Genomic DNA, 72,089 nt, shown 5'->3' on the forward strand with positions numbered 1-72,089 from the left:
GTAATTCAGTGGCTACCACATCTTTCTTTGGACCAGTAACCCCACCCCCCCAGTTGAGATTCACACCAGCCATGGGGTGGCTAAGCGTGTTATTGTGAACATCAGTCACTTGGTACTGCTGACCAAGTAGGTGTTGATCAGGGTGAACCAGTTTCTCTCTAACCATAGTTACACTGGCTCCTGTGTCCCAGTAGGCCTCATCCTCAACACCATTAATTAGGGGTAGTTGCTTTTACTTACCCATATTAAGGGGACAAGCAACCAAGGTGGCAAAGTCAATGCCACCATCAGAGACTAAAACAGCCTCTGTGGTCTCCCTAACAAGACCAACCCCAACTACACTGCCAATAGTGAGCATAGCTACACCCTTGGGTTGTCTATTTGTAGTAGACTTCCCACCACCACTGCTATTACTAGGGGCACTAGAATTTGCAGTTGGGGTTGTGGAGGTGGGAGGTTTGGTGTTTTTCTTTGGACAAGTGGCATCACTTGCCCAATGGCCTTTTACTTTACACAAATAAAACCAAGGCTTTTTCTGATTGGAAGAGAGGATTTGGACCCACCACCCCCAGAGGATTTTTGTGGGCCTGATGAAGACTCAGAATGTTTTTTATCTTTGTCCCCACCCTTGTCAGAAGACTTACCATCCTTCTTCTTGTCATCCTTGTCACCCCCTGTATGAACTTTTCTTTTCACTCTTGTTCTGACCCATTTGTCTGCCTTCTTTCCCAATTCTTGGGGAGAGGTCAGATCTGAGTCTACCAATTACTGGTGCAACAAAGCAGACACACAATTGTTCAAAATATGCTCTCTCAGGATTAGATTATACAGGCTTTCATAGTCAGTCACCTTACCATGTAACCACCCTCAAGGGCCTTCACTGAACAGTCTACAAAGTCTGTCCAGTCTTGAGAGGACTCTTTTCTGGTGTCTCTGAACTTAATCCTGCATTATTCAGTGGTTAAGCCAAATCCATTCAAGAGTGCATCCTTCAAAACTTTGTAGTTATTAGCATCAATTTCTCTGACATTAAGGAGCCTATCCCTATCCTTACCATTGAAAGATAGCCACAAGATAGCAGCCCACTGCCTTTGAGGGACCAACTGTACCATACAGGCCCTCTCAAGTGCAGCAAACGACTTTGTTAATGTCATCCCCCTCCTTGTAAGGGGGGACTATCTTATGCAGGTTTCTGGAATCTTGCTCTCTACCAGGATTGCTATCAAAACACTGCTGCTGCCACCATGGGGAACTAACCCCAACCTCTGCCTTTCCCTTTCCACATCCACAGATTCCCTGTCAAAAGGCCAGCTGCTGCTGTTTAAGCTTCAGCCTGGCCTCTTCCAACCTCAGCTTTCTGAGTTCCTTTTTCATTAAGTTATCCTCAGGGTGGGAGGCTTGGGAGTTGTGAGACACAGAATAAATGTGGGAATTGGCAGAGAGAGACCTGTCCCTAACTGACTGGACTCTAGTAACCTGGCCTTTAGGAGTGAAAGGTGCTCTACGAATGTGTGACCTCCACCCACTACCAGTGTCACTAGGTGGCCGGCTAGTTGACAGGTCCTTGGAAGAACCCTCTCCTGCAACCTCAGGGGACTCCTCTGAGTCTGACTGGGTACCCCCCTCATCTACCTCCTGATCCTAGGATGGTCCAGACTGGTTCTGGTCACTTTCTAAGAGAAGGCTGAGGAGAAGATCTTTTGTAGGATTCTTTCCAATTACTAAACCTCTTTCAATGCAGAGACCCCTCAAACTTTTAAAGTTTAGATTTCCATGTGTTGCCTGGACAACTGTGGGAGTAAGCTCTACTGCAGACATGACAGAAAAGGTTTAGGACAGAGAAAGAAAAAATCATTTTTAGAGATTTAAAAGAACTGAGAAAAAACGTTTTAAAACTTTTGAACGTTTTCAGAAACTTTTTAGAATGTTTTAGAGAAGGAAAGTTGAACTGTTTAGGTCAGTGTGTATATTCTGAAGAATTTGGTATATGTTTTTCTTATGAAAAGCACCAATGACAAAGTGGTAAAGCAGTTACAAGTACTTATCCCACCGCTGCATCACCAATGTAGGAGGCTGGCCTGGCTTATAGTGGGTACCTTGTGGTACTTACACCTTGTGCCAGGTCCAGTTATCCCTTATTAATAGATTAATAGTGTTCTAGCAGCTTATGCTGATAGAGGTAGCTATAGCATAGCAGCTTAGGCTGAACTAGGAGACATGCAAAGCTCCTACTATACCACTTATATCACTTAGTACTATATCATAAGAAAACACAATACTCAGAGTTACTAAAAATAAAGGTACTTCATTTTAGTGACAATATGCCAAAAGTATCTCAGAGTATATACTCCCTTAGGAGGTAAGTAATATACACAAAATATACACACACAAGCCAAAATCAGTTAAGTAAACAGTTAGAAAATTAGTGCAAATACTGTAGAACATAATAGAATGTAGTAGGAGAAAATAGGCCTAGGGGCAACGCAAACCATGTAGTCCAAAAGTGGAATGCGAACCATGAATGGACCCCAGACCTAGTGTAGTGTGTAGAGGGTCGCTGGGAGTGTAAGGAAACACTAAGGGTGTCCAAGATACCCCACCCCAAGACCCTGAAGAGTAGGAGTAAAGTTATCCTACTACCCCAGAAAGACAGTAAAGTCGAGATAGGGGATTCTGCAAGAACAACAACTGACTGCAAAGCACTGAAGACAGATTCCTGGACCTGAGGGCCTGCAAAGGAAGGGGACCAAGACCAAGAGTCACGCAAGTTTCCGGGGAGGGCAGGAGCCCACTAAACCCCGGATCAAGGTGCAAAAGGGCTGCCTCTGGGTGGAAGAAGCCGAAGATTCTGCAACAACGGAAGGTGCCAGGAAGATGTCCCACGGCGTTCTGGAGGATGCAGAGTTGTTTACACATAGAAAGATTGCAAACAAGCCTTGCTAGCTGCAAGAGTCGTGGTTGAAGGTTTTGGGTGCTGCCAGGGCCCAGGAAGGACCAGGAGGTCACCCCTTGGAGGAGGAGACAGAGGGGCCATTCAGCAACATGGAGAGCCCATGCAGAAGCAGGCAGCACCCGCAGGAGCACCTGAACAGGCTTTCAGAAGATCTGAGCACAACGGTTGACTCAGCACAACAAAAGGGAGTCCCACGAAGTCGGAGTCAAACTCAGTGAGTTGGGCAATGCAGGACGGAGTGCTGAGGACCTGGGCCAGGCTGTGCATGAAGGATGTCTTGCAAAAGTGCACAGAAGCCCTAGCAGCTGCAGTTCACGCAGTACATAGGATTACTGTCTGGCGTGGGGAGGCAAGGACTTACCTCCACCAAATTTGGACAGAAGGGCCACTGGACTGTCGGGGACACTTGGACCTAGCTCCTGTGTTCCATGGACCAGGCTTGTCAGGATGAGAGGGGACCCAGAGGACCAGTGATGCAGAAGTTTGGTGCCTGCTTTGGCAGGGGGAAGATTCAGTCGACCCACAGGAAATTTCTTCTTGGGTTCCAGTGCATGGTGAAGGCAGACAGCCCTCAGAGCATGCACCACCAGGAAACAGTTGAGGAAGCCGGCTGGATGAGGTGGTACAATGTTGCTGGTAGTCTTCTTGCTACTTTGTTGCAGTTTTGCAGGCGTCCTGGAGCAGTCAGCAGTCGGTCCTTGGCAGAAGTCAAAGAGGGAAGTACAGAGGAACTCTGGAGAGCTCTTGCATTCGTTATCTCAAGAGATACCCACAGGAGAGACCCTAAATAGCCCACAGAGGAGGATTGGCTACAGAGAAAGGTAAGCACCTATCAGGAGGGGTCTCTGACATCACCTGCTGGCACTGGCCACTCAGAGGTGTCCATTGTGCCCTCACACCTCTTCATCTAAAATGGCAGACGTCTGGGACACACTGGAGGAGCTCTGGGCACCTCCCCTGGGAGGTGCTGGTCAGGGGAGTGGTCACTCCCCTTTCCTTTTTATCCAGTTTCGTGCCTGAGCAGGGCTGGGGGGATCCCTGAACCGGTGTAGACTGGCTTATGCAAGGAGGGCACCATCTGTGCCCTTCAAGGCATTTTCAGAGGCCAGGAGAGGCTAATCCTCTCAGGCCCTTCTGTTGGAAAATGGGTTATTGGTAGGGCAGGTAGGTACCTACACCTAGCAACAAGCCACAAACCTCCACAAAAGTACAGTTAGGTCTCAGTAAATTAATCCCAGCTCTACCCTTGGTAGCTTGGCATCGAGCGTCAAGGCTTAACTTAGGAGACAAAATGTAAAGCATTCAAATATCACAAAACAGTAATTAAATAAAACACAGGAAACAGTTTAAAAATCCAAAACCAATTTATAAAAATAGCTTATATTTTTATCTTTAAAATGACACAAAAACGATTAAAATCGGTTCAGGGGAACCGGAGATATGAATTTTTAAAGTATTATTATTTTCTAGCGCTTAGAAACAAAAAGCGCCAATCGGGTCATCTGGTTGCACCAGGACCGGGGCAAAGTCAAACTTTCAGGCCGACCGCGATGGAGCCCTGCTCGGCTACAGGTCGCGGGAGGCCTCGGTTAAAAAGTTACCTTCTGACTTAGTCTCTTTTTTGATGTTTTTCTTCCCCGGGACGAACCTGCCAGTTGGATCCGACCTCCTGGAGCCCTTGTCCGGATACGCGAAGTCGGTTTCCTCGGTGGTGATTTTTACCTTCGGACTTAGTCGTTTTTTCGAGATGAAAATCCTTCGACCGGGGTAAACCTGGATCTTGATCCGACGTCCGTGGAGCCCTTCTCGGATACGATGGCTGGAAGGTCCCGGTCAACTTTTTACGTTCGGACTTAGGCCCTCATTCTGACCCTGGCGGTCGGTGATAAAGCGGCGGCCAAGCCGCCAACAGGCCGGCGGTCTAAAATATGCAATTCTGACCCTGGCGGGAACCGCCAACACAGCCCGCCAACTTAACACTCCGACCGCCACAGCGGTACAAACAAACAGCGCGGCGGTTCCCGCCAACAGCCCGGCGGCAGACAAAGTACCGCCCACCCTATTACGACCCACCAATCTGCCACCTTTTCCGGGGCGGGAGCACCGCCGATAAGAACACGGCGGAAACAGACTACGAACGGGAAAACGCTCACCTCTACGCACTCCACGCGAGATTCCGGCAGTATGGAGCCAGAGTTGCAGGTCATCCCCGCACTCCTATTCCTGCTCATATACCAGGAGCACGCCCGGCGGCGCGGAAGACATCGGTGAGTACGGCACCTACGACACAGGGGAGGGAAAAGATTACCGGCACACACCCACCCACCCACACCCACTACAACACACACATCAATGCATTCCCACAGATCACTGTCACAACCCACAAACCACCCCCCTCCGAAATAATGCAAAGACCAAAAGAAGAGATCATAAACGGGCAGATATATTGAAATATGTACACCAGTAATCCCAATAAATAAATAAACTATGTACAAAATATATACAGCTACTAAATGTAGTCCAACCACTGTCCGTGGATCACAGGGGTCCTGTGCAAAGGGGCAAGGCCCAGTCCCACGACAAGAACTCCACGGAGAGAACACTGCAGGGGCATCAGAAAGAAAATAGGACAGGCACCTCAGGGGGAAAGGAAGGGGGGGCACCTCAGCCACTTGAGTACACGACGCCAGATCCACGAGGGGACTCCATGACCACTGGCCCATCCTGGGGAGAGCAAAGCCACAGTCCAAACAGTCCAAACAGTCCATACAGTGGGTGGCCTGCCCACTGGGCCATCCTGGGGAGAGCAAAGCCACAGTCCATACAGTCCATACAGTGGGTGGCCTGCCCACTGGGCCATCCTGGGGAGAGCAAAGCCACAGTCCATTCAGTCCATACAGTGGGTGGCCTGCCCACTGGGCCATCCTGGGGAGAGCAAAGCCACAGTCCATACAGTCCATACAGTGGGTGGCCTGCCCACTGGGCCATCCTGGGGAGAGCAAAGCCACAGTCCATACAGTCCATAACAGACCCCACTGCCACTGGAGGAGGCAAGTTGGCCAGAGGACATCCTGCAGCCCTGCCCGAGATAGATCCTGCCCTGCCACGTCTGCCAAAGGGCCAGCGGTTCTTGCCCTGAAGGGCCCAGTTCAGCGGTTCTTGAGACGGCGGGGCCCAGTTCAGCGGTTCTTGCCCTGAAGGGCCCAGTTCAGCGGTTCTTGAGACGGCGGGGCCCAGTTCAGCGGTTCTTGAGACGGCGGGGCCCAGTTCAGCGCTCCTTGCCCTGAAGGGCCCAGTTCAGCGGTTCTTGAGATGGCGGGGCCCAGTTCAGCGGTTCTTGAGACGGCGGGGCCCAGTTCAGCGCTCCTTGCCTTGAAGGGCCCAGTTCAGCGGTTCCTGAGACGGCGGGGCCCAGTTCAGCGGTTCTTGAGACGGCGGGGCCCAGTTCAGCGCTCCTTGCCTTGAAGGGCCCAGTTCAGCGGTTCTCGAGACGGCGGAGCCCAGTTCAGCGGTTCTTGAGACGGCGGGGCCCAGTTCAGCGCTCCTTGCCCTGAAGGGCCCAGTTCAGCGGTTCTTGAGACGGCGGGGCCCAGTTCAGCGGTTCTTGAGACGGCGGGGCCCAGTTCAGCGGTTCTTGAGACGGCGGGGCCCAGTTCAGCGGTTCTTGCCCTGAAGGGCCCAGTTCAGCGGTTCTTGAGACGGCGGGGCCCAGGTCAGCGGTTCTTGCCCTGAAGGGCCCAGTTCAGCGGTTCTTGAGACGGCGGGGCCCAGTTCAGCGGTTCTTGAGACGGCGGGGCCCAGTTCAGCGCTCCTTGCCCTGAAGGGCCCAGTTCAGCGGTTCTTGAGACGGCGGGGCCCAGTTCAGCGGTTCTTGAGACGGCGGGGCCCAGTTCAGCGGTTCTTGAGACGGCGGGGCCCAGTTCAGCGGTTCTGGAGACGGCGGGGCCCAGTTCAGCGGTTCTGGAGACGGCGGCCGGTCTATGGCCAACTGCTAATTGCCTGGTGGTGCCCTCCTGGGCAGCGGGGATGGTGCTCCTTCACTGCCCACCTGGGCTGTGGGTGGTGGGGCCCTCCTGGCCAGCTGGGCTGGGTCCTCCCTGGGCAGCGGCTATGGGGGTGGTGGGCTCTCCCGGGGCAGCTGTGCCGGTTCCTCCCGGGGCAGCGGCTATGGGGGTTGTGGGCTCCTCCTGGGCAGCAGGCCTGCTGCCTGACCTCTCCGACTTGCTGCCCTTGCCCTCCTTAGTCGTGGGCCTGTGGCCCTTTCCTCCCTTTGGAGCTGTGGCTGGTGACTGTCTCTGGGTGGTGTCCGGGGGGGATGTAGAAGGCGGGCCCCTGCGGCGACCCTTCCGCCTTCTGCTCCTCTTCCCAGGGGGTGGGCTGGCTGTCCCCTTGCTGCTGGGCGAAGATCCAGACATGCGGGCTGGCGGTCTCCAATACCCCTGCACCCTTGTCAAGGGGGCTGCAGGGCTGGTGGTGGCTGAGGTGCTCTTCTTACCCCGACGAGAAGGAGGGGGGGGCTCAGGGTCAGGAAAGAAGTTAGTAGTGGCGAGGAAGAGCTTCTTGGGACAATGGAGAGTGGTAGGTACAGTGGGAATGGGAGTGGAGGGAGAGGATGTGGTTGTAGGTGAGTCACGTTTGCTGTCTTTGGGTGCAGGTGCAGGAGGGATAGGCTGTCGTGAGGTGGATGGCTGTTGGGTGGGTGGGTGGCTGCGTTTGTGTGGTGTGGAAGAGGGGGTGACAGACACAGTGGGAGAGGACACAGGGGACGTGTAAATGGCAGTGGGGGTGGTGACTGCACGTGTGCGGACTGGAGTGGAGGGTGTGCTGGTGATGGAAACATTGGCTGATGGTGAGGTGAATGGAGGTGTGAGTGTAGACGTCACAGGGAGGGAGGAGGGAGACGAGGAGGTGGGGGTCACAGAGGTGGTAGTGACTGTTGGCATGTCTGCATCGGAATGTTGCGTGTGTGAATGTCTGCGTGATCTGTGGTGCTTATGTTTGGATGAGCTTCTCTTGGGTGTTGAGGTGTGTGCAGGCTGGTCTGATGGTGTGGGTGGGACAGGCAGAGGAACAGGAGACTGGGAGGAGGGAGTTAGTAGAGGCAGGCAGGAGACAGGGACAATGGCTGCCGTCAGTGCTGAGGCCAGAGCCTGGAACGATCGCTGATGGGCAGCCTGACCCGAATGAATGCCCTCCAGGTACGCATTGCTGCGATGAACCTCCCTCTCCACCCCCTGGATGGCATTCAAAAGGGTAGTCTGCCCAACAATGAGCGTTCGGAGGAGGTCAATGACCTCCTCACTGAGGGCAGCGGGGGTAACAGGGGCAGGGCCTGAGGTGCCTGGGGCGAAGGAGATGCCCGGCTTCCTGGCAGAGCGGGCACGGGGCGAACGCTGAGGGGCTGCTGGGAGGGCGGAGATGGTGCGCTGGGTGGCGGCTGTACCTGTAATGGCGGGGGGCACGGATGGTGCCACCCCCGCAAGGGAGCCCCCTTCCGAGGACGTGTCCGTGTCGCTGCAGGCTCCAGTCGTCCCCGTCGTGGAGCTCCCCTCGCCCTCCGTCTCACTGGTCCAGTCTGACTCTGTGGCATGGCCCTCCTGGGCCATGTGAGATGCAGCTCCCTCCTGCCCCGATGCCACTTCTCCTCCGCCTGATGATGCTGATGCACACAAGCACAGAAAGACAAACAAAAAGGGGGGGGGAGAGAGAAATAAAGGGATATTGAGTACATGGATCTCCGGTACAGTTAGCGGACATGACAGACACAGATGCCCCCTGCACTAACTTGCGCACTTGGGGTACGCTACGCATTCCGTGGAACATGCCCTACACGCCTAGAGTTGACAACTGCACCCATGGATGACACGGCCCAGGGATGGCTGTACTGACAAACTACTGAGGGTGGTGGCTGGGGACACAGGGGCTTACAGGGGTGCCCAGCCTACAGATATCGCCCTGGCCTAGGGGGACCCCCAGCCCTCCTCCCCCACCCAGACACCTCCACTGCGCGACAACAGAGTAGATAATGCTTGTACTCACCCCCTTGTGTCTGCTGTGCTGCCCTCACGCGCCCATCCAATTCAGGGTAGGCCACCGCCAGGATCCGGAACATCAGGGGGCTCAGTTGACGGCAGGCACCCCGCCTACGTTGGGAGGCCATCCCCAGCAGAGACTCGGCGGTCTTCTTGGTCCCGCGGCGGATGTCCTCCCACCTCTTGCGGCAGTGGGTGCCCCGTCGATGGTGGACCCCCAGGGCCCGGACTTCCTTGGCGATGGCACGCCAAATCCCGATCTTCTCATGGGCGCGGACCTATGTGACACGTACAGGGAGGGAGAAATACCACGTTCAAGTTTCTCAGCATTTTCCTTTCCAGTGGCCCAACGCCCCCCATCCCCGCCAGGCCCCCCGCCATGCCCCCCGCCAGGCCCAACATGCCCCCCATCCCCGCCAGGCCCCCCGCCATGCCCAACATGCCCCCCATCCCCGCCAGGCCCCCCGCCATGCCCAACATGCCCCCCATCCCCGCCAGGCCCCCCGCCATGCCCCCCGCCATGCCCAACATGCCCCCCATCCCCGCCAGGCCCCCCGCCAGCCCCAACATGCCCCCCATCCCGCCATGCCCCCCGCCATGCCCAACATGCCCCCCATCCCCGCCAGGCCCCCCGCCATGCCCAACATGCCCCCCATCCCCGCCAGGCCCCCCGCCATGCCCCCCGCCATGCCCAACATGCCCCCCATCCCCGCCAGGCCCCCCGCCATGCCCAACATGCCCCCCATCCCCGCCAGGCCCCCCGCCATGCCCCCCGCCATGCCCAACATGCCCCCCATCCCCGCCAGGCCCCCCGCCATGCCCCCCCGCCATGCCCAACATGCCCCCCATCCCCGCCAGGCCCCCCGCCAGGCCCCCCGCCAGCCCCAACATGGCCCCCATCCCCGCCAGGCCCCCAAGCCAGCCAGTGGCCCCAAATCCATATTGAATTAAACTCACTTGTTGGTCTGGAGGACCGTAGAGTAGCGCATACTGGGGGAGGACCCCATCCACAAGTTTCTCCAACTCCTCTCCAGTGAAGGCAGGGGCCCTTTCCCCAGTCGCAGCAGCCATTGTCCCTTCCAGACCGAGGTCACAGCAACACTTGCAGTATAGGTCCTCTCCTGTGAAAGTTCAAGTCGCAAGTGGATAAGTAGATAGAAAATGGCGGTCACGTCCGCGGCGGTGCGTACCGCCACCGCCGGCGCCCTTCGCCATTGGCTCCTGAAACCCATAGGCTTCAATGTTAACCAAAGCGGCTTCGCGCCGCGGTCTTCGCCTGCCGCCCGCCGCGGTGTGCCACGCCAGCGCATTGACCTCACATCCCATTGTCACACTTCACAGGTCAGGCAGCCGCCATTTCCAGGGCCCACATGGCTCAATTTCAACTGCGTCACACAGGCCTAGGCCTTGCATAGCCACTCAGACACGCCATTCACTGCATAGAGAATCGTATACTGTGCTAGCTGTGAGTACGTACCTGTGGGTTGCTTGACTGTGTGCTCCATGTTGTCCTTCCTAGGCACCGTCCGCTGGGTTGGGCGAGGAGACGGATGAATCCTCCCGTGTACCGACCGCTGGTGGACCTGTCGACAATGGAAGAACGCCACATTATCCTGACCTACCGTCTTAACCGTGCCACTATCCATGAACTGTGTGCACAGCTGGAGCCCGACCTGATGTCCCCCATCCGCCAACCCACAGGGATTCCCCCTCTGGTGCAGGTCATGTCAGTACTACATTTCTTGGCAAGTGGGTCATTTCAGACAACCGTGGGAATTGCTTCCGGGATGTCTCAGCCCATGTTTTCGAAGGTGTTATCCAGAGTGTTGTCTGCCCTGATGAAATCCGTGAGGAACTACATCATTTTCCCTGAGGTGGGCGAATTGGCTACAGTGAAGGGTGATTTCTACGCCCTTGGACATATTCCCAACGTAATTGGTGCCATTGATGGGACCCATGTGGCTTTGGTTCCCCCAAGAGACAGGGAGCAGGTGTACAGGAACAGAAAAAATTACCATTCAATGAACATCCAGGTGGTGTGTTTGGCTGACCAGTACATCTCGCATGTAAATGCCAAATTCCCAGGGTCAGTGCATGACGCCTACATCCTCAGGAATAGCAGCATCCCTTACGTGATGGAACAGCTACAGAGACACCGTGTATGGCTAGTGGGGGACTCTGGGTACCCCAACCTGTCGTGGCTACTGACCCCAGTAAGGAATCCCCGGACCAGGGCAGAGGAACGGTACAATGAGGCCCATGGGCGTACTAGGAGGGTGATCGAACGCACCTTTGGCCTCCTAAAGGCCAGGTTTCGCTGCCTGCATATGACAGGTGGATCCCTAATGTACTCACCTAAGAAGGTGTGTCACATCATCGTGGCCTGCTGCATGCTTCACAACCTGGCTTTGCGCCGCCAGGTGCCTTTCCTGCAGGAGGATGGTCGAGACGGTGGTGTTGTGGCAGCGGTGGAACCTGAGGAGAGTGACGAGGAGGAAGACGACGGGGCTGAAACAGACAACAGGGACAGAATCATTGAACAGTACTTCCAATAGGACACAGGTAACATTTCAAAGATAATTTAGTAAATGTTAACTACTCTCCAGCATCTCTGCTGCCTGTCTATTTGCCACAGTGTATGATGACTGAGTTTTGGCTTTTCCCTCCCTATTTCAGATCTGGGGTCCCCACTACGAGTCCTGTGCTTCGTTTCCCCATGGACTACAGCTTTGTGGCAGCTGTTTGTTGACTTCACCATGTACAAGGACATATTTGCACTGTCATGTCAATTACAATCTATTGAAATCACAGCCAGACTCCTGATATTTTGGTGCAAAATAGGTGTTTATTGAAGTGCTCAAAATGGGATGGGTGGTTTCAAGTGGGTGGGGGCTATGGTGAAGGAATGTCCATGGCAGAGTCCAGAGTAACAGTCACACAGGTGCATTGTCCAGAGGCCTGTGGAGAGATGGAGCATGGGCAGTTCAAGGATGGACAGGGTGACAATGTGGGACAGTGGGATGACATCAGGTGGTATCCTTTGCTGGCGGGGGTCTTGACATCCTACTCTGTCTTCTTGCGAGATCTCAGGGCCCTCTTGCGGGGTGGTTCTTCTCCTGCAGGAGGTGGGGGTCTGGTGGGCTGCTGCTGTGCGGGGGCCTCCTGTCCACTAGCGCCGGCGGAGGTGGATGGCTGTTCTTGGTCCAGGCTAGTGGCAGGGGCCCTTGGGTGTTGTTCAGTGTCCGCCCTGCTGTTTACGAGGTCCTGCAGCAGCCCTACCATGGTAACCAGGGTGGTGTTGATGGCTCTGATGTCCTCCCTGTACCCCCGATAGTGTTCCTCCTGCAGCACCTGGATCTCCTGGAACCGGGCCAGTACCGTCGCCATCGTCTCCTGGGAGCGGTTGTATGCTCCCATGATGGTGGTGAGGACCTCGTGGAGAGTGGGTTCCCTGGGCCTCTCCTCCCCCCCTGTCGCACAGCTGCCCGCCGAGTTCCCCTGTTTCCCTGGGCCTCTGCCCCCTGGCCGGTGTGCCCACTACCACTGCCCCCAGGTCCCTGTTGTTGTTGGGGTGGTGGGTTATCCTGGGTGCCCTGTAGTGGTAGACACACCGCAGATTGACGCGCCCTGGAGACAGAGGCATGGGCCCGCTGGGTGGGAGCTGTGCTGGTGTTCCCAGAGGGGTTTGGGTCTGTAGTGGCCTGGGCCTGTGTGAGGGGAACCGACTGTCCAGAGGTCCCCGATGGTCCGGGCTGGTCATCGGTGTCCAGGTCGACAGAGCTGCTGCCATCGCTGACGGCCTCTTGGGTGGGGGGTGTGGAGAATTCTGGCCCCTCCGCCGCGGTGTGTTGACGGTCGGGTCCTGCAGGGGTATAGAGGTATGGTTATAGTTTAAATGTGTCGCATATGGGTGTATCTGTGGGTTCTCGTGTCCCCAAGTGCTGGCATTCGTGTGTGGGGGCTTTGGTGAGGGTGGCTTGTGGGGGGGATGTGTATATGCATTGGGCATGCTTTGGTGATGGGTGTCCATGCTTAGTGGACGCATGCAGGCCTAGGTTTTGGGATGTGTGGGTTGTGATGGTGAGACATTGGCGGGGAATAGGTGTGCTGGGGGTGGGGGTGAGGATGGTGGTGGGGGTGAGGATGGTGGTGGGGGTGAGGGTGGGGGTGAGGATGGGGGTGGGGGTGAGGGTGGGGTTCGAGGATGGGGGTGAGGTTTGGGGTCTGATTTGGCATGCAGGTGGGGGGGAAGCAGTATTGAAGCTTCAACTTACCAGTATCCATTCCTCCGCCGACTCCTGCGAGGCCGTCAGGATGCAGGATGTTCAAGACTTCCTCCTCCCATGATGTGAATTGTGGGGGTTGAGGTGGGGGTCCTCCGCCAGTCTTCTGCACGGCGATGTTGTACCTGGATACCATGGAACGCACCTTCCCCCGTAGGTCGTTCCATCGCTTCCTGATGTCTTCCCGATTTCTGGGGTGCTGTCCCACTGCGTTCACCCTGTCGACAATCCTCTGCCATAGCTCCGTCCTCCGGGCAATGCTGGTGTATTGTATCTGTGTGCCGAACAGCTGGGGCTCTACCCGAACGATTTCCTCCACCATGACCCTGAGTTCTTCGTCTGTGAAGCGGGGTTGTCTTTGGGGTGCCATGGGGTGGTGTGTATGATGTGTGGGGTGGAGTATGTGTATTTAAGTGAGTTGAGTGTGGTGGTGTGTGTTGTTTTGTGTGTGGATAGTGTGTGGGTGATGGTGTTGAGTGGCTGTGGCTGTTATTTTTTGGATGCTGGTGTCTCGCTCTTGCCTTCTTTCCGAATTTTTTAGCGTAGGGGTTTGTGGGTGATGTGGGTGTGTGTTTTATATTGTATTGTGTGTGTGGGAGTGGTGTGTGTATGTGTATCAGGTGTGTGGGATTCAAATCGTCCAATGTGGCTGAGTTTTGTTCGTTTGTGTGTATTCTGACCGCGGCGGTGTGTCCCGCCAATGGAATACCGCGTTTGAATGACCGCCGCGTGGATTCGTGGGTCGTAATGGGATGGGCGTATTTCTGTTGGCGTGGCGGTGGAGGTTTGGTCACCTCCACCTTTCCGCCGACCGCTGGTCTGGCGGTCTGTTGTGGCGGTCGGATTTTCGGAGGTTTGCCTTCTGCGGGTCAGAATGACCGTGGCGGGTTTCCGCGACCGCGGCGGGATTATGGAGGATTTCTGACCGGCGGTAGGCGCCTTTTACCGCCGAGGTCAGAATGACCACCTTAGTCTCTTTTTTGGATGTTTTTCTTTACCGGGACGAACCACGAAGTCAGGCCGGGTCGCGGTTGAGGCAAGCCGGCTAGAATTTCCGCGTCGGGTCGGTCACTTTATGGAGCTTTTTTCCAAAATTTCTCCAATCTTTTCCAAACTTCTGGGGCTTCACCCAGATGTTCTTTTAAGGTTCTTTTGGGGTCCACAGCTCACCCCAAGGGTCCAGAAGTTCTGTGATGGTCCTTGGGAAGTGCGGACTTCAACTCCCAGAATGCACCTGGCGCAAACTCCTTTTTGGCCACTGGACAGTGGTCAGCTGGTCACTTTTTCAGGAGTTGGTGCAGGGGACTCTGGTTAGCAATTTTTCACCTGTAGCAAACAGGGAGTCCCTCCTTGAACCAGTGGAAGCCAGGCAAAGTCCTTCTTGTGGTGAAGCCCAAGTGTGCAGCTGGTGCAGTCTTTCTGAGTGCAGGGTCCAGGTGCAGGCCAGGGGTCCAGCAGGGCAGTCCTTCTTCTCCTTGTAGTTCTTTCTTCTTGAAATTTGGTGGGGATCTGAGGCGTGGGTGCAGGTCTGCCAGTTTTATCCTTGCTCCTGGGTGAAAAGCAGGGGGGCCCTGGTTCTCCAATCAGGGACAGGGTCGTCCCCCTGTGATGACCACTTCCTGGGAAGTGTGGCAAAAATCCATCCCAGAAGGCAACAGTCTCTAAAAATCCAAAATGGATGAATCTGATTTTTGGAGGAGAGATCTGGCTGAGCCCACCCACTGGTGTGGCTAAAAATCATAAACACACCCCTCTCCTGCCCTCTCCTAATCTAATCAAGGGGGCACCTAATTGTCTGGGGTTGCAGGATGTGGGGGTGTTGCTGGGTGCTGCAAATGTCCTTCTCTGCCTTTGAAGACCAGTTTGGCAGCCCTCCCCCTTCCTGCCTCACCATCTGCTGAGGGGAGATTCTCTCCCCCAAGCACATTCCTTTGTGTGAAGTCAGGCCACTTCACACCTCATTAAAGTAGCCTGGCAGAAGCTGCTGCAGGCTGGCCAATCAGAGCACAGCAGCAAAAACAATGCAGAGCTGAAATTGGCAACTTTTTAGGTAAAGTCTAAACTTTTTACCTGCACTAGTTAAATTAAATCCAACAACTGGAAGTTGTGGGATTTATTATAACAATCAATTTGATACCAAATTCTTGGTATGTAACATTTAAGGAGACTTTAAAATTTAAAATAAAGTCTGCCCATTCTAGCCTATGAAGGCCATTTACTTCAATGAGGGAAAAACGAATTTGGCTGTTTTTACCTCACCAGGGCTTATAAATCTATTTTTATAAAGTCCCTGCTTATAGTTACATGGCACCCAGCCCTAGGGGCACATAGGGCACACCTTAGGGGTGACTTATATGTAAAAATAAGGTAGTTTAAGACTTTGGAAGTACCTTTAATTCCAAAGTCGAATTTGCATATAACTTTAATTTAAAAGCAGCCAGCAAGGCAGGCTTGCTTTTAAAATGACACTGGGCACCTCAGCAATGCACCTAGGTGTGCACCACCTATGCTGTGGTCCCTAAACCTACATGCCCTACCATATACTAGGGACTTATAGGTAGGTTAACTTAGCCAATTATAATTAGCCTAATTTGCATATCCATTTTACACAGAGCACAGGCCCTGGGACTGGTTAGCAGTACCCAGGGCACCATCAGAGTCAGGAAAACACCAGCATAAAGTGGAAAATGGGGGCAAAAAGTTAGGGGGCCTCTGCAATCAGCCCCAGTTTCTCACACAACCCCCCCCCCAGCCCACACGCCCAGGAGACTCAGCCCAACCCTGGGAGAGTCTTCCTGGCTTGTTAGGCGAGGAAGACAGTGAAGAAAACTGGCTGTCCCTTTGCAGGGCCTACTCTGCCTTATATCCTCCTGTCAGGGTCACTCCCTCTGGGTAGTGAAGCCATCCCAACAGTAAAAGGACCCAACCCAAACTGAAACTTCCCTCTAGGGGGGTCTTCCTCCTCTCTCTCTGCCAACTTGGGTAGTGAGGTGCCCACCTCCCCTACTCCTAACTTTGCTAGGGCAAGACCTAGCTTACCCAAAGAGGTCACCCAACACTTGAGCAACCCCACCATGACCAACAGGGTCAGGGGGCCTACTTTGCTATTGGCCTTGGGGTCTGCCTCCCGGGCCAAGTACAGTGCTGCCAGGAAGGCTAGCACCCAGCAGAGGCTACTGACAGCTGTCAGTACCCAGAACCACACCCTAAGCTCTCCACTGACAGGTGGCTGAGCTGCTTTAGGGGCATCTTTGGGGTCCTGGCACCCCTCTTGCTGTCTAGAGTGGGGGGCTACCACCTCCTGTGGCAGACACCCTCCTTCCACTCTCCCTTCTGTCAGTGCAGGGGCAACACCTTGCATCTGGACAGCTGCCTGACTACTCAGGACTTCCTTGGGGTCAGGTGAGGCCTCACCAGTGCCAACTCTGGGCTCCCCCCCTACTGGGGCAGAAGGCCTTTGGCTCCCTGGAACTCTCTTTAAGAGTGGCCTACCCTTCCTTTTCTTCTTTCCTTTTCTTGGGGACCCCTGTCTCCTAACTGTAGGGACTGACTCCCCAGGACTTTGGTTTGGGGGGGCGCCCTGGGCGACCGCCCCATCTGGGACCAGACTCACCTCTGGGAGGTCATTGCCCAGGATACAATCTAGGGGAAGGTCAGCACTGACTACCACCCTAATCCAGTCAAGGATACCCTCCCTCTCTAGGGGCACTATGGCTACAGGTTTAGAGGTGACCTCCCCTGTGGCTATCCTGACTTTCTTTGTCTTTCCTGGGACATACATGTCTGGGGTCACTAACCGGTCACTCACTACAGTGTGACTGGCACAGGTGTCTCTCAGGCCAGTGGTAGGGATCCCATTCACTTGAATGTGGTGGAAGTGCCTACTCCCACCCTCAGGGATCACCAGCTTACCATCTGGTCCTGTCTCCCAGCACAATGCTAGGAGGACTTCATCATCTGAGGAATCCTCCTCTATGGCTACACTGGACAGCCCAGTGCTAACCACTTTCTTTGGACAGGCTGCATCTCCTCTGAAGTGACCTGTCTGCTGACAGTCAAAGCAAGCCCTACTGTCCAAGAGCTTTTTTAACCCTGGGTCTCCCTGTCTCTGCATGTCAGATTGGGAGTGGGATTTACTCTCCTCCTTCTTAGGGTTCTGGGGTACAGAGGGAGTCTCTGTGGTGGGCTTACCACCTCTCTCCTTAGGTTTTTGGGGACCTGTCCCCTCCTTCTTGGAGTCTCCCCCCTGGGACTTGACAACCACCCTGGTTCTCAACCACTCATCAGCTGCCTCCCCTAGCTCTCTAGGGTTGGTCAGCTTAGAGTCCACTAGATGCTGGCGTAACCTTTCTTGGATACAATTGGTCAAGATGTGCTCTCTCATGATCAGATTGTATAACCCCTCATAAGTATTTACTTTGTTGCCAATAATCCAGCCCTCTAGTGCCTTTAGTGAGGTGTCCACAAAGTCAACCCAAGACTGGGTACTGACCTTCTGGGTGTCCCTGAACTTCATTCTATATTGCTCTGGGGTCAGACCAAACTTCTTGGCTAAGCACCTTTTCATACTAGGGTATGAATCTGCCTCCTCCCCCCTTAAGGTCAGAAGCCTATCCCTCCCTGAGTTGGGGACCAACTCCCACAAAAGGGAACCCCAGTATTGAGGCCTAACCCTTCTCATTTGGAGTGCCCTATCAAAGGCCTCCAGCCACTTATCTATGTCATCCCCCTCTACATAAGCAGGGACCACCCCCTTGGGTAATCTGGGGCAAACTCCCCCACCCATGGACACCTCAGCTTCTTTATCGCTGCTTCCATCTCTTTTTTCTTTGTATGCCCACTTTTTCTTCTCTAGGGCCAGCTTCTCTGCTTCCAAAGCTATGTAGGCTAGCTGGGCTTCCAGCTCTCTTTCCCTGATGGATGGGTTCTCTCCTCCTGAAAGGACCCTCTTCCTACCACTAGCTTTGGGTCTGCCCCTAGTGACTGTATCCATTGAGGACCGTTCCTCCTCTCCCTCACTTGGGGTCTGATGCCTTCCCTCCCCTGAGTGGTTAGAGTTAGCATCTTCCTCTTTTTCTTCCTCCTCTGGAGCTTCCTCTGTCTCTACCTCTTGGGCCTCAGCCCATGCTGTCAGGGATTTAATCAGGATTTGCTTCCTGAGATCAGGGGTTGCAGGCAACCCTCTCTCAATACACAACCCCCTAAGCTGGACTACTGTCAGTGTGGGTAGGCTAGCCAGATCAAGCTCCATGGTTCCCTAGTTTTGTGTCAACAAAAACTTTTTGCAAAAATTGGTAACAAGAATTTAGAAAAATTACAAAAATTCAATAATTGAAATTAATCCAAATTAATTAAAAAAAAAAATTAAAATTAAAAATTAAAAACAATTTTTGCACTAGGACAATTTAAAGGATTTTTCATTTGTTTTATCTAAAACTGTAACGTGATATTGAACACAAGTACAGGATCCCGTCGCTGCTTCCAATTATGTTGGAAAATGGGTTATTGGTAGGGCAGGTAGGTACCTACACCTAGCAACAAGCCACAAACCTCCACAAAAGTACAGTTAGGTCTCAGTAAATTAATCCCAGCTCTACCCTTGGTAGCTTGGCATCGAGCGTCAAGGCTTAACTTAGGAGACAAAGTGTAAAGCATTCAAATATCACAAAACAGTAATTAAATAAAACACAGGAAACAGTTTAAAAATCCAAAACCAATTTATAAAAATAGCTTATATTTTTATCATTAAAATGACACAAAAACGATTAAAATCGGTTCAGGGGAACCGGAGATATGAATTTTTAAACTATTATTATTTTCTAGCGCTTAGAAACAAAAAGCGCCAATCGGGTCATCTGGTTGCACCAGGACCGGGGCAAAGTCAAACTTTCAGGCCGACCGCGATGGAGCCCTGCTCGGCTACAGGTCGCGGGAGGCCTCGGTTAAAAAGTTACCTTCTGACTTAGTCTCTTTTTAGATGTTTTTCTTCCCCGGGACGAACCTGCCAGTTGGATCCGACCTCCTGGAGCCCTTGTCCGGATACGCGAAGTCGGTTTCCTCGGTGGTGATTTTTACCTTCGGACTTAGTCGTTTTTTCGAGATGAAAATCCTTCGACCGGGGTAAACCTGGATCTTGATCCGACGTCCGTGGAGCCCTTCTCGGATACGATGGCTGGAAGGTCCCGGTCAACTTTTTACGTTTGGACTTAGTCTCTTTTTTGGATGTTTTTCTTTACCGGGACGAACCACGAAGTCAGGCCGGGTCGCGGTTGAGGCAAGCCGGCTAGAATTTCCGCGTCGGGTCGGTCACTTTATGGAGCTTTTTTCCAAAATTTCTCCAATCTTTTCCAAACTTCTGGGGCTTCACCCAGATGTTCTTTTAAGGTTCTTTTGGGGTCCACAGCTCACCCCAAGGGTCCAGAAGTTCTGTGATGGTCCTTGGGAAGTGCGGACTTCAACTCCCAGAATGCACCTGGCGCAAACTCCTTTTTGGCCACTGGACAGTGGTCAGCTGGTCACTTTTTCAGGAGTTGGTGCAGGGGACTCTGGTTAGCAATTTTTCACCTGTAGCAAACAGGGAGTCCCTCCTTGAACCAGTGGAAGCCAGGCAAAGTCCTTCTTGTGGTGAAGCCCAAGTGTGCAGCTGGTGCAGTCTTTCTGAGTGCAGGGTCCAGGTGCAGGCCAGGGGTCCAGCAGGGCAGTCCTTCTTCTCCTTGTAGTTCTTTCTTCTTGAAATTTGGTGGGGATCTGAGGCGTGGGTGCAGGTCTGCCAGTTTTATCCTTGCTCCTGGGTGAAAAGCAGGGGGGCCCTGGTTCTCCAATCAGGGACAGGGTCGTCCCCCTGTGATGACCACTTCCTGGGAAGTGTGGCAAAAATCCATCCCAGAAGGCAACAGTCTCTAAAAATCCAAAATGGATGAATCTGATTTTTGGAGGAGAGATCTGGCTGAGCCCACCCACTGGTGTGGCTAAAAATCATAAACACACCCCTCTCCTGCCCTCTCCTAATCTAATCAAGGGGGCACCTAATTGTCTGGGGTTGCAGGATGTGGGGGTGTTGCTGGGTGCTGCAAATGTCCTTCTCTGCCTTTGAAGACCAGTTTGGCAGCCCTCCCCCTTCCTGCCTCACCATCTGCTGAGGGGAGATTCTCTCCCCCAAGCACATTCCTTTGTGTGAAGTCAGGCCACTTCACACCTCATTAAAGTAGCCTGGCAGAAGCTGCTGCAGGCTGGCCAATCAGAGCACAGCAGCAAAAACAATGCAGAGCTGAAATTGGCAACCTTTTAGGTAAAGTCTAAACTTTTTACCTGCACTAGTTATATTAAATCCAACAACTGGAAGTTGTGGGATTTATTATAACAATCAATTTGATACCAAATTCTTGGTATGTAACATTTAAGGAGACTTTAAAATTTAAAATAAAGTCTGCCCATTCTAGCCTATGAAGGCCATTTACTTCAATGAGGGAAAAACGAATTTGGCTGTTTTTACCTCACCAGGGCTTATAAATCTATTTTTATAAAGTCCCTGCTTATAGTTACATGGCACCCAGCCCTAGGGGCACATAGGGCACACCTTAGGGGTGACTTATATGTAAAAATAAGGTAGTTTAAGACTTTGGAAGTACCTTTAATTCCAAAGTCGAATTTGCATATAACTTTAATTTAAAAGCAGCCAGCAAGGCAGGCTTGCTTTTAAAATGACACTGGGCACCTCAGCAATGCACCTAGGTGTGCACCACCTATGCTGTGGTCCCTAAACCTACATGCCCTACCATATACTAGGGACTTATAGGTAGGTTAACTTAGCCAATTATAATTAGCCTAATTTGCATATCCATTTTACACAGAGCACAGGCCCTGGGACTGGTTAGCAGTACCCAGGGCACCATCAGAGTCAGGAAAACACCAGCATAAAGTGGAAAATGGGGGCAAAAAGTTAGGGGGCCTCTGCAATCAGCCCCAGTTTCTCACACAACCCCCCCCCAGCCCACACGCCCAGGAGACTCAGCCCAACCCTGGGAGAGTCTTCCTGGCTTGTTAGGCGAGGAAGACAGTGAAGAAAACTGGCTGTCCCTTTGCAGGGCCTACTCTGCCTTATATCCTCCTGTCAGGGTCACTCCCTCTGGGTAGTGAAGCCATCCCAACAGTAAAAGGACCCAACCCAAACTGAAACTTCCCTCTAGGGGGGTCTTCCTCCTCTCTCTGTGCCAACTTGGGTAGTGAGGTGCCCACCTCCCCTACTCCTAACTTTGCTAGGGCAAGACCTAGCTTACCCAAAGAGGTCACCCAACACTTGAGCAACCCCACCATGACCAACAGGGTCAGGGGGCCTACTTTGCTATTGGCCTTGGGGTCTGCCTCCCAGGCCAAGTACAGTGCTGCCAGGAAGGCTAGCACCCAGCAGAGGCTACTGACAGCTGTCAGTACCCAGAACCACACCCTAAGCTCTCCACTGACAGGTGGCTGAGCTGCTTTAGGGGCATCTTTGGGGTCCTGGCACCCCTCTTGCTGTCTAGAGTGGGGGGCTACCACCTCCTGTGGCAGACACCCTCCTTCCACTCTCCCTTCTGTCAGTGCAGGGGCAACACCTTGCATCTGGACAGCTGCCTGACTACTCAGGACTTCCTTGGGGTCAGGTGAGGCCTCACCAGTGCCAACTCTGGGCTCCCCCCCTACTGGGGCAGAAGGCCTTTGGCTCCCTGGAACTCTCTTTAAGAGTGGCCTACCCTTCCTTTTCTTCTTTCCTTTTCTTGGGGACCCCTGTCTCCTAACTGTAGGGACTGACTCCCCAGGACTTTGGTTTGGGGGGGCGCCCTGGGCGACCGCCCCATCTGGGACCAGACTCACCTCTGGGAGGTCATTGCCCAGGATACAATCTAGGGGAAGGTCAGCACTGACTACCACCCTAATCCAGTCAAGGATACCCTCCCTCTCTAGGGGCACTATGGCTACAGGTTTAGAGGTGACCTCCCCTGTGGCTATCCTGACTTTCTTTGTCTTTCCTGGGACATACATGTCTGGGGTCACTAACCGGTCACTCACTACAGTGTGACTGGCACAGGTGTCTCTCAGGCCAGTGGTAGGGATCCCATTCACTTGAATGTGGTGGAAGTGCCTACTCCCACCCTCAGGGATCACCAGCTTACCATCTGGTCCTGTCTCCCAGCACAATGCTAGGAGGACTTCATCATCTGAGGAATCCTCCTCTATGGCTACACTGGACAGCCCAGTGCTAACCACTTTCTTTGGACAGGCTGCATCTCCTCTGAAGTGACCTGTCTGCTGACAGTCAAAGCAAGCCCTACTGTCCAAGAGCTTTTTTAACCCTGGGTCTCCCTGTCTCTGCATGTCAGATTGGGAGTGGGATTTACTCTCCTCCTTCTTAGGGTTCTGGGGTACAGAGGGAGTCTCTGTGGTGGGCTTACCACCTCCCTCCTTAGGTTTTTGGGGACCTGTCCCCCCCTTCTTGGAGTCTCCCCCCTGGGACTTGACAACCACCCTGGTTCTCAACCACTCATCAGCTGCCTCCCCTAGCTCTCTAGGGTTGGTCAGCTTAGAGTCCACTAGATGCTGGCGTAACCTTTCTTGGATACAATTGGTCAAGATGTGCTCTCTCATGATCAGATTGTATAACCCCTCATAAGTATTTACTTTGTTGCCAATAATCCAGCCCTCTAGTGCCTTTAGTGAGGTGTCCACAAAGTCAACCCAAGACTGGGTACTGACCTTCTGGGTGTCCCTGAACTTCATTCTATATTGCTCTGGGGTCAGACCAAACTTCTTGGCTAAGCACCTTTTCATACTAGGGTATGAATCTGCCTCCTCCCCCCTTAAGGTCAGAAGCCTATCCCTCCCTGAGTTGGGGACCAACTCCCACAAAAGGGAACCCCAGAATTGAGGCCTAACCCTTCTCATTTGGAGTGCCCTCTCAAAGGCCTCCAGCCACTTATCTATGTCATCCCCCTCTACATAAGCAGGGACCACCCCCTTGGGTAATCTGGGGCAAACTCCCCCACCCATGGACACCTCAGCTTCTTTATCGCTGCTTCCATCTCTTTTTTCTTTGTATGCCCACTTTTTCTTCTCTAGGGCCAGCTTCTCTGCTTCCAAAGCTATGTAGGCTAGCTGGGCTTCCAGCTCTCTTTCCCTGATGGATGGGTTCTCTCCTCCTGAAAGGACCCTCTTCCTACCACTAGCTTTGGGTCTGCCCCTAGTGACTGTATCCATTGAGGACCGTTCCTCCTCTCCCTCACTTGGGGTCTGATGCCTTCCCTCCCCTGAGTGGTTAGAGTTAGCATCTTCCTCTTTTTCTTCCTCCTCTGGAGCTTCCTCTGTCTCTACCTCTTGGGCCTCAGCCCATGCTGTCAGGGATTTAATCAGGATTTGCTTCCTGAGATCAGGGGTTGCAGGCAACCCTCTCTCAATACACAACCCCCTAAGCTGGACTACTGTCAGTGTGGGTAGGCTAGCCAGATCAAGCTCCATGGTTCCCTAGTTTTGTGTCAACAAAAACTTTTTGCAAAAATTGGTAACAAGAATTTAGAAAAATTACAAAAATTCAATAATTGAAATTAATCCAAATTAATTAAAAAAAAAAAAAAAATTAAAAATTAAAAACAATTTTTGCACTAGGACAATTTAAAGGATTTTTAATTTGTTTTATCTAAAACTGTAACGTGATATTGAACACAAGTACAGGATCCCGTCGCTGCTTCCAATTATGTTGGAAAATGGGTTATTGGTAGGGCAGGTAGGTACCTACACCTAGCAACAAGCCACAAACCTCCACAAAAGTACAGTTAGGTCTCAGTAAATTAATCCCAGCTCTACCCTTGGTAGCTTGGCATCGAGCGTCAAGGCTTAACTTAGGAGACAAAGTGTAAAGCATTCAAATATCACAAAACAGTAATTAAATAAAACACAGGAAACAGTTTAAAAATCCAAAACCAATTTATAAAAATAGCTTATATTTTTATCTTTAAAATGACACAAAAACGATTAAAATCGGTTCAGGGGAACCGGAGATATGAATTTTTAAAGTATTATTATTTTCTAGCGCTTAGAAACAAAAAGCGCCAATCGGGTCATCTGGTTGCACCAGGACCGGGGCAAAGTCAAACTTTCAGGCCGACCGCGATGGAGCCCTGCTCGGCTACAGGTCGCGGGAGGCCTCGGTTAAAAAGTTACCTTCTGACTTAGTCTCTTTTTTGATGTTTTTCTTCCCCGGGACGAACCTGCCAGTTGGATCCGACCTCCTGGAGCCCTTGTCCGGATACGCGAAGTCGGTTTCCTCGGTGGTGATTTTTACCTTCGGACTTAGTCGTTTTTTCGAGATGAAAATCCTTCGACCGGGGTAAACCTGGATCTTGATCCGACGTCCGTGGAGCCCTTCTCGGATACGATGGCTGGAAGGTCCCGGTCAACTTTTTACGTTCGGACTTAGTCTCTTTTTTGGATGTTTTTCTTTACCGGGACGAACCACGAAGTCAGGCCGGGTCGCGGTTGAGGCAAGCCGGCTAGAATTTCCGCGTCGGGTCGGTCACTTTATGGAGCTTTTTTCCAAAATTTCTCCAATCTTTTCCAAACTTCTGGGGCTTCACCCAGATGTTCTTTTAAGGTTCTTTTGGGGTCCACAGCTCACCCCAAGGGTCCAGAAGTTCTGTGATGGTCCTTGGGAAGTGCAGACTTCAACTCCCAGAATGCACCTGGCGCAAACTCCTTTTTGGCCACTGGACAGTGGTCAGCTGGTCACTTTTTCAGGAGTTGGTGCAGGGGACTCTGGTTAGCAATTTTTCACCTGTAGCAAACAGGGAGTCCCTCCTTGAACCAGTGGAAGCCAGGCAAAGTCCTTCTTGTGGTGAAGCCCAAGTGTGCAGCTGGTGCAGTCTTTCTGAGTGCAGGGTCCAGGTGCAGGCCAGGGGTCCAGCAGGGCAGTCCTTCTTCTCCTTGTAGTTCTTTCTTCTTGAAATTTGGTGGGGATCTGAGGCGTGGGTGCAGGTCTGCCAGTTTTATCCTTGCTCCTGGGTGAAAAGCAGGGGGGCCCTGGTTCTCCAATCAGGGACAGGGTCATCCCCCTGTGATGACCACTTCCTGGGAAGTGTGGCAAAAATCCATCCCAGAAGGCAACAGTCTCTAAAAATCCAAAATGGATGAATCTGATTTTTGGAGGAGAGATCTGGCTGAGCCCACCCACTGGTGTGGCTAAAAATCATAAACACACCCCTCTCCTGCCCTCTCCTAATCTAATCAAGGGGGCACCTAATTGTCTGGGGTTGCAGGATGTGGGGGTGTTGCTGGGTGCTGCAAATGTCCTTCTCTGCCTTTGAAGACCAGTTTGGCAGCCCTCCCCCTTCCTGCCTCACCATCTGCTGAGGGGAGATTCTCTCCCCCAAGCACATTCCTTTGTGTGAAGTCAGGCCACTTCACACCTCATTAAAGTAGCCTGGCAGAAGCTGCTGCAGGCTGGCCAATCAGAGCACAGCAGCAAAAACAATGCAGAGCTGAAATTGGCAACCTTTTAGGTAAAGTCTAAACTTTTTACCTGCACTAGTTATATTAAATCCAACAACTGGAAGTTGTGGGATTTATTATAACAATCAATTTGATACCAAATTATTGGTATGTAACATTTAAGGAGACTTTAAAATTTAAAATAAAGTCTGCCCATTCTAGCCTATGAAGGCCATTTACTTCAATGAGGGAAAAACAAATTTGGCTGTTTTTACCTCACCAGGGCTTATAAATCTATTTTTATAAAGTCCCTGCTTATAGTTACATGGCACCCAGCCCTAGGGGCACATAGGGCACACCTTAGGGGTGACTTATATGTAAAAATAAGGTAGTTTAAGACTTTGGAAGTACCTTTAATTCCAAAGTCGAATTTGCATATAACTTTAATTTAAAAGCAGCCAGCAAGGCAGGCTTGCTTTTAAAATGACACTGGGCACCTCAGCAATGCACCTAGGTGTGCACCACCTATGCTGTGGTCCCTAAACCTACATGCCCTACCATATACTAGGGACTTATAGGTAGGTTAACTTAGCCAATTATAATTAGCCTAATTTGCATATCCATTTTACACAGAGCACAGGCCCTGGGACTGGTTAGCAGTACCCAGGGCACCATCAGAGTCAGGAAAACACCAGCATAAAGTGGAAAATGGGGGCAAAAAGTTAGGGGGCCTCTGCAATCAGCCCCAGTTTCTCACACAACACCCCCCAGCCCACACGCCCAGGAGACTCAGCCCAACCCTGGGAGAGTCTTCCTGGCTTGTTAGGCGAGGAAGACAGTGAAGAAAACTGGCTGTCCCTTTGCAGGGCCTACTCTGCCTTATATCCTCCTGTCAGGGTCACTCCCTCTGGGTAGTGAAGCCATCCCAACAGTAAAAGGACCCAACCCAAACTGAAACTTCCCTCTAGGGGGGTCTTCCTCCTCTCTCTCTGCCAACTTGGGTAGTGAGGTGCCCACCTCCCCTACTCCTAACTTTGCTAGGGCAAGACCTAGCTTACCCAAAGAGGTCACCCAACACTTGAGCAACCCCACCATGACCAACAGGGTCAGGGGGCCTACTTTGCTATTGGCCTTGGGGTCTGCCTCCCAGGCCAAGTACAGTGCTGCCAGGAAGGCTAGCACCCAGCAGAGGCTACTGACAGCTGTCAGTACCCAGAACCACACCCTAAGCTCTCCACTGACAGGTGGCTGAGCTGCTTTAGGGGCATCTTTGGGGTCCTGGCACCCCTCTTGCTGTCTAGAGTGGGGGGCTACCACCTCCTGTGGCAGACACCCTCCTTCCACTCTCCCTTCTGTCAGTGCAGGGGCAACACCTTGCATCTGGACAGCTGCCTGACTACTCAGGACTTCCTTGGGGTCAGGTGAGGCCTCACCAGTGCCAACTCTGGGCTCCCCCCCTACTGGGGCAGAAGGCCTTTGGCTCCCTGGAACTCTCTTTAAGAGTGGCCTACCCTTCCTTTTCTTCTTTCCTTTTCTTGGGGACCCCTGTCTCCTAACTGTAGGGACTGACTCCCCAGGACTTTGGTTTGGGGGGGCGCCCTGGGCGACCGCCCCATCTGGGACCAGACTCACCTCTGGGAGGTCATTGCCCAGGATACAATCTAGGGGAAGGTCAGCACTGACTACCACCCTAATCCAGTCAAGGATACCCTCCCTCTCTAGGGGCACTATGGCTACAGGTTTAGAGGTGACCTCCCCTGTGGCTATCCTGACTTTCTTTGTCTTTCCTGGGACATACATGTCTGGGGTCACTAACCGGTCACTCACTACAGTGTGACTGGCACAGGTGTCTCTCAGGCCAGTGGTAGGGATCCCATTCACTTGAATGTGGTGGAAGTGCCTACTCCCACCCTCAGGGATCACCAGCTTACCATCTGGTCCTGTCTCCCAGCACAATGCTAGGAGGACTTCATCATCTGAGGAATCCTCCTCTATGGCTACACTGGACAGCCCAGTGCTAACCACTTTCTTTGGACAGGCTGCATCTCCTCTGAAGTGACCTGTCTGCTGACAGTCAAAGCAAGCCCTACTGTCCAAGAGCTTTTTTAACCCTGGGTCTCCCTGTCTCTGCATGTCAGATTGGGAGTGGGATTTACTCTCCTCCTTCTTAGGGTTCTGGGGTACAGAGGGAGTCTCTGTGGTGGGCTTACCACCTCCCTCCTTAGGTTTTTGGGGACCTGTCCCCCCCTTCTTGGAGTCTCCCCCCTGGGACTTGACAACCACCCTGGTTCTCAACCACTCATCAGCTGCCTCCCCTAGCTCTCTAGGGTTGGTCAGCTTAGAGTCCACTAGATGCTGGCGTAACCTTTCTTGGATACAATTGGTCAAGATGTGCTCTCTCATGATCAGATTGTATAACCCCTCATAAGTATTTACTTTGTTGCCAATAATCCAGCCCTCTAGTGCCTTTAGTGAGGTGTCCACAAAGTCAACCCAAGACTGGGTACTGACCTTCTGGGTGTCCCTGAACTTCATTCTATATTGCTCTGGGGTCAGACCAAACTTCTTGGCTAAGCACCTTTTCATACTAGGGTATGAATCTGCCTCCTCCCCCCTTAAGGTCAGAAGCCTATCCCTCCCTGAGTTGGGGACCAACTCCCACAAAAGGGAACCCCAGTATTGAGGCCTAACCCTTCTCATTTGGAGTGCCCTCTCAAAGGCCTCCAGCCACTTATCTATGTCATCCCCCTCTACATAAGCAGGGACCACCCCCTTGGGTAATCTGGGGCAAACTCCCCCACCCATGGACACCTCAGCTTCTTTATCGCTGCTTCCATCTCTTTTTTCTTTGTATGCCCACTTTTTCTTCTCTAGGGCCAGCTTCTCTGCTTCCAAAGCTATGTAGGCTAGCTGGGCTTCCAGCTCTCTTTCCCTGATGGATGGGTTCTCTCCTCCTGAAAGGACCCTCTTCCTACCACTAGCTTTGGGTCTGCCCCTAGTGACTGTATCCATTGAGGACCGTTCCTCCTCTCCCTCACTTGGGGTCTGATGCCTTCCCTCCCCTGAGTGGTTAGAGTTAGCATCTTCCTCTTTTTCTTCCTCCTCTGGAGCTTCCTCTGTCTCTACCTCTTGGGCCTCAGCCCATGCTGTCAGGGATTTAATCAGGATTTGCTTCCTGAGATCAGGGGTTGCAGGCAACCCTCTCTCAATACACAACCCCCTAAGCTGGACTACTGTCAGTGTGGGTAGGCTAGCCAGATCAAGCTCCATGGTTCCCTAGTTTTGTGTCAACAAAAACTTTTTGCAAAAATTGGTAACAAGAATTTAGAAAAATTACAAAAATTCAATAATTGAAATTAATCCAAATTAATTAAAAAAAAAAATTAAAATTAAAAATTAAAAACAATTTTTGCACTAGGACAATTTAAAGGATTTTTAATTTGTTTTATCTAAAACTGTAACGTGATATTGAACACAAGTACAGGATCCCGTCGCTGCTTCCAATTATGTTGGAAAATGGGTTATTGGTAGGGCAGGTAGGTACCTACACCTAGCAACAAGCCACAAACCTCCACAAAAGTACAGTTAGGTCTCAGTAAATTAATCCCAGCTCTACCCTTGGTAGCTTGGCATCGAGCGTCAAGGCTTAACTTAGGAGACAAAGTGTAAAGCATTCAAATATCACAAAACAGTAATTAAATAAAACACAGGAAACAGTTTAAAAATCCAAAACCAATTTATAAAAATAGCTTATATTTTTATCTTTAAAATGACACAAAAACGATTAAAATCGGTTCAGGGGAACCGGAGATATGAATTTTTAAAGTATTATTATTTTCTAGCGCTTAGAAACAAAAAGCGCCAATCGGGTCATCTGGTTGCACCAGGACCGGGGCAAAGTCAAACTTTCAGGCCGACCGCGATGGAGCCCTGCTCGGCTACAGGTCGCGGGAGGCCTCGGTTAAAAAGTTACCTTCTGACTTAGTCTCTTTTTTGATGTTTTTCTTCCCCGGGACGAATCTGCCAGTTGGATCCGACCTCCTGGAGCCCTTGTCCGGATACGCAAAGTCGGTTTCCTCGGTGGTGATTTTTACCTTCGGACTTAGTCGTTTTTTCGAGATGAAAATCCTTCGACCGGGGTAAACCTGGATCTTGATCCGACGTCCGTGGAGCCCTTCTCGGATACGATGGCTGGAAGGTCCCGGTCAACTTTTTACGTTCGGACTTAGTCTCTTTTTTGGATGTTTTTCTTTACCGGGACGAACCACGAAGTCAGGCCGGGTCGCGGTTGAGGCAAGCCGGCTAGAATTTCCGCGTCGGGTCGGTCACTTTATGGAGCTTTTTTCCAAAATTTCTCCAATCTTTTCCAAACTTCTGGGGCTTCACCCAGATGTTCTTTTAAGGTTCTTTTGGGGTCCACAGCTCACCCCAAGGGTCCAGAAGTTCTGTGATGGTCCTTGGGAAGTGCGGACTTCAACTCCCAGAATGCACCTGGCGCAAACTCCTTTTTGGCCACTGGACAGTGGTCAGCTGGTCACTTTTTCAGGAGTTGGTGCAGGGGACTCTGGTTAGCAATTTTTCACCTGTAGCAAACAGGGAGTCCCTCCTTGAACCAGTGGAAGCCAGGCAAAGTCCTTCTTGTGGTGAAGCCCAAGTGTGCAGCTGGTGCAGTCTTTCTGAGTGCAGGGTCCAGGTGCAGGCCAGGGGTCCAGCAGGGCAGTCCTTCTTCTCCTTGTAGTTCTTTCTTCTTGAAATTTGGTGGGGATCTGAGGCGTGGGTGCAGGTCTGCCAGTTTTATCCTTGCTCCTGGGTGAAAAGCAGGGGGGCCCTGGTTCTCCAATCAGGGACAGGGTCGTCCCCCTGTGATGACCACTTCCTGGGAAGTGTGGCAAAAATCCATCCCAGAAGGCAACAGTCTCTAAAAATCCAAAATGGATGAATCTGATTTTTGGAGGAGAGATCTGGCTGAGCCCACCCACTGGTGTGGCTAAAAATCATAAACACACCCCTCTCCTGCCCTCTCCTAATCTAATCAAGGGGGCACCTAATTGTCTGGGGTTGCAGGATGTGGGGGTGTTGCTGGGTGCTGCAAATGTCCTTCTCTGCCTTTGAAGACCAGTTTGGCAGCCCTCCCCCTTCCTGCCTCACCATCTGCTGAGGGGAGATTCTCTCCCCCAAGCACATTCCTTTGTGTGAAGTCAGGCCACTTCACACCTCATTAAAGTAGCCTGGCAGAAGCTGCTGCAGGCTGGCCAATCAGAGCACAGCAGCAAAAACAATGCAGAGCTGAAATTGGCAACCTTTTAGGTAAAGTCTAAACTTTTTACCTGCACTAGTTATATTAAATCCAACAACTGGAAGTTGTGGGATTTATTATAACAATCAATTTGATACCAAATTCTTGGTATGTAACATTTAAGGAGACTTTAAAATTTAAAATAAAGTCTGCCCATTCTAGCCTATGAAGGCCATTTACTTCAATGAGGGAAAAACGAATTTGGCTGTTTTTACCTCACCAGGGCTTATAAATCTATTTTTATAAAGTCCCTGCTTATAGTTACATGGCACCCAGCCCTAGGGGCACATAGGGCACACCTTAGGGGTGACTTATATGTAAAAATAAGGTAGTTTAAGACTTTGGAAGTACCTTTAATTCCAAAGTCGAATTTGCATATAACTTTAATTTAAAAGCAGCCAGCAAGGCAGGCTTGCTTTTAAAATGACACTGGGCACCTCAGCAATGCACCTAGGTGTGCACCACCTATGCTGTGGTCCCTAAACCTACATGCCCTACCATATACTAGGGACTTATAGGTAGGTTAACTTAGCCAATTATAATTAGCCTAATTTGCATATCCATTTTACACAGAGCACAGGACCTGGGACTGGTTAGCAGTACCCAGGGCACCATCAGAGTCAGGAAAACACCAGCATAAAGTGGAAAATGGGGGCAAAAAGTTAGGGGGCCTCTGCAATCAGCCCCAGTTTCTCACACAACCCCCCCCCAGCCCACACGCCCAGGAGACTCAGCCCAACCCTGGGAGAGTCTTCCTGGCTTGTTAGGCGAGGAAGACAGTGAAGAAAACTGGCTGTCCCTTTGCAGGGCCTACTCTGCCTTATATCCTCCTGTCAGGGTCACTCCCTCTGGGTAGTGAAGCCATCCCAACAGTAAAAGGACCCAACCCAAACTGAAACTTCCCTCTAGGGGGGTCTTCCTCCTCTCTCTCTGCCAACTTGGGTAGTGAGGTGCCCACCTCCCCTACTCCTAACTTTGCTAGGGCAAGACCTAGCTTACCCAAAGAGGTCACCCAACACTTGAGCAACCCCACCATGAGCAACAGGGTCAGGGGGCCTACTTTGCTATTGGCCTTGGGGTCTGCCTCCCAGGCCAAGTACAGTGCTGCCAGGAAGGCTAGCACCCAGCAGAGGCTACTGACAGCTGTCAGTACCCAGAACCACACCCTAAGCTCTCCACTGACAGGTGGCTGAGCTGCTTTAGGGGCATCTTTGGGGTCCTGGCACCCCTCTTGCTGTCTAGAGTGGGGGGCTACCACCTCCTGTGGCAGACACCCTCCTTCCACTCTCCCTTCTGTCAGTGCAGGGGCAACACCTTGCATCTGGACAGCTGCCTGACTACTCAGGACTTCCTTGGGGTCAGGTGAGGCCTCACCAGTGCCAACTCTGGGCTCCCCCCCTACTGGGGCAGAAGGCCTTTGGCTCCCTGGAACTCTCTTTAAGAGTGGCCTACCCTTCCTTTTCTTCTTTCCTTTTCTTGGGGACCCCTGTCTCCTAACTGTAGGGACTGACTCCCCAGGACTTTGGTTTGGGGGGGCGCCCTGGGCGACCGCCCCATCTGGGACCAGACTCACCTCTGGGAGGTCATTGCCCAGGATACAATCTAGGGGAAGGTCAGCACTGACTACCACCCTAATCCAGTCAAGGATACCCTCCCTCTCTAGGGGCACTATGGCTACAGGTTTAGAGGTGACCTCCCCTGTGGCTATCCTGACTTTCTTTGTCTTTCCTGGGACATACATGTCTGGGGTCACTAACCGGTCACTCACTACAGTGTGACTGGCACAGGTGTCTCTCAGGCCAGTGGTAGGGATCCCATTTACTTGAATGTGGTGGAAGTGCCTACTCCCACCCTCAGGGATCACCAGCTTACCATCTGGTCCTGTCTCCCAGCACAATGCTAGGAGGACTTCATCATCTGAGGAATCCTCCTCTATGGCTACACTGGACAGCCCAGTGCTAACCACTTTCTTTGGACAGGCTGCATCTCCTCTGAAGTGACCTGTCTGCTGACAGTCAAAGCAAGCCCTACTGTCCAAGAGCTTTTTTAACCCTGGGTCTCCCTGTCTCTGCATGTCAAATTGGGAGTGGGATTTACTCTCCTCCTTCTTAGGGTTCTGGGGTACAGAGGGAGTCTCTGTGGTGGGCTTACCACCTCCCTCCTTAGGTTTTTGGGGACCTGTCCCCCCCTTCTTGGAGTCTCCCCCCTGGGACTTGACAACCACCCTGGTTCTCAACCACTCATCAGCTGCCTCCCCTAGCTCTCTAGGGTTGGTCAGCTTAGAGTCCACTAGATGCTGGCGTAACCTTTCTTGGATACAATTGGTCAAGATGTGCTCTCTCATGATCAGATTGTATAACCCCTCATAAGTATTTACTTTGTTGCCAATAATCCAGCCCTCTAGTGCCTTTAGTGAGGTGTCCACAAAGTCAACCCAAGACTGGGTACTGACCTTCTGGGTGTCCCTGAACTTCATTCTATATTGCTCTGGGGTCAGACCAAACTTCTTGGCTAAGCACCTTTTCATACTAGGGTATGAATCTGCCTCCTCCCCCCTTAAGGTCAGAAGCCTATCCCTCCCTGAGTTGGGGACCAACTCCCACAAAAGGGAACCCCAGTATTGAGGCCTAACCCTTCTCATTTGGAGTGCCCTCTCAAAGGCCTCCAGCCACTTATCTATGTCATCCCCCTCTACATAAGCAGGGACCACCCCCTTGGGTAATCTGGGGCAAACTCCCCCACCCATGGACACCTCAGCTTCTTTATCGCTGCTTCCATCTCTTTTTTCTTTGTATGCCCACTTTTTCTTCTCTAGGGCCAGCTTCTCTGCTTCCAAAGCTATGTAGGCTAGCTGGGCTTCCAGCTCTCTTTCCCTGATGGATGGGTTCTCTCCTCCTGAAAGGACCCTCTTCCTACCACTAGCTTTGGGTCTGCCCCTAGTGACTGTATCCATTGAGGACCGTTCCTCCTCTCCCTCACTTGGGGTCTGATGCCTTCCCTCCCCTGAGTGGTTAGAGTTAGCATCTTCCTCTTTTTCTTCCTCCTCTGGAGCTTCCTCTGTCTCTACCTCTTGGGCCTCAGCCCATGCTGTCAGGGATTTAATCAGGATTTGCTTCCTGAGATCAGGGGTTGCAGGCAACCCTCTCTCAATACACAACCCCCTAAGCTGGACTACTGTCAGTGTGGGTAGGCTAGCCAGATCAAGCTCCATGGTTCCCTAGTTTTGTGTCAACAAAAACTTTTTGCAAAAATTGGTAACAAGAATTTAGAAAAATTACAAAAATTCAATAATTGAAATTAATCCAAATTAATAAAAAAAAAAATTAAAATTAAAAATTAAAAACAATTTTTGCACTAGGACAATTTAAAGGATTTTTAATTTGTTTTATCTAAAACTGTAACGTGATATTGAACACAAGTACAGGATCCCGTCGCTGCTTCCAATTATGTTGGAAAATGGGTTATTGGTAGGGCAGGTAGGTACCTACACCTAGCAACAAGCCACAAACCTCCACAAAAGTACAGTTAGGTCTCAGTAAATTAATCCCAGCTCTACCCTTGGTAGCTTGGCATCGAGCGTCAAGGCTTAACTTAGGAGACAAAGTGTAAAGCATTCAAATATCACAAAACAGTAATTAAATAAAACACAGGAAACAGTTTAAAAATCCAAAACCAATTTATAAAAATAGCTTATATTTTTATCTTTAAAATGACACAAAAACGATTAAAATCGGTTCAGGGGAACCGGAGATATGAATTTTTAAAGTATTATTATTTTCTAGCGCTTAGAAACAAAAAGCGCCAATCGGGTCATCTGGTTGCACCAGGACCGGGGCAAAGTCAAACTTTCAGGCCGACCGCGATGGAGCCCTGCTCGGCTACAGGTCGCGGGAGGCCTCGGTTAAAAAGTTACCTTCTGACTTAGTCTCTTTTTTGATGTTTTTCTTCCCCGGGACGAACCTGCCAGTTGGATCCGACCTCCTGGAGCCCTTGTCCGGATACGCGAAGTCGGTTTCCTCGGTGGTGATTTTTACCTTCGGACTTAGTCGTTTTTTCGAGATGAAAATCCTTCGACCGGGGTAAACCTGGATCTTGATCCGACGTCCGTGGAGCCCTTCTCGGATACGATGGCTGGAAGGTCCCGGTCAACTTTTTACGTTCGGACTTAGTCTCTTTTTTGGATGTTTTTCTTTACCGGGACGAACCACGAAGTCAGGCCGGGTCGCGGTTGAGGCAAGCCGGCTAGAATTTCCGCGTCGGGTCGGTCACTTTATGGAGCTTTTTTCCAAAATTTCTCCAATCTTTTCCAAACTTCTGGGGCTTCACCCAGATGTTCTTTTAAGGTTCTTTTGGGGTCCACAGCTCACCCCAAGGGTCCAGAAGTTCTGTGATGGTCCTTGGGAAGTGCGGACTTCAACTCCCAGAATGCACCTGGCGCAAACTCCTTTTTGGCCACTGGACAGTGGTCAGCTGGTCACTTTTTCAGGAGTTGGTGCAGGGGACTCTGGTTAGCAATTTTTCACCTGTAGCAAACAGGGAGTCCCTCCTTGAACCAGTGGAAGCCAGGCAAAGTCCTTCTTGTGGTGAAGCCCAAGTGTGCAGCTGGTGCAGTCTTTCTGAGTGCAGGGTCCAGGTGCAGGCCAGGGGTCCAGCAGGGCAGTCCTTCTTCTCCTTGTAGTTCTTTCTTCTTGAAATTTGGTGGGGATCTGAGGCGTGGGTGCAGGTCTGCCAGTTTTATCCTTGCTCCTGGGTGAAAAGCAGGGGGGCCCTGGTTCTCCAATCAGGGACAGGGTCGTCCCCCTGTGATGACCACTTCCTGGGAAGTGTGGCAAAAATCCATCCCAGAAGGCAACAGTCTCTAAAAATCCAAAATGGATGAATCTGATTTTTGGAGGAGAGATCTGGCTGAGCCCACCCACTGGTGTGGCTAAAAATCATAAACACACCCCTCTCCTGCCCTCTCCTAATCTAATCAAGGGGGCACCTAATTGTCTGGGGTTGCAGGATGTGGGGGTGTTGCTGGGTGCTGCAAATGTCCTTCTCTGCCTTTGAAGACCAGTTTGGCAGCCCTCCCCCTTCCTGCCTCACCATCTGCTGAGGGGAGATTCTCTCCCCCAAGCACATTCCTTTGTGTGAAGTCAGGGCACTTCACACCTCATTAAAGTAGCCTGGCAGAAGCTGCTGCAGGCTGGCCAATCAGAGCACAGTAGCAAAAACAATGCAGAGCTGAAATTGGCAACCTTTTAGGTAAAGTCTAAACTTTTTACCTGCACTAGTTATATTAAATCCAACAACTGGAAGTTGTGGGATTTATTATAACAATCAATTTGATACCAAATTCTTGGTATGTAACATTTAAGGAGACTTTAAAATTTAAAATAAAGTCTGCCCATTCTAGCCTATGAAGGCCATTTACTTCAATGAGGGAAAAACGAATTTGGCTGTTTTTACCTCACCAGGGCTTATAAATCTATTTTTATAAAGTCCCTGCTTATAGTTACATGGCACCCAGCCCTAGGGGCACATAGGGCACACCTTAGGGGTGACTTATATGTAAAAATAAGGTAGTTTAAGACTTTGGAAGTACCTTTAATTCCAAAGTCGAATTTGCATATAACTTTAATTTAAAAGCAGCCAGCAAGGCAGGCTTGCTTTTAAAATGACACTGGGCACCTCAGCAATGCACCTAGGTGTGCACCACCTATGCTGTGGTCCCTAAACCTACATGCCCTACCATATACTAGGGACTTATAGGTAGGTTAACTTAGCCAATTATAATTAGCCTAATTTGCATATCCATTTTACACAGAGCACAGGCCCTGGGACTGGTTAGCAGTACCCAGGGCACCATCAGAGTCAGGAAAACACCAGCATAAAGTGGAAAATGGGGGCAAAAAGTTAGGGGGCCTCTGCAATCAGCCCCAGTTTCTCACACCTTCACATCTATTTCCAAAGGGAGAGGGTGTAACACCCTCTCTCAGAGGAAATCCTTTGTTCTGCCTTCCTGGGACTGGGCTGCCCAGGCCCCAGGAGGGCAGAAACCTGCCTGAGGTTTGGCAGCAGCGGTAGCTGCAGAGAAAACCATGGAAAGTTAGTTTGGCAGTACCCGGGCTCTATGCTGGATATCCGGGGATGCATGGAATTGTACCCCCAATACCAGAATGGTAATGAGGTGACAATTCCATGATCCGAGACATGTTACATGGCTATGTTCGGAGTTATCATGGTGACGCTACATATAGGTATTGAACTATATATAGTACACGCGTGTAAGGGTGTCGCCGCACTCACAAAGTCCAGGGAAATGGCCCTGAACAATGTAGGGGGCACCTTGGCTAGTGCCAGGGTGCCCTCACACTAAGTAACTTTGCACCTAATCTTCACTAGGTGACTTATAAGTTACTTAAGTGCAGTGTAAAATGGCTGTGAAATAACGTGGACGTTATTTCACTCACGCTGCAGTTGGAGTCCTGTGTAAGAATTGTCTGAGCGCCCTATGGGTGGCAAAAGAAATACTGCAGCCCATTGGGATCTCCTAGAACCCCAATACCCTGGGTACCTAGGTACCACATACTAGGGAATTATAAGGGTGTTCCAGTGTGCCAATCAGAATTGGTGAAATTAGTCACTAGCCTGCAGTGACAATTTTAAAAGCAGAGAGAGCATAAACACTGAGGTTCTGGTTAGCAGAGCCTCAGTGATACAGTTAGGCACCACACAGGGAACACATACAGGGCATACTTTATGAGCACTGGGGTTCTGGCTAGCAGGATCCCAGTGACACAGGAAAAAACAAACATACATACTAGTAAAAATGGGGGTAACATGCCAGGCAAGATGGTACTTTCCTACAGAACCAGATGCATATGTTTGTAGTCCATAACACCTAGCACATATAGAAATCCCACAAAGGCATAGAAACCTTGAATGGTGTCCGCCTGCTGTTGCTGTGTCTTGAGGAAGAGGAGGTACTGGTGTGTGAGGCTGATGATGGCATCCAGGACAGAGGGTGGAAGGCAGGAAAAGATTGGTTTGATCTTCCTACAGTTCTGGCTGTTGTGATCTGGAATTAAGCAGCATATGGAGGACTACTATCAGCTTGACCTGTGGAGGGATGTTGGTGGCAATGGCAGTTGGTGGCTGCAGTCTTGGCGTTATCTGGTTCAGCAGTTCAACGATGGACTACCTCCTGAGTCTGTACTATTAGATGTCCTCGTCATCCCTCGAGTCAATGAGTAAAATCATCTGGCGAAAGACATGTTCCCTTCGCCTGCGCTCAATACTTTGTGGTGGTGGTCTCCTGGCGACCCCCAATTGAAGAATGAGCACCTCCATGGCGTAGTTGAGCTTGACAAACTGTTTTGTGTGGGTTGTCCTTATGTACCAGAGACACTTTGTCATTTGTTACGCCTGGGCTGCTAATCCAAAGGAATTTTGATGCATTTCAGGCCCTTCGCACAGCTTGGCATAAATGTGTCGCATTTTCAGGAGCCAATAAATATCACTGCATCAGTTTAACGTTAGAATTTACCTACTGATGACCACTAGTAGGTAAAAAAAAAATATATATACATATATGCGAACCTGAAATTGAGGCCGGGTCATGGTTCAATGTCACCTGCTTGACTCTCGTCAATGGGTCAGTCACCTTAAAGATCTTTTTTCCCAAAGTTCTGGACCTTCTTCCAGAAATACTTTTTGGATCCTAGATGTGTCCCCAAATGTGATCCAAGGTTCCAGAAGCTCTGAGTTGCTCCTTGGAAGTTGGGACTACAGTTCCCAGAATGCACCTGGTCAGATTCCTCAAATGGCCATTTGAAGCTGGTCAGCTAGGCTAGTCTTTCAGGACGTGATGTAGGAGACTCTGGTCAGCTCCTTTGTACTTGTAGCTTACAGGGAGTCCACTTCTGGCACTGCAGAAGCTAGGCAAAGTCCTTTTCTTGGTGAAGCCCAAAGTGTGCAGGTGGTGCAGTCCATGTGAGTGCAGTGTCCAGCAGGGCAGTCCTTCTTCTCCAATATCTTCTTCCAGCAGGGATCTGAAGTGAGGGGCAGTTCCGCCATATTTATCCTTCCTCCTGGGGGTGGGAAGCAGGGGGTGCTCCTGTCTAAAGAGGTTTAGGCTAACACCCTCTGGGGTGACCACTTCCTGTGAAGTGTGGCAAAAATCAATCCCAGAGAGCAACATTCTTTAAAAATGCAACATGGAGGAAGTCTCCCCTTGAAGGTTACATCTGCCTAAGCCCACCGAATGGTGTGATCAAGTTTCCTTAACAAACTTCCTCCATCCCCTCTCCTATTCTAATTAGTGGGGTTACTATCTGGCTGGAGTAACGGGAAATGGGGGGGTCCAGTTTCTGTCTCAAGTGGCTTTTCCTCCTTTGAAGACCAGTTTGGCTACTCTTCCACTTCCTGCTCTGCCATTTGCTAAAACAATTCTCTGCCCACCAGATGTTTCCTTGGTGTCAGCCCAGACCACTTCACACCTCTTTAATTTAAGGTAGCCTGGCTCAGGCTGCCAGAGGTGAAAAGAAGAGGGGGGCTGCTGTCCGATCACAGGCAGGCCACTACCCTCTTGGATGACCACTTCTTAGGAAGTGTGGCAAAAATAAATCCCTGGGAGCCACATTCCTTAAAAATCCAAAATGGCAGAAATTGAATTTTGGAGGTTTGGTCTTGCTGAACCCACCCACTAGTGTGGCTAAAAATTGTCAACACCCCCACTCTCCTGCCTCTCCTATTCTAATCAATAGGGCACCTGGTTGCCTTGGTTTGCAGGAAATGGGAGAGATCCTCAGCTGCTCAAAATGTCCTTCCCTCTTTGAAGACAAGTTTGGCTGCTCTCCCTTCAACCTGTTTCACCATCTGTTGAGGCAGAACTCACCCCCTCACACTTCCTTTGTGTTCAGCCCAGGCCATTTCACACCTCATCAAGGCAGCCAGGCTGCCAGAGGCTGGCCAATCAGAAAAGAGCACTACTGAGCTGAAACTAGTAACTTTTAGGAAGAGCTTTACAACTATTTCTCTGTGAAAGTTATATTAAATTAAACAGTGGCAATTTGTATTTATTGTAACATTACATTTTATAGCAAACATGAGAGGTCTAGCTACTTTAGAGACTTTATTAATTAAAATAAAGTCTCCCCATGTTAGTCTATGGAGACTATTTATTACAATGAGAGAAACATGAATTTGGCTATTTTTCCTCACCAGGCCTTATAAATTATATTTTATAAGGCCCCTGGTTATAGTTACACTGCACCCAATCCAAAGTTGAATTTACATGTAACTTTAATATAAAGGCAGCCAGCAAGGCAGAATTCATGCTTTCTAGCTCATAGAAGCAACTAGTGCTCAAAGTGTTAAAAAAAGGTCACACTGGAATGGAACAGAGTCCAGAGTTCAGGCCACCCACGAGGTAACACTGTGTCAAACTTACTTTCAGAAGTGATTCTTGATTCAGGAAAGTGGTCCACAGCACCAGCCAAGGGTTCAGAGGCTCTGCTTTGCCTCTTGGGATCTGGGACTTCAACTCTCACAATGCACCTCTTCAACTTATGGATTTCCTCCAAACTTCTGGATCTTCATCAAGAGGTCCTTTTTGGGCCCATGAACTGTCCACAACTTGATCTAAGGTTCCAGAGCTCTGAGTTGCTCCTTGGGAGTTGGGACTACAATTCTCAGAATGCACCTGGTCAGAATCCTCAAATGGCCACTGGACGCTGGTCAGCTGGGCTCTGCTTGCAGGACTTGATACAGGGGACTCTAGTTAGTACTTTTTCACTTGTAGCAAACAGGGAGTCCCTCCTTGAACCAGTTGAAGCCAGGCAAAGTCTTTCTTGTGGGAAAGCCCAAGTGTGCAGTTTGTGCAGTCGTCCAGAATTCAGTGTCCAGGTGCAGGTCAGGGGTCCAACAGGGCAGTCCTTCTTCTTCTGTAGTTCTTCCTGGTAGGGATCTGGTAGGGATCTGAGGTGTGGCAAAAATCAAGCCAGGGAGCAACATTCTTCTGGGATTGCAGGATGTGAGGGAGGTGCTGGTTGCTCCAAATGACTTCCCCTACCTTTGAAGACCAGTATGGCAGCCCTCCCAGCATTCATGCTTCTCCATCTGCTGAGGGGAGTTTCCTTCCACAGGCACATTCCTTTGCATTCTGCCCAGGCAACTTCACACCTCATCAAGGCAGCCTGGCCAGGGTGCCAGAGGCTGGCCAATCACAGCAGAGCACTACAGGGCTGAAGTTGGCAACTTTTTAGGTACAGTTCAAAAGTTGTTACCTGAACAAGTTATTTTAAATCCAACAATAGTAAGTTGTGTGATTTATTAGAACAATTAATTTGATGCCAAACATGAGGTATCTGACATTTATGGGGACTTTAAAAATTACATTAAAGTCTCCCCATTCTGCCTATGGAGAGCATTCACTACAATGGGGAAAAAACAAATATGGCTTTTTTACCTCACAAGGGCTTATATAACTATTTTTATAATGTCCCTGCTTATAGTTACATAGCACCCAACCCTAGGGGCACATAGGGCACACCTTAGGGATGACTGATATGTAAAAATAAAGTAGTTTAAGACTTTGGAAGTACTTTTAATTCCAAAGTAGAATTTGCATATAACTTTAATTTAAAAGCAGCCAGCAAGGCAGGCTAGCATTTAAAATGATACTGGGTACCACAGCAGTGCACCTATGGGACCACTATCAATCCTGGGGTCCCTAAACCTACATGCCACACAATATACTAGGGACTTATAGGTAGGTTGACATAGCCAATTATAATTAGCCTAATTTGCATACTTATTTTATACAAGGCACAGGCCATGGGACTGGTTAGGAGTACCGAGGGCACCATCGGAGTCAAGAAAACACCAGCAAAAAGTGAATAATGGGGGCAAAAAGTTAGGGTGCCTCTGCAATCAGACCTGTTTTCTCACGTAGTTCTCACTGCATTTGTGCTAGGGGCTTCATCAAGAGTGGCCGTTCGGAGATAGTACAGGCCAAAGGAAGGCAATTTGTGGGCTTGTCATTCTGATGTGCAGAGCGTGCAGAACGTTTTTCCTCAGGGCCTGCATGATGACTTTCAGAAGTCCACCTCCAGGCAGCACAGAGTGTGTATGCTATAATAGCATAGATTATCAGAGTGGCCAGGTAAGGAAAATGGTATTGGGGTGGTGACTGCAGGGAAAGAGATCTGAAACAAAACAACATTAATAGTATGATAACCTGTAATGATTATTAACATCTATCACTGTATATATTAGGCCTTATCTTCCCTCATTACCTGTGTCTTTAAGCCACTAAGGGTTCCTGATGTACGTATGATTTAGGCAATGGGAGCACCTTGATGAACAATACAACACAAAATGTTTCTTATGGGTTGTTCTTGCCTAGAACTACTATTGATTAAATGTAAATGTACATTGCATCATGAAATTTTAAGTATACACAAACCAGGGTGTACACTTTGACGCTGTTTTTGACGTTGGCAAACTGAAAAGCCCCACTTCCGAAGTCCAGACAGGAACTTTAATGCCAGTGCTGCGGCCTCCTCCTCACCAGCCCCATTGCGAGTTTCCCGCTGGGTCAGTGGGCAGAAATAGAGTTTCCATTTGCTGGCCCAATGGGAAACAGCCTACAGCAGTGTCTCCGGCTCATAATCGAGCAGGTGGCAATGCTGAAGTGCATAGTGTGCACCAGCACCCGTTGCAATTTTCACCTTTTGCAAAGTGGACAGTGAATATTGGAATGGGACTGGCCAGGGGGGGCCCTGCACTGCCCATGCCAAGTGCATGGGCAGTGCAAGGGCCCCCTGGGGTCCCCTGTACCCCGTTTCCACCGTGCCATTTCATGGCAGTGCTACCACTACGAAACCGCTGGAGGATAAGGGATTCGTAATCCCCATGGCAGCACTGCTTGCAGCATAGCCCTGGCGGATTAGGACTGCCAGCACCACCACATGAAAAGTGGCTGTGCTGGTGGTCCGCGGTCATAATGTGGCAGTCGAACTGCCCATTACCGGGGGTCCGACTGCCACCCCGGCCCTGGTGGTCACTGGACCTTCAGGGTCATAATGAGGGTCTTTGCTGGGAGTCTCCTCTGTGTTCTGTAAGCAAATGATAACGTGGTTCAATGACAGACTGATTGTTAAGTACCTTCAAAAGGCTTTTAGCATACGTTTCTGGCAGTCTAGAATCCAACCTTCATTTAGTTGCTGAACTCTTTTTACATTGTTATTGAGCCACTCGCAGGACCAGCCTTGTAAGTAACTAAGAAAGACATAACAACTGTTTGTACACTATTATGCGCAGTGCTCTTTCTGCGAAGACCTGTCAAGTCTCACTGACTGTTTTTTTTTATTAAGGCAAAGTGCTGGGGATTCGAGGAGTCTCCTAATCCTTCTATTTTTGCCCAGAAAATCACCATGCCACCTTCGGCCATCGGAGCAGTCAGCAATGACAGAGAGACACACTGCAGCAGAATCAGCTGTGCTCTGCAAGTACAGAGAACCATAAGAATAAAGAGTGCATGGCTTTAGTCAGGACTGCTTTTATAGCAGTGCCCCTCTCAATCACAACCATGGCTCAAAACAACAAAGAAAGAAAATATAAACAAGCAATGATAAAACAATGTAAAAAAGAGAGTACAAAGAAGCTTTAAAAACCCAAGATTCATCACACATAGTTTATGCTTGGTTGTTGCAGACTTGACAGCTCACACATGAATCAAAGGGGGTGTGCCCAAAAGACACACTGCGGTATTCGGCAATAGCATAGCTAATAATGCCCTCCAGTGCCGGGGATGTGACTTTATTCACACAATCCATGTGCTGACACACAAGATGTCTGTCTCATTTTGGCATGAAGGGTTCTTGAGGCGACAGCTACCGCCATGATACTGGTTTCCCTAGGAAGAGTGTTTTTTGTTTTGCCAATAACCTTGGTGCCATTTGACCAATCTTCCAGAAATTTTGAAAAGGTATAGCTTGGTCAGCTCTGCTGCTGTCCTAAAATGTTTGGGGTGATCTGTCAATCAGGGTCTGAAAAAAAGGGGGGGGTCTCAAAAAACATTTGCCCCATGCACTTTCCAATAAGCATTTTGAACATGACTACTGCCCAGACTGCTGGACGGAATTACACTAAACTTGACAGAAAGCTAGCTCTTGATCTAGAAAGCATGCTTTTTGTGATTTGGTGTGAACCTGTTCTGTGATTCTAGAGATAATAAATACTAAAGGGCAAACAATATAGATATTCAGGGACGCGGATCCTCCACAGATCCAACTGTCCCCCATGCTGATATCTGATTGGCTATCAACACTTCAACAAGTTAGTGTTGGCAGCCATCTTGGGTCTTGGCTTCAGCTGAGTCCCAGAACAAAAAGTGAAAAAAAAAGAAAAAGGGCTGTGTAGTGTCCCCCTGAGCACCTAGACTTTGTTTAGGGGTCCTTTATATAGCCCACCTGGGCTAAAAAGCATTTCTTTTTAAAAGTAGGGAAAATCCTGGGGGCGTGGTCTGGCCGCCAGAGAAAATGGCCGTCTGAAAGGGGCGCTCCGCGCGCCAGGCAGGCCACGCAAAGAAACGGAGGGCATCCGTCCTTGTTCTTGACCTCCTGTGCGGCCTCCCCGTGTTGTGGAAGGGATGGGCCCGCAGAGCGACGCGTTTTCGGGGCTATACTGGCAGCGGCTGTGACCGAGGGCATCGGAGCTGGCGCGGCCTTCCAATACTCGTGAAGCCGCGGACTGTAGCGTGGCACCGGCCCAGGAACGGGAGAGCAGAAGGGCCGCTGCTCTCCAAGACAACCTTCTCCATCACCGGCATTCACTCATTTGGACTCTGCAACACCCCCCTCTCGGACTCAAGGGGGAAACAAACCTAAAGAGCGGTGAGGCGCCGAGGCCTGGAACGGTCCCTGCGACGCTGCTGGGAATCGGCCCATCGGCAAGGAGGTGCCCTGCAGCGGAGGACTGAGTCATACCTACAGGTGCCCGACAACGCACAGAAGCAGAGAACTACACGGGTGTGGTCTTCCAATAATTACCACCCAGCAAGAAAACCCCCAAATGAGAAAAATAAGGGGCATACCCTCCACCTCCATCCCCTCTAAACAATTCCCCCCGCTCTGCTTGAAAAAGAGACTGCATACCTAGCCTCAAGTTACAGCATGGCTATTATGTGACCCGGGGGACTGAGGGACCAGGCCTACCACAACATCGGCCCAGGGAATACCTCTATAACCGAGCATCCACCAGGACTTCCGATTCCTTGATCATTTAAACAGGGAAGGAGCAACGAAAGAGACCCCCAACATGCCATTGGCATCTGGAGGGAGAGCGTGGAAGAGGGGAAAGAAAGAAAGGGGGGTACAACAGAGGGGAAGGAAAGGAGTAAAGAAGAAAGAAGGGACAAAACTAAAAGAAGCAACGAAGGGGGGAAGGGAGAAAAGAGAGGAGAGGAAGGTTTGAAGGAGAAAGAGGAAGGAGGGTAGAACGAAAAACATGACCCCAAATTGAATCCTCTCCATAAACTACCCTGGCTCCTACCTCAGCTACCCCCAAGGAAACCACCATACCGGGCAACGAAACAGTGGACCCTTCAACCACAGAGTACAGACGATAAACCCTCCATTGGTAAATACCGCAACCTGCCCGAATCTGCAGACACCTTCCCCTCTCTCTGGCCTCTTATCAGTGATCATATCTCTCCCCACTCTTTACCAGCCACTGGCGGGCTCCTGGAGGCAGATCCTGATATGTCATAGATTGTTTTAGATAGAACAGGTTCTGAGACCAACGAGGGTTCCAACAGTTTAGAGACTCAAGTGGGAATTTCACCCACAGACCTTACAACCCAACCATCAACCCACCCCCGGTAGACGGGGACACAACTCGAGTGACTGAACAGACCCACACAAACAACGTGCCCTGGACCCATCATACGTGCGCTTCTCAAAAGTGCCTCCCATTTAACCTCCCCACGGAGAGAGCAATGTCCAACGGTAAGGCCGCAGGCAAACACTCCCTCCAGTTACTGTTCCCAGAAGCCATTGCACAACCAAAAACCATGGTGGCACAGACGGTTCCACAGGGGCATACATCCCCCCTAGCAGACTCACCTCCGCTGGAAGCAACAGACCGCATATTGCAAGAGATAGCCTCGGTTGGACGTCGCCTAGAGGTAATGGACCTAAAAATGACAGATCTCACTATGGCCTCTTCCTCAATCCGCGCTGAAATAGCTGGCTTCAGAGACACAGTAACCAATCTGGATCAACGTCTAACGACTGTGGAAGACCAAGTAGCAGTAATCCCGGATCAGGAAGAAGAGCTAAGGTCACTCAGAGCGAAACTCACTGACCTGGAGGACCGAAGTCGTAGAGACAATGTACGCTTTTTCGGTGTCCCAGAACAAAAAGAAGGATCTGATACCAAAGCCTTCCTCAGCTCACTTCAGACTGACCACTTCAGCGTAGAGTTTTCTCCGCGCTTAGAGTTTTAGAGGGTGGACAGAATTGGCCCTCCCATTAAAGCGTCGACAAATAAACCACGTCCTATTATTGCATGTTTCTTATGCCATGAACAAGCCCGCCAGGTTATTTCTGCGGCCAAAACACAAGGACGAGTATCCCTGGAAGGACATGAAATTAGAGTGGCAGCAGATTTCTCAAGGATAACGAATGACTAAAGAAGGGCATTTCTTGCTCTCCGCCCACAACTCAGATCCATGGACATCAAGTATGGCCTTTTTGAGCCGGCACATATGTGGATCACATATCACGGCATAGCCAGAGACTTCACTGACCCAGAGGACCTTGGCGCTTTCTTGAACAACCTGACCTCGCAATCCATGGACACCACCCCCGGACATCTGGAATCCACCCTGCCACATACAGAGACTGCTCTCAGCACATCGTCTCCACGGCCTCAGTCCCAGCACCCATCCTCATAAAAAAGAGGCCGGATGTATGAACGACCCCCAAAATCACAGGATGCTCGTGAACACATTGTCCAAGCAGTAATCGACCACACACAGGATGCGGGCAGAGACAAATCCCGCTCCCCTGAAACCCTCATCAGATGAACACCATGCGGAACACCAACACCACAGTGGAACAGACAACTCCAGGACCCAAATCTGCTACCGGACAAGTTACCCTTTGCCTTTGGACAGCTAAGTGACAAGCTCACCTAACCTAACTGCTGATTGTTCAGAGGAGGGAGGGGACCTTCTAGAGACAATTTCACTAAATGCTGCTTAATGTAATGTATAGGGTAAATCACATACATTGGCTACCATCCTCACCACAGTAGTCATGTCAACCCGGGTCCCGATGTGAGGCTGGGGGAGGGAGGGGAGGATGGGGGAGAAAAAGGTGGAAAAACAAATGGGGGATGGAAACAGAGAAAAAAAGTATAACAAGGACGAAGATCCTGTTCATTGGATAATACATGATTACCAGCTTCAATGGCAGGAGGTTCCCAACATAGATAGTTCTAGACCATCTGTATGTCCCTCTAAGGCAGGCGTACATAAACATATAAATACACATCACATCCCCCGCACTGCACCGTACCGTATACTCTATGTCTTACATTTTATCCAAAGGGGAAGTCATTCTCCTACGAGCTACCGTCCCCCCCTCCCCACACCAAGAGCGGACTGGCAGAACATTCAGTACCTCCTACCCAAACACTCTACACCCACCAGTACTAGTACCACCTCACAGTGGACCCCCCATTCACCTAGGAGAACCTTCAGACGAATCTAACAGTTAGCACCAAACCCTTAACCCTGGGGGGGAGAACTACTGAGGGCATACCAATCGACCACCACGGCAAATTCCACCTCACATACTAACCATCCTGACGGAGGTAATAATGTTGACACAGCCTCATAGGCCCATATCCACATGCCCTGCCTACAGCGGTTACGGGACTGCCCCACAAAACACACTCACGGACAACCACCCAGAACGCAGCCCCATTTATCATAATATACAGCAAGTTTCTACAACCTACAACAGTCTAACACTCAGCAATCACAGAATACATATTACGAGATATCTCGTGACTCGCCACCCTTGTTCCCCCCCTTCATGCCCCAACTTTCAACCCTGTACCCGTATTCGGACCCCTCAATACCATATGCATTCTCAAACAAGACCACGGGGTTAGAAGGCTAAGAGGTCCCACAAAACTATGAATAAAGCATGTACTCCCCCATTCCATTCCAATGATATGATAACACCTCCCCGGCGCGAGGTCCCTATAGGTTAAGACCCGCAAGTTAGCAGGATTTAAGTAGTGAGTGTTTACTTGCTACTACTAATATCCCTTCTTTCTATTTCTCATTCATTTATTATTATTATTATTTACTCCGTTGTTTCTATCGCGGTTCCTAGACCCGATTTACTCCCATCTCTATCCCTGTACACACTAACGTAGTAACCACTGTTCGATTCTTTAGGTATTTTATCCTAGTTCACCTTACCTTTTTCCCCTTTCTCTCTGTTTCTCCCCTTCCGTGACCGAGGGGGTCCTTTTCAGTATTATTTCTATTTTATTCCCCTTCCCTATTCCCCCCTCATTACATACTCAAACGGAGATTCCCTCCGCTTCCACCTTGGGTTTACATCCCCCCCCCAGACCTCTCTCACAGACCTTAACGCATTCGACACACCGTAAGCCACAAAATATCCTACATTCATGGGATCGACGACTCCACTCACAGTCCTCTCCTGGAATGTCCACAGTATGACCCACTATATTAAACATCGAAAGATACTGTCTTATCTCTGCTCCAAACATGCCAACATCGCACTACTACAGGAAACATACCTTTCCCCGGCAGAATCAGAAAAACTACACAGAGATTGGGTGGGCAAGGCACTCTACAGCGGAACACCGCCTACACTGGAAGGTACACAGGGAATGAGAAGGAGATGTGGAGTGGCAATACGTCTTTGTCGAGCACTACAATTCCGATTACTTAAGATGGGGCATGACCAGGAGGGATGCTACATCCTAGCCAAACTTATGGTAGGATCCTCCACAATCTGTATAGGCTCAATATACTCCCCCACCGGCTCCAAGCGCTCCTTCTTTCTCTCTCTCAATCGTCTACTGACGCAGATAGGCACCTCACAATATATATTTGGGGGGGATTGGAACATAGTCCAAGATGCTATCCTAGACCGATGAAGCGGTCTTGATACGGGCAACAACGCAGACAGAGCCCTACTAAAAGACATTGTCTCAGATCATGGCTTTCTAGACTGCTGGAGCCTTTCCCATCCCTCCAATAAGGATTATATCTTTGTCTCCTCAGTCCACGGGACTCAATCACACCTAGACTATTTCGTACTCAACCACAAAATGATACAATCGATTAGGTCAGCAGAAATAATGGTGGCCGCACTATCAGATAACTCCCCAGTTTTAATAACCCTAGAACTCGGGATGATTACGCCCGGCCACAAACCCTGGTGCCTCTCTAACCCCAGATACCGATCCTCAAAAGGGAAGGAACAACTCAAGATGCATATAGCCACATACCTGAACGATAATAGGGGCTCAGTGATCTCACCGCAGCTTCTCTGGCCCGCGGCGAAAGCAACTATTAGAGGGCAGCTAATGAGGGATGCAGCCATCTCCAATGCCCATAGAAGGGACCAGCAGCACATGTTAGAAGATAGAATAGCCCAGGCCACAAGGGAATACACAAGACACCCTACCCCTCCCAACCGCCGCCATTTAGAACAGGCCAAAATGGAGCTTAACTCTATTTATACCTCACAAGCGGAATATGCCTTACAAAGGTTGAAGGGACGACACTACGAACACAGAGAGAAAGCAGGTTGTCTGTTAGCTGCCCAACCACGCCAACGAAAAACCACACTAGCCATACCGGCTCTATGCACCCAAGATAACACACTCATCACGCACCCCCAGGCGATTGCGGATGAATTTGGTCGGTACTATCAAGCCCTATACAACTCAGAAACGGTTGAAGATACTACTCGACTAGACGCCTTCCTACAGAGGGCACAGATATGCCGCCACTCAGATGATGGCAGAGCACTTCTAGAAGGAGACATCAGTAAGGTAGAGATTCAACAGGCAATAGCCAATCTATCATATTACGAAGCACCAGGAGAAGATGGGTTCACATCCGAATTCTATAAATGGACGGGAACCGACACAGTGGATGCCTTACACAAGGTGTTTAAAGGGGCAGAGCAGGAGGGCTCATTACACCCTCTATCTAATAAAGCCACCATCACTGTCTTGCCAAAACCCGGAAAAGACCCACTTCTTAGTGGAAGCTACCGTCCCATCTCCCTCCTGAATGGAGATATTAAAATATTGGCGGGAATACTGGCTACTCGTCTCAAAAATGTTATCCCCTCTCTAATCCACCACACCCAAGTAGTCTTTGTGCAGGGCCGCTCCTCCAAGAATCATCTCCGCACACTCTTTCATGCTATCTGGGCAGCAAGAGATAAACGAGAGGAAGCCTTGGCCCTCTCACTAGATGCCGAAAAAGCATTCGATCGAATAGAGTGGTGGTACCTCTTTGAAATTTTATAACGCTTTGGGTTAGGAAACGGTTTCATTATTAAAGTGCGTCTGCTATATGATTCCCCGACGGCCCAGGTAAACTGTGGAGGGCTTCTCTCAGACACTTTCCTGATTCATAGAGGGACACGCCAGGGCTGCCCATTGTCCCCTCTCCTATTTCTACTTGCTGTAGGACCCTTGGCAGCGGTCATCCGTAGCTCTAACCTTAAATCAGGAATCCCGCTACCAGGCGGAAACTCAGTCATCTATCTATATGCAGACGACATATTACTTACCCTCACTGATTTACCCAATTCCCTTACAGCCCTTAGAGAGATACTAATGGAATTTGAACACATCGGGGTACCGGATCAACTGGGATAAAAGCAAAGCTTTACCACTTTCCCCAGTCACAGTTAGCTCCTCAACACAAGGACTACTGGTCAAGTGGAAACAATCCTGACTCCGATACTTAGGTATCGATATAAACACAGGGCTGATTAATGTAGTGACAGATAATTTCGATCCACTACTTAGTAATATGAAACGGGATTTTGAGAAGTGGAACAGAAATACAAAAAGGAGGGACTGGGAGGTTACAGGTCCAGTGTACAATCTCCCAATGCTAATTCTAAGAAAAAGGGTACACTGTTCCGATGAGAGAGAACAAGATAGGGGGACCTGATACTACAGGCGAGAGAAACCTCATGCATCACACTGGATGACTAGCATCATCATTGGGAAGGCTCCTCGTTAGGCCGGTACTGCAATGCCTAACGGGCTCCCCGAGGGGGGCTCTTAAACGTATTGCTCTGAAAGTAGCGGATGGAATCAGATCATCTAGATAAGGTACCTAGATTCAAGTACCTGAGCAAAATGGAGAGAAAGAAATGGTAAAATTGGTTATCCATCTAAAAAGTGTTTGTCATAATTTAATCAGTATACATAAGATGGAGACCAAGATTAAAAGCAAGGTGGGAGTAAATGGGTGAGTAATAATGCTCACGTACTCTCAACCAAAACATGAGAGGATTTAACCAATTCTGGTTCCTCTAGTCGTAAGGTCTAGGTCATTTTGAGAAGTGGAGCCAGCTAGGCCTTTCTATGTGGGGCAGGGTGCAAGTGGTGCGGATGGTGACCTTACCAATATTTTTAAACGTCCTAGGTATGATCCCTCTACATATACCCCTACCTTTTGCTACGAGAGATAGACCGCCGTATCCGCGCTTTCACCTGGGGATCTATGCGCCCGCGACTACCCAGAACCACTCCGTTAGCCCAACGTGAGTGCGGCGGACTAAACCGCCCCTCGGTCGAACAATATGCCTCCGCGCTACACCTCTCACAACTGGTCTTCCTACTCTTGAATGCAAGAGACCCGCTGTTATGGGTGGACGTAGAACGAGCACTTACAGGAGCTCCCTATGGCCTCCAGATGCTCTATGATACGGGCAGATGGGACCCTGACCCCCCAATCCCATGATAGGAGACATGAGGAAAATCTGGCAACAGGTGCATCGATCCCTTAAAATAGATCCCCATCTACATGACAGAGCCCCACTATGGGGCAACAAGGGGGTCCAGATTAGGGGGAAGACCATTGTCTGGAGGGACTGGCATCAACAAGGCATCATACGAGTAAACCAACTCAGATCGGGGGATACCTGGAAAACATTCAGGGACCTCCAGGTGGAATTTAATCTCCCGGAATGTTATTCATGGCGCTACCTCCAACTCCGACATTACCTGATTCAAAGACTAGGATCTCATCCCCATCGACTCCCACTCTCTCCTGTACTACATTACCTGGAAACTTGGGGGCAACTGAAGGGAGCGGTATCGGGACTTCAGGCATTATTGAATCAACACCTCTTCTCACTCCCCCTCCTGAACCCCCTTACGAATAAATGGCAGACGTGCCTCGGATTATATATGACCCCCCCTCCTCGGTCACCACTATTGTTATTCCCATATTTCCTGTTGCCATTGATATTAACACAATCCCTGGACCTCTGAGTCTTGCACCCATGTCGCTATATCAAGGTCCTCAGTAAGAGTAGCTCCCATATATCGAAACTGAGGCGTCACCTCAGCTTTTCTTATACCATACTGGATCACCATATATCACCCCTAACTTTAAGTAAGTCAACACATGGAAGTTGTTTCAAACCACCTCCCCCCCTCTCTCATCAGTTGCTCCCCCACAATATACGTTTATCTTCACCTATACCATATATATATATTCTATTCACCAGGGGAGGACCTCTTTCAGCTAAGAAAGACAACCATACGCATGACCCACCTCCAGAGATATTGGATAAGGCGATGAGAAGATTATTTGATTATTTGACTAGTATTGAGCCCGGCCACTATTATAACGGGACTGTACAACGAGAACATTATGGAGCGAATGGGTTCTTGTTTTCTTTTCTTTCATAAGTCTGTCGTAATAAGAAGTGGATTGAGTTCCTGTTTGTATTTGTATTATTATCCGATAATTATTTCTACTTTGTCAAATAATATTGACAACGTCAATCAATAATTAGAAATGTAAATATTTGTGCGCACTGTTTAACCCCTTCGCTGCCAGGCCTTTTCCCCCTCAGGTGCCAAGCCTTTTTTTGGCTATTTGGGTCAGTTCGCGCTTAGGCCCTCATAACTTTTTGTTCACATAAGCTACCCACGCCAATTTGCGTCCTTTTTTTCCAACATCCTAGGGATTCTAGAGGTACCCAGACTTTGTGGGTTCCCCAGAAGGAGGCCAAATAATTAGCCAAAATACAGTGAACATTTAGTTTTTTTCAAGAAAATGGGAAAAAGGGGCTGCAGAAGAAGGCTTGTGGTTTTTTCCCTGAAAATGGCATCAACAAAGGGTTTGTGGTGCTAAAATCACCAGCTTCCCAACTTTCAGGAACAGGCAGACTTGAATCAGAAAACCCAATTTTGTAACACAATTTTGTCATTTTACTGGGACATACCCCATTTTTACGATTTTTTGTGCTTTCAGCCTCCTTCCAGTCAGTGACAGAAATGGGCATGAAACCAATACTGGATCCCAGAAACCGCAACATTTCTGAAAAGTAGACAAAATTCTGAATTCAGCAAGGGGTAATTTGTGTAGATCCTACAAGGGTTTTCATACAGAAAATAACAACTGAAAAAACAAAGTACAAAATATCTCTACTTTTTACTGTGTAACTTTTTCCTGAAATTACTGATTTTTGAAAGCCATATACCGTTACGTCTGCTGGACTCTTCTGGTTGTGGGGATATATAGGGCTTGTAGGTCCATCAAGAAGTCTAGGTACCCAGAGCCAATAAATGACCTGCACCCTGCAGTGGGTTTTCATTCTACACCGGGTATACAGCAATTAATTTGCTGAAATATAAAGAGTAAAAAATAGCTATCAAGAGACCCTTTGTATTTCCACAATGGGCACAAGATAAGGTGTTGAGGAGCAGTGGTTATTTGCACATCTCTGAACTCCGGGGTACCGATACTAGCATGTGAATTACAGGGCATTTCTCAAATAGACGTCTTTTTTACACACTCTCTTATATTTGGAAGGAAAAAAGTGTAGAGAAAGATAAGGGGCCATAACACTTGTTTTCCTATTCTATGTTCCCCCAAGACTCCCGATAAAAATGATACCTCACTTGTGTGGGTAGGCCTAGCGCCCGCGACAGGAAATGCCCCAAAACACAACGTGAACACATCCCATTTTTTGACAGAAAACAGAGGTGTTTTTTGCAAAGGGCCTACCTGTAGATTTTGGCCCCTAGCTCAGCCGGCACCTAGGGAAACCTACCAAACCTTTGCATTTTTGAAAATTAGAGACCTAGGGGAATCCAAGATGGGGTGACTTGTGGGGCTCTGACCAGGTTCTGTTACCCAGAATCATTTGCAAACCTCAAAATGTGGCTAAAAAAACACATTTTCCTCACATTTCGGTGAAAGAAAGTTCTGGAATCAGAGAGGAGCCACTAATTTCCTTCCACCCAGTGTTCCCCCAAGTCTCCCAATAAAAATGATACCTCACTTGTGTGGTTAGGCCTAGCGCCCGCAACAGGAAATGCCCCAAAACGCAACGTGGACACATCACATTTTTTGAAAGAAAACAGAGGTGTTTTTTGCAAAGTGCCTACCTGTAGATTTTGGCCTCTAGCTCAGTCGGCACCTAGGGAAACCTACCAAACCTGTGCATTTTTGAAAACTAGAGACCTAGGGGAATCCAAGATGGGGTGACTGGTGTGGCTCTGACCAGGTTCTGTTACCCAGAATCCTTTGCAAACCTCAAAATTTGGCTAAACAAAACACATTTTCCTCACATTTCGGTGGCAGAAAGTTCTGGAATCTGAGAGGAGCCACAAATTTCCTTCCACCCAGCGTTCCCCCAAGTCTCCCGATGAAAATGGTACCTCACTTGTGCGGGTAGCCCTAACGCCGACGAAAGGAAATGGCCCAAAACACAATTTGGACACTGTAGGAAAGTACCATCTTGCCTGGCATGTTACCCCCATTTTTCACTGTATATATGTTGTTTTAGTTGTATGTGTCACTGGGACCCTGGTAACCCAGGGCCCCAGTGCTCATAAGTGTGCCTGAATGTGTTACCTGTGTAGTGACTAACTGTCTCACTGAGGCTCTGCTAATCAGAACCTCAGTGGTTATGCTCTCTCATTTCTTTCCAAATTGTCACTAACAGGCTAGTGACCATTTTTACCAATTTACATTGGCTTACTGGAACACCCTTATAATTCCCTAGTATATGGTACTGAGGTACCCAGGGTATTGGGGTTCCAGGAGATCCCTGTGGGCTGCAGCATTTCTTTTGCCACCCATAGGGAGCTCTGACAATTCTTACATAGGCCTGCCACTCCAGCCTGAGTGAAATAACGTCCACGTTATTTCACAGCCATTTTACACTGCACTTAAGTAACTTATAAGTCACCTATATGTCTAACCTTTACCTAGTAAAGGTTAGGTGCAAAGTTACTTAGTGTGAGGGCACCCTGGCACTAGCCAAGGTGCCCCCACATTGTTCAGAGCCAATTCCCTGAACTTTGTGAGTGCGGGGACACCATTACACGCGTGCACTACATATAGGTCACTACCTATATGTAGCTTCACAATGGTAACTCCGAATATGGCCATGTAACATGTCTATGATCATGGAATTGCCCCCTCTATGCCATCCTGGCATAGTTGGCACAATCCCATGATCCCAGTGGTCTGTAGCACAGACCCTGGTACTGCCAAACTGCCCTTCCTGGGGTTTCACTGCAGCTGCTGCTGCTGCCAACCCCTCAGACAGGCATCTGCCCTCCTGGGGTCCAGCCAGGCCTGGCCCAGGATGGCAGAACAAAGGACTTCCTCTGAGAGAGGGTGTTACACCCTCTCCCTTTGGAAAATGGTGTGAAGGCAGGGGAGGAGTAGCCTCCCCCAGCCTCTGGAAATGCTTTGTTGGGCACAGAGGTGCCCAATTCTGCATAAGCCAGTCTACACCGCTTCAGGGGACCCCTTAGCCCTGCTCTGGCGCGAAACTGGACAAAGGAAAGGGGAGTGACCACTCCCCTGACCTGCACCTCCCCTGGGAGGTGTCCAGAGCTCCTCCAGTGTGCTCCAGACCTCTGCCATCTTGGAAACAGAGGTGCTGCTGGCACACTGGACTGCTCTGAGTGGCCAGTGCCACCAGGTGACGTCAGAGACTCCTTCTGATAGGCTCCTTCAGGTGTTAGTAGCCTATCCTCTCTCCTAGGTAGCCAAACCCTCTTTTCTGGCTATTTAGGGTCTCTGTCTCTGGGGAAACTTTAGATAACGAATGCAAGAGCTCATCCGAGTTCCTCTGCATCTCTCTCTTCACCTTCTGCCAAGGAATCGACTGCTGACTGCGCTGGAAGCCTGCAAACCTGCAACAAAGTAGCTAAGACGACTACTGCAATTCTGTAACGCTGATCCTGCCGCCTTCTCAACTGTTTTCCTGCTTGTGCATGCTGTGGGGGTAGTCTGCCTCCTCTCTGCACCAGAAGCTCCAAAGAAATCTCCCGTGGGTCGACGGAATCTTCCCCCTGCAACCGCAGGCACCAAAAAGCTGCATCACTGGTCCCTTGGGTCTCCTCTCAGCACGACGAGCGAGGTCCCTCGAATCCAGCGACTCTGTCCAAGTGACCCCCACAGTCCAGTGACTCTTCAGTCCAAGTTTGGTGGAGGTAAGTCCTTGCCTCACCTCGCTGGGCTGCATTGCTGGGAACCGCGACTTTTGCAGCTACTCCAGCCCCTGTGCACTTCCGGCAGAAATCCTTTGTGCACAGCCAAGCCTGGGTCCACGGCACTCTAACCTGCATTGCACGACTTTCTAAGTTGGTCTCCGGCGACGTGGGACTCCTTTGTGTGACTTCGGGTGAGCACCGTTTCACGCATCCTTGTAGTGCCTGTTTCTGGCTGAGAGGGCTCCTTGTCTTGCTCGACGTCTCCTCTCTCTCCTGGTCCAATTTGCAACCTCCTGGTCTCTCCAGGGCCACAGCAGCGTCCAGAAATGCTAACTGCACGATCTGCAGCTAGCAAGGCTTGTTGGCGTTCTTTCGGCGGAAAAATACTTCTGCACGACTCTCCACGGCAAGAGGGATCCGTCCACCAAAGGGGAATTCTCTAGCCCTTTTCGTTCCTGCAGAAACCTCAGCTTCTTCTGTCCAGTAGAAGCTTCTTTGCACCCACAGCTGGCATTTCCTGGGCATTTGCCCATCTCCGACTTGCTTGTGACTTTTGGACTTGGTCCCCTTGTTCCACAGGTACCCTAGATTGGAAATCCACATTTGTTGCATTGTTGGTTTGTGTCTTTCCTGCATTATTCCTCTAACACGACTTCTTTGTCCTTAGGGGAACTTTAGTGCACTTTGCACTCACTTTTCAGGGTCTTGGGGAGGGTTATTTTTCTAACTCTTACTATTTTCTAATAGTCCCAGCGACCCTCTACAAGGTCACAGAGGTTTGGGGTCCATTCGTGGTTCGCATTCCACTTTTGGAGTATATGGTTTGTGTTGCCGCTATCCCTATGTTTCCCCATTGCATCCTATTGTAACTATACATTGTTTGCACTGTTTTCTAAGACTATACTGCATATTTTTGCTATTGTGTATATATATCTTGTGTATATTTCCTATCCTCTCACTGAGGGTACACTCTAAGATACTTTGGCATATTGTCATAAAAATAAAGTACCTTTATTTTTAGTATAACTGTGTATTGTGTTTTCTTATGATATTGTGCATATGACACTAAGGCCCTCATTCCGACATTGGCCGGCGGCGGTCGCCGCCGGCCTGTCGGGGGCCGCCAGAATACCGTTCCGCGGTCGAAAGACCGCGGCGGTGATTCTGACTTTCCCGCTGGGCTGGCGGGCGGCCGCCTTCAGGCCGCCCGCCAGCCCAGCGGGAAAGAGGCTTCCACGATGAAGCCGGCTCGGAATCGAGCCGGCGGAGTGGAAGCTGTGCGACGGGTGCAGTTGCACCCGTCGCGTATTTCACTGTCTGCGAAGCAGACAGTGAAATACATTTAGGGGCCCTCTTACGGGGGCCCCTGCAGTGCCCATGCCAGTGGCATGGGCACTGCAGGGGCCCCCAGGGGCCCCGTGACCCCCCCCTACCGCCATCCGGTTCCCGGCGGGCGGACCGCCGGGAACTGGATGGCGGTAGGGGGGGTCGGAATCCCCTCGGCGGCGCAGCAAGCTGTGCCGCCTTGGAGGATGCCAACGGGCAGCGGAAAACCGGCGGGAGACCGCCGGTTTTCCTGCACTGACCGCGGCCAAAGCGCCGCGGTCAGAATGCCATGCGGGGCACCGCCGGGCTGTCGGCGGTTCTCCCGCCAACCGCGAGCCTGGCGGTCACAGACAGCCAGGCTCGTAATGAGGGCCTAAGTGGTACTGTAGTAGCTTCACACGTCTCCTAGTTCAGCCTAAGCTGCTCTGCTAAGCTACCATTATCTATCAGCCTAAGCTGCTAGACACCCTATACACTAATAAGGGATAACTGGGCCTGGTGCAAGGTGCAAGTACCCCTTGGTACTCACTACAAGCCAGTCCAGCCTCCTACATTGGTTGTGCTGCGGTGGGATAAGTGCTTTGAGACTACTTACCACTCTTGTCATTGTACTTTTCATAAGAGAAAAATATACAAAACAAGGTCAGTGTATATACACATAGCCAAAAAGTTTTGCATTTCCTCTTTTCACTCTTTTCTAAGTGCTGAAAAGTACTCCTAACTTTCTAAAAAGTTCTAAAAAGTTTCAAAAGTTTTTTTTTTCTCTGTCTTTCTAAAAGCTCTGACAAACTTTGTATCTTTTACTATCACTTTAACTCTCTCTAAAAATGTCTGGCACAGGCCAAAATGTTGATCTGTCCAAACTTGCATATGACCACCTTAGCTGGAAAGGAGCAAGGAGTCTCTGTGTAGAGAGAGGTTTGAGTGTAGGGAAGAATCCTTCCTTAGAACTGTTACTTAACATGCTTAGAGAACAGGATAAGGCTAGAAGTGCCCCATCTGTTGAAAAAGTAGCTAATGGTTCTCCATCTGATCCAGGGACTCCCCCAGGAAAAGATTCAGGAAAGAAACTTCCTAGCCTGCCCATTACTAGACAGTCTAGCATAGTTGGTAATGATGATGAGCCACACCATATAAATAGTGTTGTCTCATAGCAAAAGCATTTATTCTCACCATACTGGTAGTGATGTTTCTGTTAGCCAAGCTGTTAGGGTGGCTTCTGTAAGGGACAGGTCTCCTTCTGTCCATTCTCACCATACTTCTGTTTCAAGGCATGTCCCTCCCACCCACCCTGATGACAGATTGTTAGAAAGGGAGCTCAATAGATTGAGAGTGGAACAAACCAGACTGAAACTCAAGAAGCAACAGCTGGATTTGGATAGACAAACTTTAGAAGTAGAGAAGGAGAGACAGAAACTGGGTTTAGAAACCCATGGTGGCAGCAGCAGTATTCCCCATAGTCATCCTGCAAAAGAGCATGATTCCAGGAATCTGCATAAGATAGTTCCCCCTTATAAGGAGGGGGATGACATTAACAAGTGGTTTACTGCACTTGAGAGGGCCTGTGTTGTACAGGATGTCCCTCAAAGGCAGTGGGCTGCTATCCTATGGCTATCATTTAGTGGAAAAGGTAGGGATAGGCTCCTTACTGTGAAAGAAAATGATGCTAATAATTTCCAAGTTCTTAAGAATGCACTCCTGGATGGTTATGGCTTAACCACTGAACAGTACAGGATAAAGTTCAGAGAGACCAAAAAGGAGTCTTCACAAGACTGGGTTGATTTCATTGACCATTCAGTGAAGGCCTTGGAGGGGTGGTTACATGGCAGTAAAGTTACTGATTATGACAGCCTGTATAACTTGATCCTGAGAGAGCATATTCTTAATAATTGTGTGTCTGATTTGTTGCACCAGTACTTGGTGGACTCTGATCTGACCTCTCCCCAAGAATTGGGAAAGAAGGCAGACAAATGGGTCAGAACAAGGGTGAACAGAAAAGTTCATACAGGGGGTGACAAAGATGGCAACAAAAAGAAGGATGGTAAGTCTTCTGACAAGGGTGGGGACAAATCTAAAAATGAGTCTTCATCAGGCCCACAAAAACACTCTGGTGGGGGTGGTGGGCCCAAATCCTCTTTTAATCAGAACAAGGAAAAGAAACCATGGTGCTATTTATGTAAAATTAAAGGCCATTGGACAACAGATCCCAGTTGTCCAAAGAAAGGCACCAAGCCTCCTACCACTAAAACCCCTACTGCTACACCTAGTGTCCCTACTAATAGCAGTGGTGGTGGGAGCAAACCTACTAATAGCCAATCCAAGGGAGTAGCTGGGCTCACTATTGGTAACTTAGTTGGGGTTGGCCTTGTTAGGGAGGCCACAGAGGCTGTGTTAGTCTCTGAGGGGGCTATTGATTTAGCCACCTTAGTTGCTTGTCCCCTTAATATGGATAAGTACAAGCAGCTACCCCTAATAAATGGTGTTGAGGTTCAGGCCTACAGGGACACTGGTGCCAGTGTGACTATGGTCATAGAGAAACTGGTCCACCCTGAACAACACCTACTTGGTCACCAGTACCAAGTAACCGATGCTCACAACAACACACTTAGCCAACCCATGGCTGTTGTAAATCTCAACTGGGGGGGGTTACTGGTCCAAAGAAAGTTGTGGTAGCTTCAGATTTACCTGTAGACTGTCTATTAGGGAATGATTTGGAGACATCAGCTTGGTCAGATGTGGAGTTGGAGGCCCATGCAGCAATGCTGGGCATCCCAGGGCATATTTTTGCTTTGACAAGGGCTCAGGCCAAAAAGCAAAAAGGACAAGGAATCTTGGATCCTGGAACAATGGACCAAGTGCTCCCTAAAGCTAGGGCTAGTAGAAGCAAACCACTTCCTACTATCCCTCCCTCTACAGTGGATTCAACTTCTGAGGAAGAAGAATTCCCTCCCTGTGCAGAACCTACACCAGAGGAGCTGGAAGCAGACACTGCTGAGCTTTTGGGTGAAGGGGGGCCTGCCAGAGAGGAGCTGAGTGTGGCACAGCAAACCTGTCCCACATTAGAGGGTCTCAGACAGCAAGCTGTCAAACAGGCTAATGGGGATGTCAGTGACTCTCACAGAGTTTACTGGGAGGACAACCTCTTGTACACTGAGCATAGGGATCCTAAACCTGGAGCTGCCAGGAGATTAGTGATTCCTCAGGAGTGCAGAAAGTTCCTCCTAACACTGGCACATGACATTCCCCTAGCTGGGCATCTAGGACAAATGAAAACTTGGGACAGGCTTGTTCCCCTGTTTCATTGGCCTAGAATGTCTGAGGACACAAAGGAATTTTGTAAGTGCTGTGAAACCTGTCAAGCCAGTGGCAAGACAGGTGGCACCCCAAAGGCACCCCTTATCCCACTGCCTGTGGTTGGGGTTCCCTTTGAAAGGGTAGGGGTTGACATAGTTGGCCCCCTTGACCCTCCTACTGCTTCAGGCAATAGGTTAATCTTGGTGGTAGTGGACCATGCCACAAGATATCCTGAAGCAATTCCTTTAAGGACCACTACAGCACCTGCAGTGGCAAAGGCCCTCCTGGGAATATTTTCTAGGGTGGGCTTCCCAAAGGAAGTGGTATCAGACAGGGGAAGCAATTTCATGTCTGCATACTTAAAGGCCATGTGGAAGGAGTGTGGTGTAACGTACAAGTTCACAACACCCTATCATCCACAAACAAATGGACTGGTGGAGAGATTTAATAAAACTCTCAAAGGCATGATTATGGGTCTCCCTGAAAAACTCCGCAGGAGATGGGATATCCTTCTACCATGCCTCCTTTTTGCCTACAGGGAGGTACCCCAGAAAGGAGTGGGCTTCAGCCCCTTTGAACTTCTTTTTGGACACCCTGTTAGGGGTGCACTCACACTTGTAAAGGAGGGTTGGGAACAACCTTTAAAAGATCCTAAGCAGGATATTGTGGATTATGTACTTGGCCTCAGATCAAGGATGGCTGAGTACATGAAAAAGGCCAGTAAAAACCTTCAGGCCAGCCAAGAGCTCCAGAAGCAATGGCATGATCAGAAGGCTGTTTTGGTTCAGTACCAACCAGGGCAGAAAGTGTGGGTCTTGGAGCCTGTGGCCCCAAGAGCACTCCAAGATAAATGGAGTGGTCCCCACACAATTGTTGAAAAGAAGGGAGAAGTCACCTATTTAGTTGACTTAGGCACTGCCAGGAGTCCCCTTAGGGTGCTCCATGTCAACCGCCTGAAACCCTACTATGACAGGGCTGATCTGACCCTGCTCATGGCAACTGATGAGGGACAGGAAGAAGACAGTGATCCTCTACCTGATCTCTTCTCTTCCACAGAACAAGATGCTCTGGTGGAAGGTGTAGTTTTGGCTGACTGTCTTACTGCTGAGCAGAAAGACAATTGCATAAATCTCCTAGATCAATTCTCTGAACTCTTCTCTACTGTGCCAGGTACCACTTCTTGGTGTGAGCACACTATAGATACTGGAGACAGCTTGCCTGTCAAAAGTAAGATCTATAGGCAGCCTGACCATGTCAGGGACTGCATAAAGCAAGAGGTACAGAAAATGTTAGAACTAGGAGTGGTTGAGCACTCTGACAGTCCATGGGCTTCTCCTGTGGTACTGGTACCAAAACCCCATTCCAAAGATGGAAAGAAGGAAATGCGGTTTTGTGTAGACTATAGAGGTCTCAACTTGGTAACCAAAACTGATGCTCACCCTATAGCCAGGGCAGATGAGCTCATAGATACACTGGCATCTGCCAAGTATCTAAGCACTTTTGACTTGACTGCAGGGTATTGGCAGATCAAATTGTCAGAAGATGCTAAACCTAAGACTGCATTTTCAACCATTGGAGGACATTACCAGTTTACTGTAATGCCTTTTGGTTTGAAACATGCACCTGCCACTTTTCAGAGGTTGGTGAACACAGTCCTGCAAGGGCTGGAAGCTTTCAGTGCAGCATATTTGGACGATATAGCTGTCTTTAGCTCCAGCTGGGATGATCACCTGGTCCACCTATGGAAAGTTTTGGAGGCCCTGCAAAAGGCAGGCCTCACTATCAAGGCTTCAAAGTGCCAGATAGGGCAGGGTAAGGTGGTTTATCTGGGACACCTTGTTGGTGGGGAACAGATTGCACCACTTCAGGGGAAAATCCAAACAATTATTGATTGGGTTCCCCCTACCACTCAGACTCAGGTGAGAGCCTTCCTAGGCCTCACTGGGTATTACAGGAGGTTCATTAAGAACTATGGCTCCATTGCAGCCCCTCTTAATGACTTCACATCCAAGAAAATGCCTAAAAAGGTATTATGGACAGCAAACTGTCAGAAAGCTTTTGAGGAGCTGAAGCAGGCCATGTGCTCTGCACCTGTCCTATAAAAGCCCTTGTTACTCTAAAAAAATCTATGTCCAAACTGATGCATCTGAATTAGGAGTAGGGGCAGTCCTATCACAACTTAATTCTGAGGGCCAGTATCAACCTGTTGCTTTTATTAGTAGGAGGTTGACCCCTAGAGAAAAGCGTTGGTCTGCCATTGAGAGGGAGGCCTTTGCTGTGGTCTGGGCACTGAAGAAGTTGAGGCCATACCTGTTTGGCACTCACTTCATTGTTCAGACAGACCACAAACCTCTACTTTGGCTAAAACAAATGAAAGGTGAAAATCCTAAATTGTTGAGGTTGTCCATAGCCCTACAGGGAATGGACTATACAGTGGAACATAGACCTGGGAGTAGCCACTCCAATGCAGATGGACTCTCCAGATATTTCCACTTAGACAATGAAGACTCATCAGGTCATGGCTAGTCTTATTGTCCTTCGTTTGGGGGGGGGTTGTGTAGGAAAGTACCATCTTGCCTGGCATGTTACCCCCATTTTTCACTGTATATATGTTGTTTTAGTTGTATGTGTCACTGGGACCCTGGTAACCCAGGGCCCCAGTGCTCATAAGTGTGCCTGAATGTGTTACCTGTGTAGTGACTAACTGTCTCACTGAGGCTCTGCTAATCAGAACCTCAGTGGTTATGCTCTCTCATTTCTTTCCAAATTGTCACTAACAGGCTAGTGACCATGTTTACCAATTTACATTGGCTTACTGGAACACCCTTATAATTCCCTAGTATATGGTACTGAGGTACCCAGGGTATTGGGGTTCCAGGAGATCCCTGTTGGCTGCAGCATTTCTTTTGCCACCCATAGGGAGCTCTGACAATTCTTACACAGGCCTGCCACTGCAGCCTGAGTGAAATAACGTCAACGTTATTTCACAGCCATTTTACACTGCACTTAAGTAACTTATAAGTCACCTATATGTCTAACCTTTACCTGGTAAAGGTTAGGTGCAAAGTTACTTAGTGTGAGGGCACCCTGGCACTAGCCAAGGTGCCCCCACATTGTTCAGAGCCAATTCCCTGAACTTTGTGAGTGCGGGGACACCATTACACGCATGCACTACATATAGGTCACTACCTATATGTAGCTTCACAATGGTAACTCCGAATATGGCCATGTAACATGTCTATGATCATGGAATTGCCCCCTCTATGCCATCCTGGCATAGTTGTCACAATCCCATGATCCCAGTGGTCTGTAGCACAGACCCTGGTACTGCCAAACTGCCCTTCCTGGGGTTTCACTGCAGCTGCTGCTGCTGACAACCCCTCAGACAGGCATCTGCCCTCCTGGGGTCCAGCCAGGCCTGGCCCAGGATGGCAGAACAAAGGACTTCCTCTGAGAGAGGGTGTTACACCCTCTCCCTTTGGAAAAATGGTGTGAAGGCAGGGGAGGAGTAGCCTCCCCCAGCCTCTGGAAATGCTTTGTTGGGCACAGAGGTGCCCAATTCTGCATAAGCCAGTCTACACCGGTTCAGGGGACCCCTTAGCCCTGCTCTGGCGCGAAACTGGACAAAGGAAAGGGGAGTGACCACACCCCTGACCTGCACCTCCCCTGGGAGGTGTCCAGAGCTCCTCCAGTGTGCTCCAGACCTCTGGCATCTTGGAAACAGAGGTGCTGCTGGCACACTGGACTGCTCTGAGTGGCCAGTGCCACCAGGTGACGTCAGAGACTCCTTCTGATAGGCTCCTTCAGGTGTTAGTAGCCTATCCTCTCTCCTAGGTAGCCAAACCCTCTTTTCTGGCTATTTAGGGTCTCTGTCTCTGGGGAAACTTTAGATAACGAATGCAAGAGCTCATCCGAGTTCCTCTGCATCTCTCTCTTCACCTTCTGCCAAGAAATCGACTGCTGACCGCGCTGGAAGCCTGCAAACCTGCAACAAAGTAGCTAAGACGACTACTGCAACTCTGTAACGCTGATCCTGCCACCTTCTCGACTGTTTTCCTGCTTGTGCATGCTGTGGGGGTAGTCTGCCTCCTCTCTGCACCAGAAGCTCCGAAGAAATCTCCCGTGGGTCGACGGAATCTTCCCCCTACAACCGCAGGCACCAAAAAGCTGCATCACCGGTCCCTTGGGTCTCCTCTCAGCATGACGAGCAAGGTCCCTCGAATCCAGCGACTCTGTCCAAGTGACCCCCACAGTCCAGTGACTCTTCAGTCCAAGTTTGGTGGAGGTAAGTCCTTGCCTCACCTCGCTGGGCTGGATTGCTGGGAACTGCGACTTTTGCAGCTACTCCGGCCCCTGTGCACTTCCGGCAGAAATCCTTTGTGCACAGCCAAGCCTGGGTCCACGGCACTCTAACCTGCATTGCACGACTTTCTAAGTTGGTCTCCGGCGACGTGGGACTCCTTTGTGCGACTTCGGGTGAGCACCGTTTCACGCATCCTCGTAGTGCCTGTTTCAGGCACTTCTTCGGGTGCTACCTGCTGCTGAGAGGGCTCCTTGTCTTGCTCGACGTCCCCTCTCTCTCCTGGTCCAATTTGCGACCTCCTGGTCCCTCCAGGGCCACAGCAGCATCCAAAAACGTTAACCGCACGATTTGAAGCTAGCAAGGCTTGTTAGCGTTCTTTCGGCGGGAAAACACTTCTGCACGACTCTCCACGGCGAGAGGGATCCGTCCACCAAAGGGGAAGTCTCTAGCCCTTTTCGTTCCTGCAGAAACCTCAGCTTCTTCTGTCCAGTAGAAGCTTCTTTGCACCCACAGCTGGCATTTCCTGGGCATTTGCCCATCTCCGACTTGCTTGTGACTTTTGGACTTGGTCCCCTTGTTCCACAGGTACCCTAGATTGGAAATCAACAGTTGTTGCATTGTTGGTTTGTGTCTTTCCTGCATTATTCCTCTAACACGACTTCTTTGTCCTTAGGGGAACTTTAGTGCACTTTGCACTCACTTTTCAGGGTCTTGGGGAGGGTTATTTTTCTAACTCTCACTATTTTCTAATAGTCCCAGCGACCCTCTACAAGGTCACAGAGGTTTGGGGTCCATTCGTGGTTCGCATTCCACTTTTGGAGTATATGGTTTGTGTTGCCCCTATCCCTATGTTTCCCCATTGCATCCTATTGTAACTATACATTGTTTGCACTGTTTTCTAAGACTATACTGCATATTTTTGCTATTGTGTATATATATCTTGTGTATATTTCCTATCCTCTCACTGAGGGTACACTCTAAGATACTTTGGCATATTGTCATAAAAATAAAGTACCTTTATTTTTAGTATAACTGTGTATTGTGTTTTCTTATGATATTGTGCATATGACACTAAGTGGTACTGTAGTAGCTTCACACGTCTCCTAGTTCAGCCTAAGCTGCTCTGCTAAGCTACCATTATCTATCAGCCTAAGCTGCTAGACACCCTATACACTAATAAGGGATAACTGGGCCTGGTGCAAGGTGCAAGTACCCCTTGGTACTCACTACAAGCCAGTCCAGCCTCCTACAGACACATCCCATTTTTTTAAAGAAAACAGAGGTGTTTTTTGCAAAGTGCCTACCTGTAGATTTTGGCCTCTAGCTCAGTCGGCACCTAGGGAAACCTACCAAACCTGTGCATTTTTGAAAACTAGAGACCTAGGGGAATCCAAGATGGTGTGACTTGTGGGGCTCTGACCAGGTTCTGTTACCCAGAATCCTTTGCAAACCTCAAAATTTGGCTAAAAAAACACATTTTCCTCACATTTCGGTGACAGAAAGTTCTGGAATCAGAGAGGAGCCACTAATTTCCTTCTACCCAGCGTTCCCCGAAGCCTCCCGATAAAAATGATACCTCCCTTGTGTGGGTAGGCCTAGCGCTCGCAACAGGAAATGCCCCAAAACGCAACGTGGACACATCACATTTTTTTAAAGAAAACAGAGGTGTTTTTTGCAAAGTGCCTACCTGTAGATTTTGGCCTCTAGCTCAGTCGGCACCTAGGGAAACCTACCAAACCTGTGCATTTTTGAAAACTAGAGACATAGGGGAATCCAAGATGGGGTGACTTGGGGGGCTCTGATCAGGTTCTGTTACCCAGAATCTTTTGCAAACCTCAAAATTTGGCTAAAAAAACACAGTTTCCTCACATTTCGGGGACAGAAAGTTCTGTAATCTGAGAGAAGCCACAAATTTCCTTCCACCCAGCGTTCCCCCAAGTCTCCCGATAAAAATAATACCTCACTTGTGTGGTTAGGCCTAGCGCCCGCGACAGGAAATGCCCCAAAACGCAACATAGACACATGACCTTTTTTGAAAGAAAACAGAGGTGTTTTTTGCAAAGTGCCTACCTGTAGATTTTGGCCTCTAGCTCAGTCGGCACCTAGGGAAACCTACCAAACCTGTGCATTTTTGAAAACTAGAGACCTAGGTGAATCCAAGATGGGGTGACTTGTGGGGCTCTGACCAGGTTCTGTTACCCAGAATCTTTTGCAAACCTCAAAATTTGGCTAAAAAATACATTTTCCTCACATTTCGGTGACAGAAAGTTCTGGAATCAGAGAGGAGCCACTAATTTCCTTCTACCCAGTGTTCCCCCAAGTCTCCCGATAAAAATGATACCTCACTTGTGTGGGTAGGCCTAGCGCTCGCAACAGGAAATGCCCCAAAACTCAACTTGGACACATCACATTTTTTTAAAGAAAACAGAGGTGTTTTTTGCAAAGTGCCTACCTGTAGATTTTGGCCTCAAGCTCAGTCGGCACCTAGGGAAACCTACCAAACCTGTGCATTTTTGAAAACTAGAGACATAGGGGAATCCAAGATGGGGTGACTTGTGGGGCTCTGACCAGGTTCTGTTACCCAGAATCTTTTGCAAACCTCAAAATTTGGCTAAAAAAAACCAGTTTCCTCACATTTTGGTGACAGAAAGTTCTGTAATCTGAGAGAAGCCACAAATTTCCTTCCACTCAGCGTTCCCCCAAGTCTCCCGATTAAAATGATACCTCACTTGTGTGGTTAGGCATAGCGCCCGCGACAGGAAATGCCCCAAAACGCAACATAGACACATCACATTTTTTTAAAGAAAACAGAGGTGTTTTCTGCAAAGTGCCTACCTGTAGATTTTGGCCTCTAGCTCAGCCGGCACCTAGGGAAACCTACCAAACCTGTGCATTTTTGAAAACTAGAGACATAGGGGAATCCAAGATGGGGTGACTTGTGGGGCTCTGACCAGGTTCTGTTACCCAGAATCTTTTGCAAACCTCAAAATTTGGCTAAAAAAACACAGTTTCCTCACATTTCGGTGACAGAAAGTTCTGCAATCTGAGAGAAGCCACAAATTTCCTTCCACCCAGCGTTCCCCCAAGTCTCCCGATAAAAATGATACCTCACTTGTGTGGTTAGGCCTAGCGCCCGCGACAGGAAATGCCCCAAAACGCAACATAGACACATCACATTTTTTTAAAGAAAACAGAGGTGTTTTCTGCAAAGTGCCTACCTGTAGATTTTGGCCTCTAGCTCAGCCGGCACTTAGGGAAACCTACCAAACCTGTGCATTTTTAAAACTAGAGAGAGACCTAGGGGAATCCAAGATGGGGTGACTTGTGGGGCTCTGACCAGGTTCTGTTACCCAGAATCATTTGCAAACCTCAAAATGTGGCTAAAAAAACACATTTTCCTCACATTTCGGTGAAAGAAAGTTCTGGAATCAGAGAGGAGCCACTAATTTCCTTCCACCCAGTGTTCCCCTAAGTCTCCCAATAAAAATGATACCTCACTTGTGTGGGTAGGCCTAGCGCCCGCAACAGGAAATGCCCCAAAACGCAACGTGGACACATCACATTTTTTAAAAGAAAACAGAGGTGTTTTTTGCTAAGTGCCTACCTGTAGATTTTGGCCTCTAGCTCAGTCGGCACCTAGGGAAACCTACAAAACCTGTGCATTTTTGAAAACTAGAGACCTAGGGGAATCCAAGATGGTGTGACTTGTGGGGCTCTGACCAGGTTCTGTTACCCTGAATCCTTTGCAAACCTCAAAATTTGGCTAAAAAAACACATTTTCCTCACATTTCGGTGACAGAAAGTTCTGGAATCAGAGAGGAGCCACTAATTTCCTTCTACCCAGCGTTCCGCCAAGCCTCCCGATAAAAATGATACCTCACTTGTGTGGGTAGGCCTAGCGCTCGCAACAGGAAATGCCCCAAAACGCAACGTGGACACATCACATTTTTTGAAAGAAAACAGAGGTGTTTTTTGCAAAGTGCCTACCTGTAGATTTTGGCCTGAAGCTCAGTCGGCACCTAGGGAAACCTACCAAACCTGTGCATTTTTGAAAACTAGAGACATAGGGGAATCCAAGATGGGGTGACTTGTGGGGCTCTGACCAGGTTCTGTTACCCAGAATCTTTTGCAAACCTCAAAATTTGGCTAAAAAAAACCAGTTTCCTCACATTTTGGTGACAGAAAGTTCTGTAATCTGAGAGAAGCCACAAATTTCCTTCCACTCAGCGTTCCCCCAAGTCTCCCGATAAAAATGATACCTCACTTGTGTGGTTAGGCATAGCGCCCGCGACAGGAAATGCCCCAAAACGCAACATAGACACATCACATTTTTTTAAAGAAAACAGAGGTGTTTTTTGCAAAGTGCCTACCTGTAGATTTTGGCCTCTAGCTCAGTCGGCACCTAGGGAAACCTACCAAACCTGTGCATTTTTGAAAACTAGAGACATAGGGGAATCCAAGATGGGGTGACTTGGGGGGCTCTGACCAGGTTCTGTTACCCAGAATCTTTTGCAAACCTCAAAATTTGGCTAAAAAAACACAGTTTCCTCACATTTCGGGGACAGAAAGTTCTGTAATCTGAGAGAAGCCACAAATTTCCTTCCACCCAGCGTTCCCCCAAGTCTCCCGATAAAAATAATACCTCACTTGTGTGGTTAGGCCTAGCGCCCGCGACAGGAAATGCCCCAAAACGCAACATAGACACATGACCTTTTTTGAAAGAAAACAGAGGTGTTTTTTGCAAAGTGCCTACCTGTAGATTTTGGCCTCTAGCTCAGTCGGCACCTAGGGAAACCTACCAAACCTGTGCATTTTTGAAAACTAGAGACCTAGGTGAATCCAAGATGGGGTGACTTGTGGGGCTCTGACCAGGTTCTGTTACCCAGAATCTTTTGCAAACCTCAAAATTTGGCTAAAAAACACATTTTCCTCACATTTCGGTGACAGAAAGTTCTGGAATCAGAGAGGAGCCACTAATTACCTTCTACCCAGTGTTCCCCCAAGTCTCCCGATAAAAATGATACCTCACTTGTGTGGGTAGGCCTAGCGCTCGCAACAGGAAATGCCCCAAAACTCAACTTGGACACATCACATTTTTTTAAAGAAAACAGAGGTGTTTTTTGCAAAGTGCCTACCTGTAGATTTTGGCCTCAAGCTCAGTCGGCACCTAGGGAAACCTACCAAACCTGTGCATTTTGAAAACTAGAGACATAGGGGAATCCAAGATGGGGTGACTTGTGGGGCTCTGACCAGGTTCTGTTACCCAGAATCTTTTGCAAACCTCAAAATTTGGCTAAAAAAAACCAGTTTCCTCACATTTTGGTGACAGAAAGTTCTGTAATCTGAGAGAAGCCACAAATTTCCTTCCACTCAGCGTTCCCCCACGTCTCCCGATAAAAATGATACCTCACTTGTGTGGTTAGGCATAGCGCCCGCGACAGGAAATGCCCCAAAACGCAACATAGACACATCACATTTTTTTAAAGAAAACAGAGGTGTTTTCTGCAAAGTGCCTACCTGTAGATTTTGGCCTCTAGCTCAGCCGGCACCTAGGGAAACCTACCAAACCTGTGCATTTTTGAAAACTAGAGACATAGGGGAATCCAAGATGGGGTGACTTGTGGGGCTCTGACCAGGTTCTGTTACCCAGAATCTTTTGCAAACCTCAAAATTTGGCTAAAAAAACACAGTTTCCTCACATTTCGGTGACAGAAAGTTCTGTAATCTGAGAGAAGCCACAAATTTCCTTCCACCCAGCGTTCCCCCAAGTCTCCCGATAAAAATGATACCTCACTTGTGTGGTTAGGCCTAGCGCCCGCGACAGGAAATGCCCCAAAACGCAACATAGACACATCACATTTTTTTAAAGAAAACAGAGGTGTTTTCTGCAAAGTGCCTACCTGTAGATTTTGGCCTCTAGCTCAGCCGGCACTTAGGGAAACCTACCAAACCTGTGCATTTTTAAAACTAGAGAGAGACCTAGGGGAATCCAAGATGGGGTGACTTGTGGGGCTCTGACCAGGTTCTGTTACCCAGAATCATTTGCAAACCTCAAAATGTGGCTAAAAAAACAAATTTTCCTCACATTTCGGTGAAAGAAAGTTCTGGAATCAGAGAGGAGCCACTAATTTCCTTCCACCCAGTGTTCCCCTAAGTCTCCCAATAAAAATGATACCTCACTTGTGTGGGTAGGCCTAGCGCCCGCAACAGGAAATGCCCCAAAACGCAACGTGGACACATCACATTTTTTAAAAGAAAACAGAGGTGTTTTTTGCAAAGTGCCTACCTGTAGATTTTGGCCTCTAGCTCAGTCGGCACCTAGGGAAACCTACAAAACCTGTGCATTTTTGAAAACTAGAGACCTAGGGGAATCCAAGATGGT

The sequence above is a fragment of the Pleurodeles waltl genome, chromosome 9 (assembly GCF_031143425.1).
Source record: "Pleurodeles waltl isolate 20211129_DDA chromosome 9, aPleWal1.hap1.20221129, whole genome shotgun sequence".
Lineage (NCBI taxonomy): Eukaryota > Metazoa > Chordata > Amphibia > Caudata > Salamandridae > Pleurodeles > Pleurodeles waltl.